This window comes from Venturia canescens, chromosome 6, assembly GCF_019457755.1.
Source record: "Venturia canescens isolate UGA chromosome 6, ASM1945775v1, whole genome shotgun sequence".
Taxonomy (NCBI): Eukaryota; Metazoa; Arthropoda; class Insecta; order Hymenoptera; family Ichneumonidae; genus Venturia; species Venturia canescens.
In genome coordinates, this window is record NC_057426.1 from 15,779,739 (window position 1) to 15,851,827 (window position 72,089).

The 72,089-nt window shown below is 35.5% G+C and overlaps 5 protein-coding genes across 13 annotated transcripts; 2 read left to right on the plus strand and 3 right to left on the minus strand.

Moving 5' to 3' along the window:
• Positions 1-4,102: 4,102 nt before the first annotated feature.
• Positions 4,103-14,040, minus strand: Sec24AB (Protein transport protein Sec24AB). 4 transcript variants are annotated; one of them, XM_043421386.1, is made up of 5 exons: positions 13,902-14,040; positions 12,727-12,879; positions 8,196-11,884; positions 8,005-8,108; positions 4,103-7,700 (listed from the first exon to the last, which is right to left on the minus strand). In XM_043421386.1, exons 2-5 carry the CDS (start codon positions 12,869-12,871, stop codon positions 7,589-7,591), a joined length of 4,050 nt encoding a protein of 1,349 aa, XP_043277321.1. In that variant the 5' UTR covers positions 12,872-12,879; positions 13,902-14,040; the 3' UTR covers positions 4,103-7,588. The 4 variants fall into 4 exon arrangements, with proteins under 4 accessions (XP_043277321.1, XP_043277322.1, XP_043277320.1 ...); XM_043421387.1 differs by having other exon boundaries at positions 12,727-12,875; positions 13,902-14,032; XM_043421385.1 differs by lacking the exon at positions 13,902-14,040 and adding an exon at positions 13,328-13,784.
• Positions 14,041-22,622: 8,582 nt separating this feature from the next.
• gdl (gonadal protein gdl) lies at positions 22,623-24,598 on the plus strand. The gene has a single exon (XM_043420862.1). It carries the CDS (start codon positions 23,309-23,311, stop codon positions 23,831-23,833), a length of 525 nt encoding a protein of 174 aa, XP_043276797.1. The 5' UTR covers positions 22,623-23,308; the 3' UTR covers positions 23,834-24,598.
• Lon (Lon protease) lies at positions 24,168-30,722 on the minus strand. 2 transcript variants are annotated; one of them, XM_043420860.1, is made up of 10 exons: positions 30,242-30,722; positions 29,175-29,402; positions 28,907-29,079; positions 28,412-28,686; positions 27,865-28,056; positions 27,472-27,776; positions 26,889-27,028; positions 26,500-26,782; positions 25,235-26,138; positions 24,168-24,996 (listed from the first exon to the last, which is right to left on the minus strand). In XM_043420860.1, the coding sequence occupies exons 1-10, from the start codon at positions 30,502-30,504 to the stop codon at positions 24,763-24,765; spliced, it is 2,997 nt and encodes a 998-aa protein (XP_043276795.1). In that variant the 5' UTR covers positions 30,505-30,722; the 3' UTR covers positions 24,168-24,762. The 2 variants fall into 2 exon arrangements, with proteins under 2 accessions (XP_043276795.1, XP_043276794.1); XM_043420859.1 differs by having other exon boundaries at positions 28,412-28,737.
• Positions 30,723-31,634: 912 nt separating this feature from the next.
• LOC122411820 (bolA-like protein 3) lies at positions 31,635-42,096 on the minus strand. Of its 5 annotated transcripts, none has more exons than XR_006261233.1 (7): positions 41,825-42,096; positions 41,473-41,599; positions 41,207-41,295; positions 33,100-33,218; positions 32,724-32,964; positions 32,457-32,582; positions 31,635-32,336 (listed from the first exon to the last, which is right to left on the minus strand). XR_006261233.1 is itself a non-coding variant. In XM_043420864.1 (5 exons), exons 1-4 carry the CDS (start codon positions 41,864-41,866, stop codon positions 40,905-40,907), a joined length of 267 nt encoding a protein of 88 aa, XP_043276799.1. In that variant the 5' UTR covers positions 41,867-42,089; the 3' UTR covers positions 40,542-40,773; positions 40,862-40,904. The 5 variants fall into 5 exon arrangements, 2 of the variants coding, with proteins under 2 accessions (XP_043276799.1, XP_043276798.1); XR_006261232.1 differs by having other exon boundaries at positions 32,701-32,964; XR_006261234.1 differs by having other exon boundaries at positions 32,701-33,016; positions 41,825-42,094.
• Positions 42,097-42,258: 162 nt separating this feature from the next.
• Positions 42,259-47,237, plus strand: Smg5 (Smg5 nonsense mediated mRNA decay factor). The gene is made up of 6 exons (XM_043420858.1): positions 42,259-42,852; positions 42,959-43,181; positions 43,590-44,950; positions 45,291-46,282; positions 46,398-46,733; positions 46,926-47,237. Exons 1-6 carry the CDS (start codon positions 42,776-42,778, stop codon positions 46,991-46,993), a joined length of 3,057 nt encoding a protein of 1,018 aa, XP_043276793.1. The 5' UTR covers positions 42,259-42,775; the 3' UTR covers positions 46,994-47,237.
• Positions 47,238-72,089: the final 24,852 nt, after the last annotated feature.

The window sequence follows — 72,089 nt, forward strand, 5'->3', positions numbered from 1 at the left end:
TCTGCGCTGAATATGAAGCATATTTTTCCCATGTTTTTTGCGAAGCCCCTAGCTCATGTAGCTGTTGAGCTTTGTCCTTGTCGTGGTCACAGTTTATATTGCTTCTGTTTATATTGCTTCACGGTCTACAATGTAACAAGTACAAGTGCACTAGTACGAACAAAAATGTCATATTAACAGAAAAGTCATTTGAGGGACCGTTTAATTAATGATTTTTTTTTTCAACACAAAGGTAAAGTTTCATGTATTCAAGGAAGAAGTGCATTTTATGTTTGCATAACGATTTATGATTTTTTTCATGACGTTTGTCCCCAAAACAGGAAAAAAAATACAAAAGTCGTTTGAGGGACCGTTATATATTTTTCAAAAGATCTGAAAATTTGAGTAAGTCATTTTTTTTACATGTACTAACACCCCTCTTCGGCCCACGAAAAAAAAAATATCGATTTTTTTTGAAGCACCCTAGTGTGTATATAGTTTTTGTTCTCTAGGTATATTTTTTCCCATCATTTCCGTGATCTAGGTCGATGACTCCATAATTTTCGATGTCTAGATATGTGTCTACATAGTTTTCAATGCCTAGGTATATTCCTCCATGGTTTCGGATGTCCAGGTATATTCCGCCATGGTTTTTGATGCTAAGTCAACAATTCCATAGTTTTTGATGTCTGGATATGTTCCTCCATGGTTTTCATGGTCTAGGTCGACGGCTCCATTGTTTTCGATGGCTACGTCGACAGCTCCACGGTTTTCGATGGCTAGGAATATTTCTCCATGGCTTTCGTCGTCTTGGTATGTTTTTTCATGCTTTTCGAGGTCTAGATCAAGGGCTCCGCAGTTTTCAATGTCCAGGTATGTTTTCCTATTGTTTTCGTGGACTAGATCGACGACTTCATAGTTTTCACTATCCCGGTCGATAGCTCCATAGTTTCCGATGTTGAGGTGAATTTGTCTATGGTTTCCGATATGAAGGTCAACGGCTCCATCGTTTCCGATGGTGCGGTGAGTTTTTCTAAGGATGTCTAGGTTGACGACCGTATGGTTTTCGATGTCTAGATTGACGACTGCATGGTTTTGGATATCTAGGTCGACGGCTCTATAGTTTTCGAAGTCTAGGTTGGCGTCTATAGGGTTTTCGACGTGCAGGTGGATGCCTTCATATTTTTCAATATATATTCGACAATTTTATATTTCCCGATATTTACGTAGACGGTGCAATGGTTTGCAATATATTTCCTCATAGTTATTGATATCTAGATCGGCGATTCAACAGGCTACATTGACAAAACAGGTTCTGACGTCATAGAAAATCATGAAACAATATCACTGGACACAAATAACCGTAAAGCTGTCGTCTTAGACATTGAATACTATGGAAACGTCTCTTTGGACATTGCAAACCATTGACAGTATCCATGTCAACATGGAATCCATTGAAAGAGAAGAAGAAGAAGAAGCAGAAGATAGTTTCATAAATCAATTTTCCAAATAAACAAATGGAGCTTTCCAAAAAAAGAAATAGAAAATGAAAATATCATCCCATTGCATAGGAATTTCCCACTCTTTCATTGGAAAATTCGATTTACTGAATGGATAATCAAAATCGTCGCGATTATTGCTTGTAAAAGGTTTCAACTCCCATGAACATAACCGCACAGTTTTCGTCCGTCTACATAGAAAAATTGGCTGTGTCGATGGCTTTTGGCACATAGAGAAAAGCACTCAACTTGAAACAAATCGTTTTAAAAATTTTCGTTGAAGACGAGGAATGTATTTCTTTTCTTAAGTAAATATTGTCACCCCTCTAAAAAATGAGTGAAATCAGGAAAAAAATAATTGACAAAGTAAAAAGGAACGCCAAGTATTAAAAGGTCGCGACCGTAGTTTCCAATGATTTTCTATATTTGCATTATCAATGAAAACCTTTAAAATATTTAAAAAAATGAGATCGTTCTCTAACGTTGCCAAATACAGTCAATGAAATACGGTTCCTATATGGTTGTCACGCCTCTCAAAAATAAATGAAATCAGTAAATATTAAAACTTCAAAAAGTAAAAAAGGAACGTCAAGTATTAAAAGGTCGCTACCGTAGTTTCCAATGATTTTCTATATTTGCATTATCAATAAAAAATTTTAAAATATAAAAAAAAATGAAATCGTTTTCTGAAGTTGCCAAATACAGTGAATGAAATATGGTTCCTATATAATTGTCACATCTCTCAAAAAGTAGTGAAATCAGTAAATAATAAAACTTCAAAAAGTAAAAAAGGCACGCCAAGCATTAAAAGGTCGCGACCATAGTTTTAAAAATGATTTTCTATTTTTTCAATGAAAAAATATGAAAAAATTTTTAACTATGAAAAAATATGAGATCTATTGTAACATATACAGTGAATGAATTACGTTTCCTGTAAGAATTCAGAATTTTGGAAATAAAAAAAAAATGAGATCATTTTCTAACGTAGCCAAGTAAAGTGAATGAATTAAGGTTCCTGTGGAATTCATTTGTGTACACTTTTAGCCCTAATCACTCACTTCAACAGGAAAATTTTCCAGCAAGCGTCACAGAGCAACAAAGGTTTCTAGAATGATTCTGCAATTATTAAGAAATTATCATCTGCTTTTATGCTAGCTCAGGTTATAAACTTAAAACATTTTACACAATATGATACAAGAACCTTTTATAAAGAAAAGCGCAAATACGTGTACAAGTGCATGCGTTGTATCTATGCGATGTACTGCACAAATTCATTGTCAATATTACACACAAACTTGGCGTGCATGGTTTTCAATCGAAAGCTCGGCGAAGGAATGCCTCATCCGACCATATATTTGGAGAAAACTTGAATATCCACTAATGTAATTGTTTTTTAATTTGCCATCCCTTTTCCATCCAACTATTTTATTGAGTAGTTCGACGTGAGATCCCGCGCTGTGTACATAAAGAAAAATATCCATTGTCGAGTAGTTCGACTGATAAATTCATTACTCCAAATGCTTCCTATTCAACGCGCTTACTTTTCTCAAATCAATTTTTACACAGCTTACTCCTTTGTTCATCCATTTCAGTACTTGTGTAATTCACCCAATCATCTGCCCATTTGGTAAAAAAATGAGTGTACGGACAAACGAGTGAAAGTGACGCGGGGATAAATTAGAATGCATATGCGCATGAAAGAATGGCCGTATCTATCCGTACAAGATTAAGGCATATAAAGGGATTAATTTGTTTCATTTCTTTATCGGTTCGTTTGATTGTTCAATTTTATCCATAAATTTCATCTATCTATATTGTTTACCAAATCATTATATCGGGGATCGGTTTTTTCACAATCGTTCATACAATACTAATTAATTATTGTTTTCATAGTAAATTTGAACAATTGTCTCTTCCCGAGCTTCCGATTGAAAACCATGCACGCCAAGTTTGTGTGTAATATTGACAATGAATTTGTGCAGTACATCGCATAGATACAACGCATGCACTTGTACACGTATTTGCGCTTTTCTTTATAAAAGGTTCTTGTATCATATTGTGTAAAATGTTTTAAGTTTATAACCTGAGCTAGCATAAAAGCAGATGATAATTTCTTAATAATGGCAGAATCATTCTAGAAACCTTTGTTGCTCTGTGACGCTTGCTGGGAAATTTTCCTGTTGAAGTGAGTGATTAGGGCTAAAAGTGTACACAAATGAATTCCACAGGAACCTTAATTCATTCACTTTACTTGGCTACGTTAGAAAATGATCTCATTTTTTTTTTATTTCCAAAATTCTGAATTCTTACAGGAAACGTAATTCATTCACTGTATATGTTACAATAGATCTCATATTTTTTCATAGTTAAAAATTTTTTCATATTTTTTCATTGAAAAAATAGAAAATCATTTTTAAAACTATGGTCGCGACCTTTTAATGCTTTATATAATATCCGAACTCCGTTCGAAGAATTTTTATTCGATAAGTTGCCATTCGAAAAATTCACATTTGATGAATTCCCTAGTGGAAGATGCAACCAACCATTGTTTCTTGTTGAAGAATTACCCGGTGACGAAATGCCCGACACGGAACTAAAATTCAGCCAAAAAGAATAACCAAAAGTACTCTCATCACTCGTTCGTCCCATTTATGTATTGTGTATATAATGTACAGAGATACATATTACCTGACAGACTAAAGATATAACCAAAACCTAATATTAAATCGATAAATAATAAAATAACATATGAAAAAAAAAACGAGAACGAACGTCAGAGAAAAATAGGTCAGTCGTGGTATACAACATGTGACGGATGTCATGAATCAACGTAACAAACAAACTTACAACACGTACGGTCTAAGAATCACTTCGTTTTTCTTTTCATACTTGTATTTACGTTTCTACTTTGAATTTGTTGAAACTCTAATATTACATAATTGTTGAATTTGCAAATCGTTCAATTTTATTTTGTTCTCTTTCTGCATCTTTCGTCTTGATATTATAATTATTTTATTTATTTTCGTTTTTTTTTTATGCGCACAACATTCATATTCCTACAACTCGTAATTTGTTTTCCTTTCAACCGGCAACTTCCGTAACGCTTTTTTAAATTATTCTACAATTCACAAATTGTTTTTTGTTGACGATATCCAAATAAAGTACAGTATTTTGTGTGTACATATATATATATTCAAGTTTCAAGCGTATAAAGATTACGTAATTCTGAAGAGAAAATTCCTTAACCATTTTTTCCTTTGACGTTCGGTGAAAAAATTATTCACGCGATAAAAATAGGCCAATCCGGGCCGGGTAATGGCCGCACTTGCTTTTACTAACCGTGACCGTCGATCAGCTATCGCTAATTCGCGTGATATGTCACGAACCGTTCATTGCAGGAACCTTTTTTCTTCAGAATTCCAAGATCTTTTTACCCATCGCAGCGTCGCAGCGGAACTGTATCACTTTAGAAAATAAAATCGAGCAAATTATGGAAATATATAAATCTTGCTTCTGGCCGTTGTCAATGGATGGTTTTTTCTCTCTACAAATTGACACCATAATGCCAATATCGAAAGAAGGATCAAGGCATGTATTGATCTATTTCTAAGGCAGCCTCCGTTGCATCGCAGGAAGATCTTTTTTCATCGCGTAACCTTCACATTATAACAAAATTACAATTATTACGATACCGGTACTGATTTTTCGTAGTCTCTTTACAGTTTACATTAAGATTCTCGGGTTCTCCTTATTCGAACATAGTGCGGACGCATTTTTGTCAAATTTAGGGCGATATGGGAGCAGAAAAGTTTGAAACATTTTATAACAAAATGACAATTATATCGAATTCATTTTTTCTTTCATGTTCCACGACATCGTGCATAAATGTTTCTTTTCTTGCAGAGATAATTAAAAAATTCAATATCGCGTTTAATCATGTATAATATATATTGATGCTTACGATACAAATTTCTTACGCGACGAGCCGCGCGTTTTTGTACAACAGCAAATATTTTTTAACAAAACCGACTCAATCTAACTGTGACCGATTAGTGTGTTATCGGTCTTATTGGAAAATTACTCCAGTTATTTCAATTTCTACGCCGTTCAACGGCTATACAATTATACTTGGACTACATCAACCAAACGAACGAAAAATTCTTTTTGCTTTGGGTTTGTTTGGGTTCGAGTTTACATCCAATTGATTGAACAAAATTGAGTTTCCTACAAAAATGAGTTATTTTTGCTTGCACGATTATCCTGGATCGTTGAATAATCGTTGATTTTTGTAGCCTTGAATGCCACACCAGTGACATTTTCCATAAAGGATTACCTGCATACTCGTACCGGGACCATATGTTAGAAATATATATATATGGGATATGAGTCACTAGTTTTTCCTCGGTGTGAGTGAGTATGAAATCGTGATGTCCCGGAAATAATGACGATGGTTAATATGCCTTGAACTGTCAGCTAATCGTGCATAGCTCGTGCAGACTCGAACCATCCATATACCAAGCGAAATAGCTCTAAAATCACCAGATTTTGATGGAAATATTGCCCCGATACTACCGGTACTGTCACATGCGAAACAATTTCCAGATCCTTAATTCGTGGTTTTCTATTCAAGGTTTCCATTTTAGTTTCAACAATTTTATTTAATAACTATTTAGCGTTTATAAAACGTTTATAAGTCAAAAAGCAACGTAAATGATCCTGATGGGCAAATTGTAGCGAATCTAAATATGAAAAAAATGAGCGCTGGAACGACTCAATTAATTCGTTTTTAAGGAAAAGGAACCAAAAAAACCGAAAGAATTAAGGTTTGTTCAAAAATACGTAACTCTGTCTTGTTCTTTATTTGTAGTGCAGGTTTTTTGCGAGATAGTAGATATTAATAGATACTTCTGATGTGCGAAATCCAGGGGCTGTAGCACAATTAGTTTTTAAGTAATTGCAATCGGAACATTTTAATGCCATATTTTGCAACGAGCCTTGAGTTTAGCGCTAACATGACCAAAATTCCCGTTAAGAGCACATAAGCGGTTGAGTGGTGGGGGTAGAATGACATACGCGGAAGAAGTATATACATAGTAATACAAGCATGCTGAGCGTCTTCACTGTGTCTGTCTTCTTCTTTCCAAATCTGTTTTATAAGTAAAAATCGACCCATCTTTAGTATTCAGCCTCGTAGTAACATATGCCATTCAAAATTTTTCCTAGTAATTCCGCAAAAACTAATCATGTTACATTCGCTGGGTTTCGCACACATCAAGTATCTATCGATGACTACGTTTGCACGGCACTCTTATTTTAGTTTTGTATGTACAGACGGGTATATTTATATATATCAATAGATATGAATTTTGTATATCTATATTGATATAACTAATCCGGAATAAGAGCGCTGTGTAAACGTAGTCAATATCTACCATGTCGCAAAGGACCTGCGCTTTAACTTAAGATGAACGTACTTTACGGGGTTTTGGATTTTTGAAAAAACGCTCATTTTTTGGTTTTGCTCTCTTAAAAATGCGTTAAAGCATTTATTTTTCTCATATTTTGATACTTTATAACACGTCCACCGGGCTTATTTACGTTGTTCTATTAACTTTCGTTTGCCAAGCAAAAAATATACGATTCCTTGGACTAAATAATTAATAATAAAAAAAATTTTTTAAATGGAACCCTCGAGTAGAAAACTATATATTTAAGATTTGAAGATTGTTCCGCGTGTGATAGCAGCTGCAGTATTCGGGTAATATTTTTGGGAAAAAACATCTTTATTTGCTTGGCCTATGGAGAAGTTTTTGAGAGCATTTGACATAATTGCTATACATAAACGATCTCTCGTTTTTCTGTTGCTTTATCATAAGTTGTGTTTATGAAAGATTTTATATCACTGTACGCGAACATCACCGATTTTTTCTATACTTGTATCTTTCACTTTTGTTTTCGAATTCGCTTATGTTAAACTGCACCCACCCTTTCGTAGTGAGATGTTTTACTATCACTCGAATTCTTTTCCTCTGACTCATGGACATCCCATTTAGTTGAATTGTTATTGTTTTTTTTTTTTTTTTTATTATTCACGTTTAATTTCTATATTATTATTTCACCTGAGTCTTCAAATGTTGCAAGAATTCGAAGTAACTCAATGCATTCTCGGAACGATCCTCTATCAGGCGCTCAGTGAAGAGACTCCTGAAATGACTGTCGTCTCTGTAAAAAAAGACCTCTGATTAGGATCCCATGGAATCTTATTTTTCAAAATATCGTATTTTCAATTTTTGTTCATCACTTCAATCACGACAAGAAAATAGTTTTGAAAAATAAACGAACTAAGTAGCCAGTAATCATTGTATTGATAAAAAAAAACGAAAATATTTCAAATATTACTAAAATCGTTCAAACATTATAAGCACCAACAAACATTGTACGTAAAACCGCATTGTCTGCAGCCAGTTGATTTTGGTCGAAAACAGATGGCATATCAATTGTTTAAAATTAGCAGTGCATGACTCACCGTATTATTTGTAACGAAGCGTAATAAGGTTTCTCTTCTTGTAGACTAAATACGAAATTGCGAAGTCTTTCATTCTCGACGGTTTCCAACTCGGGCAAGTCGTACTGCAAGAAAAAAAAAAGATCACACAATAAACGAAAAACTAAATTCCCAACGGGCGAAAGAAGTAGATTGAGATGCGAGCTACTTACCATTTCTTCAGGGATCGAACTGTAAGCTGATACGCCGAGTACATTGAAGCAAAACCCGGGATCGACCGATTTTCCGACGTAGAGAAAAATTTTGTCTCCAGCATCCATGAGAAAAACGCCCCGAAAGTCGAGTTTTTCAGCAGATAGATGTAACCGTGGTGGCTGGGGACAAACTCTACCTTCGATATCTTTAGCATTAAGATTGTCGAGGGCGTGAACAGGGTACAAATCGGGGTAGATAGTCTGCATGAGTTGTCCGAGTGGTAAAGTTTTCATTTGACACATGGAAAAAATACGATCGTCGAGTCGAGTGCTCATCCCGGTACGATAAGCGACGGATTTGATGAGCGCGATTATGTAGAGTGGCAGAAGTTTGAGATTAATAGGTGCCATAAGGCCACCGCTTGAGGACGACTGAGAGAGTTTGTAAGCGGATAAAACATCAATGGCAACATTGATGAGAGCGTCACGAGCATCGGACAAAGACGACTGCTGCGATCTGTCGACTGCCATTTTCGAAAGGAGCCCTATGATGGCTTGCTGATCAGCGGAATAAAGTATGTCCGACATGCTGGAAGTTACGGGCAGACACATAGTGTGGACTCTGATGCGACGTTCACCCTTGCTCGAAGTATACAGCAAAGCTGCTTGAAAACAAACGCTTTGGACGTCAGACAAGTTCTCTTCAATGGAAACCTGCATGCCGAAGCCAGCGTCGGGATTGACGTTGGGTAAGCTCAGCAAATCGGTTGATCTCACGAAGAAATTACCATGAAAAGTGTGAATGGACAAGCCTCGGGTGCAACGTATCCTCATGACAGCCTCGAAGCCAATTTTACGAGTTAGGTAACGACGCAATATTTTCTCGAGAGTTTCGCTGTGCTGTGGTCTGTTTCTTCTAAAAAGAGGAATGTGGTAAATGCAACCACCGGAGAATTTGCACATTCCTGAGAGAGTAGCGAGGTCGCTGTACTGGCTATTGAGCAGAAAAAGATCGACGGCGATTTGTTGTCCGCTGCAGTCGAGGGCAAGCCGCTTGTAGAAATCCGTAGCGGGATTCAAGTGGGGCACGTCTTTGCTCGCGCGTGTATTTGGGTCTTCCCTAGCTTGCAAAGCGCCCGGGCCTAAGTTGGGTAAACAGGTTTGGAAAACAGTGACCCGTCCACCGGTTGGCGACATAAGTTTGTAAGCAGCTTGGAGTCCAGCTCCGAGGGCGCTATTAGTGTCATGCGTCTCGTTGAATTTTACTGGGAGCTGTTCCAGCAAATCTCGGATAAGTTCTTCGCGTTCTTTGAGATTGACGATGAGATTGTCCGGACAGGGTAGAAAAACGTCGTCCACGTCAAGCATTATGAGCTCATGAGGCTGTGAAACGTTCTCGGGCATGCTGAAAAAGTGTATCGCGGAGTCGATTGCCATAAATCCAACCTGGGTCCTCCCGTCGCCGGGCAATTTTGTCAACTCGTCACCGATCGTCTCACAAACGACGCTCAAATATCCGGAATCTACGGCGAGCTTGGAGACGTCGATAATGAAGAGATAGACCGCGGGTTGTGGCGGACGGAGCATGTATTCACCCGGTGCGATAAACTCGATTGTGCTTGTTTTAACTTCTGGTCGCCGGGAAGGATCGCCGTAAGACTTTGTAACCGGATCGAATTGAAACTCGTCTGGTAATTCGTTAACGCGATAACACAAATTGCACTTCCACCTTTTGGAATCAACAAAATATATGAAGGGATTGATGTACGTTCGGCAAGCTCTACAGCGCACAATAGTGCTGCACTGTATCACCGGCAAGTGATTCAAGTCTTTGAACGGATGAATGAGGACACCGAGCGGTAGCCTGCACTTTTGCAACAACGAATTGGATTCCGGTATCTTAGTCAATGTACATCGGAATATTTCGGGACTGCAGTTGATGCTGTCCAAGAACTCCTGCTGCAATTTTATTCTAGGGGGTTCCACTCGTTCAGCGGGTAGTATGTTTCTACATTGCAAAAGATTGATGGATTGTTGACCCCACAAATCGTTGAATCCTGATTGCGTAACATTGAGATTGGCCATTTGGGTATTTAGTTGGTTCGTTGGATCGGGATAAGCCGTCGTCGGATATCTCTTATTCATGTTGTCGAGAGGTACGTTTCGCATTTGGCCATAATACGGTGATCTGAAATCGTAGGGTGTTTCAGATTGTTGCCCGGAAAGCGGCGGTGGCCGTGTGCCGTAGTTGGTTGGTGGGGCGTTTGGGGCGTTTATCGGTTGATGTTCCGGTACGGTAAGTGGATCTCCGGGGTTTGAAGCAGCGCTTACCGGGGGTGGACCAACACGCGAACTTCCGGTTTCGGCTGAATATCCTGGTTGCTGATATTTCCATTGACTAGCTACGTTTTGTTGACTACCGTATAAAGTTTGATTAGCTTGATTGCTTCTAAGAATCGACTGCTGTTGTTCGGCTCGTTCGAGTGGCGAATCCTGCGGTAGAGGAGGCCCTGGAGGAAGCTTTTGATTCGGACCTTGATTCGTCTGTAAGTTTCCAAATACGTTTTGCATGCTCGTATTCATTCCGGGCACTGATGGCGTAGCTTGAGGACAAATTGTCGAAGAATCTTGGACACCGAGATTGACGAGAGGCGACCTGGTCCCTAATTGTTGTAAATATGACGTTGTTGGAGGAAGTACCGCTGCTGATACAGGGGACCGAATGAATCCGGGATTTTGAGCGGGTGGTGCTTGAGTTCGGGGTGAAGGACCCGGTTGCAATGAAGAAGCGAACGATTGAGGCATACTCTGAGAATTTTGTAAATCTCCGGTTGCATTTTTCCATGTTTGGCCGGGAATCAACGTATTAGTAGAATTGAGCGTGATTGAAGAAGAGTCTGTGTTCAATCTGTTGTAAGTTACTCCTGGCTGAGACTGTATGATGTTTGAAACCGAATACACTTGCGATATTGTCTGAGAATGCTTGGGTTCTGTCCATTCCTGGCGAGTTGTAGGGTTCCACTTTGGTTTTGTGGGATCTGACGTTTGATTCGTAGAATTTGATATGGAATGCACTTGCTCTTTGTTCCAATTAGCTTGGGTATCAAACGATTGACCTTGCGTTTGACTGACTTGAGAAGATGCCTGTCCTGAAGGTTGTTGGCCCAGTTGCGACATTGGGATTGGCCTGTCTTGACCATCAGTGCCAGTGGTGGAGCTTGAGTTCAGCTGTGATTTTTCATGGGGATCAGAAATATTGTGGGTTGTCGGTCCGATGGGTCTTTGAATCAGATTCAAACTGCTAGTTTCCAAATCAAGCGGTGCTGATTGAATCGAGCTTTGCAATGTCAATATTTTCGTCTGACGCGGAAACACTGCGGTGTTTGACGTTTGCACGTTGTTTAATTGATTTTTTGGGTTTTGGACAGTAAATAAGGGTGTTGATTGGGATGGCTGGGTAGAATGCTGCTGCTGAGTCATTGGTGATAAAAGGGGCGATGTTTGCTGCTGCGACACGGGTGGTATTTGTAATGGCAGAGGCTGCTGGGCCATTGCAGATTGTTGAGACGATGTCCTCTGACCATTTATCGGTGGCATTGGTGGTCGTGTCAATTGTGGCCTGTATTGATTGTGAATGTATTGAGTAGGCGAGGGATCTCGGGATGTTTCTCTAGAAGGATCTCGAGATGATTGTGATGATGGAGTACCTATAACGACAGAGCAAAATTGATTTGGTACATTTGGCAATCTCAAATAGTTAACATAGCAGGGATCAATATTGAAAACTGTCTTTTCATACTATAACCAATGGAAGACTGAAGATATGAGTGAAGAAGAATATGTCTTAATTCCTGTACCAAGATTTTGTCATATACAGGGTTAAGATCTTAGTTTTATAGAAATGATGACTTCTAGAAAATTGATGGCCGAATCATATGAATTTTTTTTGCTAGAGTAAATGTTTGAAATAAGGTCTTCACCTTTGATCTCAACCAATTTGAAATATGTTGTTCTGGACATTGTCCCAAGTAACTTGATATACGATTATATCTATAGCCTCATAATAGTCTTGGAAATCACATCTTACACTGTTTTATCAACGTACAGTCAATTCTTACTCTCTATAATGACTGCCCTCTAAAGTACCCATATCAAGAAATTTTCTAAAAATTCGAATAAAAAGTTAAAATTTTAGAACGAATTTTTAGGGAATAATCCTAGGAATAGGAGTTTGCAAGGTTTAAATTCTATAAAAGTCCAACTATACATTTTTTAGGATGTTCATTTTTCTATAGAAATCAAACCCTGCAAAGCTCTATTTCTAGGATTATTTCCTTAAAATTTGTCTTCCCAGCCTGAAGCAAAGCACCAGGAAGAATTTTTACTTTTTGTTTTTTTTTTTTCACGTTGATGAAACAGTGTAAGATGCAATATTTTCAAAACTATTACAGTTGAAATCAAAGATGAAAACCTTAATCCATGATAAAAGTAGAAAAGGATTTGTATCCGATTTGTCAATTTGCTAGTTTACCAATTACTTATCACTTACCAGCTGAATTGAAACTCGTGGGTGGCAATCCATTCTGAGGATGATACATGGCATGTGGTTGACCATTCACCGTCGGTGAAATTGCACCCTTTAATGCGTTACTTTGGTCGTACGTTTGGTACCGATAATTACCAGGCTGAGACATTCCTCTGGCTGTCCCAACAATGAAAAAGAATCTCTATAACTGAATTCTTTTTATAACTAATATTTCAATTATCACTTAGATTCCTCTCTATTTTATATAATTCCCTCTGAATTTAGCTTACACTTTGATTTGAAAAGCAAGAGAAATTTTCCTGATTTCTCCTGACAGTAATTTGACATAAAATTGATAACCGACATTAATTTGTTCTATTAACATGATTAAATTTGTTACAATTTTCTTATAATAGATGCAATGTAACAACTGACTCATTGTATCCAGAACTTCCTTCCAAACATGCAGCAATTAACACTTGAACCAGTATTTAGCTAACCTCTCCTGTGGTTCAAACTTTTTGTTATTCCTAGCTTTTGTGTCTGATCAAAATTCGTCGAAGTTTAAAAATGAAGAAAAAATGTCGATTACAAGTTGTAATTTGTTGGAATACTAGTCACTGACCTTATAAAACGTACATTGGATCCGACCCTTTTATTATTTCGAGTTCATTCTCATATGGGAAATTGGGTCATTCAAGGGTGGAAGATGGGGAAGGTTAGGAATTTTTTCCGTGAAAACTCAATTTTCCATCGGAGTTTGGGAAGAAAAATTCTCGTCACTGAATCTCGAGCAAACGTTGGAATTTACGCAAAAAAGAAAATGACCGAACAAGAATTTTGTAGAGAGGGCAACGAAACTATAAATACGTGACAAGGTCCGCTTGAAGTACACAGAAAGCAAATTGCAGACGATTTCTTACATGCTTATAATTCGCAGAATTTCACGTTAAAAAAAAGAATTGGGTAAACGAGAAAATCGTAATTTCGTGGAGTACAGCAGTCAGAAAAAGCATGAAACAGAAGTCACTTTAAACACGCGTTCGAAAGGTTAAAACGTCATCGGGAAAAACGACAGTTCGTGACACATAGCCTGCCTGCGAACGTTGCACCGAACTCGTGATGAAATAAATTCATTTTTTTTCTTTCACTTGCACACTTTTTTGGCGTATCACAAGTTTTTTTTCTCCTGTACTCACCCTGTTTTTCGTTTGTGAATTGTTTACGCAAAGCGTATTAATCGTGCGTTACGTCTTAATTGTCACGAAATTGAGCATCGCACTCACAAATTGGTTAAACTTCCAGAATTGTATCGTCGTGCGAGCGTAATTTGTAAACGGCACGCAACATTACGTGGCAGGCCCCTAGTTGATCGCAGCGCCACTCTTCGATCACAGTTAAAATATCTCGTGTCATCTCACGCATCTCACACTGCACACACACTACTGAGGTCTTGATCTTGATAATGAATTTTTTAAATCAAAGTCATCAAAGTATTGTAATTTATTTTTTCCATGATGTCATCAAGCATTGATAATACATTACGGAAGCCAGTTTTCGGGGCGCTTCGAAATTTAAAAAGTCATGTTCGAACGTTCCCAAAAGTTCTTCTGTTGGATATCAAGACACTTCGGTATAGAGTCTCTGCCACTTCTAAAAACAGTACATATATAACCGGAGAACGTAATTTCAAACATTCACCATACTATATTGAAAGAAAAAAAATTATGTTTGTACTTTTACTCTTCATTCATATATAATTGTATTATACGATACTATAAACGTATCATCATAAATAAATATAACAACGTAAGAATTTTAATTAATACATATTTATGAATATTGATTCAATATATTACTATACTATATGCTATAAATACTGAAGATATTTTTTTTTTTATTTACTACCGATTCCTATTTCGTTGGAACTTACATCACTTATATATAAATTGTTTTTATCGTTTTATTATAATTATTGTTAAAATTTGCGAATGATACAGTAATCATGCACTTTGCAGGAATATATTAATATATTTTTAATCATTTATGTCGTTTGGGATATTTTTAAACATTCCGAATTGCATTTTAAAAAATGTTAATTTATTAATAAGTAGCCACATACTTTGATCGGTTCATATTTTTCAATTTCGCTTGTAACGTATATTAACCTCTAGAGGACCGGAAAGCCGATATATCGGCTCGCCCTTGAAAAGTGCCTAAATTAGTATCTGGTATCACGTATCAACTGTATACAAAGTTCATATCACAGGGCGAGCCGATATATCGGCTTTCCGGTCCTCTATAGAGGTTAATGTATATATACAACGTACATGCTCATTAGGGTGGTCCTTATTTTGGGTTGAAATTTTTTTTTCAAATTTGAGAAGCTTAAATAACTGGCATTTTTAGTCCATATTTACCCTCAGAAAGTCATGGAGTAAATTAAATTGGTTGAAAAGGAATAAGGATTCTTGTGTGACGAAGTAGCTTATATCCTTTGAAAGCAACGTTTTGTAACCACTTTTTTCAATGATTACTCGCTCTGAAGGAATTTTAGATTTTGCTCGAGATTGCAACATTTTAGCCTTCACGCTCACCGGCACAGCATTGTCGAAAAGCGCATTGTTCGAATAATAATAACAATTTTCTAAAAGAGCAAGTAATTTTCTACGAAAAAGTTCCTAGAAGTTTGTTTGTGGAACGAAAAATTTGATTTCGACAGTTTTATGAAATTTTTTTTTCTATCGATCCAACTTCGAATGGTGATCCGAGAGAATGGTTGCTCCGAGCTGAATGTTCATGAGGACTTTTTTTTTGTGGGGGAATCGATTTTCTATAAAAATATATCATTATCGTTTTTGTGCGATTTTTTCCTGAAGAGTTATGATGCAATGATCGGAGGTCTCAATAATTTCCTGGGTTATTCTTATGGAAAATCTTCAAACGCGAAGCGCCATTCGAAAAAATTTGTTGGTGAGCTCTCCTTCTGGGATTCTTTTTTTTTCACCTTGAATCACCTTTTTCGGCTGGATGCAAAGTAAAAAAAAATATCGTTTTTTTTCCGCACACCCTAATATATATATATATATTTTTTATTGTTAAGGACAATATTTTGAATCAAGCTGAAGTGCCGTGACTGCTTCCAAGGCAAGTAAAACAAGGTAATCAAATATATAGCAAACACAAATTTAGTCGAAATTAAAATGAAGATAGAGCTGCCGGCACCCCTTCCCGTCAACTTACAGGCCGCAGCTTTTTCACATCTTTTTTTTCATTCATTTAGAGTCAAAATGGGGGTTGAATTAGGAAAAAAAAATTCAACCCAAAATAAGGACCGCCCTAATGATCATATAGTATATAAATAATCATCGAAATTCAAATTTCAATGATTCGGTCGAGCGATCAAGTCCAACGCAAGTACATTCTTACTATATAAAGCAGCAATACGATAAATGATTTATTATTTGGATTAGATTTCAATAATAGTAAAAACGCGATATTTGCGACATGTTTATTATGGATTCTTATCTATCTCATTTCCCAGCAATAAATAACCATGAGTGGTTGTTAGCGGTCTTCTTGGAACATTCCATAATTGATGAATAGTAAAATTTTAATGGTATAGCGATTACCCGATTTTGACCATTTGAAAAAATGACGATCAAGGTCGATTTGAAGTTAGGATTCGGAAAGGTAGCACCGGGGCACCGGTGGCACCTTTCCATTATCCCTATCACTATATAAATTTCTATTCAATAATTCATATTTCATATACTGAATAATTCTAAATTGCTGATACAAATTGTCTCACGGATAGAAAAAAATGTAAGGAATCCATAACGATGATAAAAATAAAGGGTTACCGAATGCTTAAAAAAGAGATATTAACGATAGTGGGAAAAATGGTAGAAGCAGAAACATTTCCTAACCGCAACTTCTCAGAGGTTAGGCTTGTTTCGCTGTCCACTTTTCGATGAATCCAGTGTTATTTTCGTCGAGTAATTGAAAAAAACAAGATCACTTCTTGTTGGTTCCGCCATTTTGTAATCGCACCAAGTCGAACATGACGTGAACGCAACCAGCGTCACCGCGTTCACTTCAAATCGAACACGTTTTACGCCCGTTTTTTCCAACGTTAATCTGAGTTTAAACTCGGTTTATCCTATCTCGAAACTATATGAAAAAAATTGAACTGAGTTTGAACTGCGTCAGAGAAAACGGCCATTATGCCCGTTTTCTCCAACGTTAATCTGAGCTTAAACTCGGTTCATCTTACCTCGAAACTATATGGAAAAAATTGAACGGAGTTTGAACCGCGTCGGAGAAAACGGCCATTAGTGTTATTATAGCCGTTCTCAGTTCAGTTTCGAGATAGGATTAACCGAGTTTAAACTCAGATTAATGTTGGAGAAAACGGGCATTTATGGCCGTTCAAACGCAGTTCAATTTTTTTCATATAGTTTCGAGATAGGATGAACCGAGTTTAAACTCAGATTAACGTTGGAGAAAACGGGCATTAGCGTTATATTAACGCTATTAACGCTGTCTGCGGGGACTCGGCTGTCGAACCTGGAAGAAGGTTGATGTGTTTCCGTGATCTCACGAAAACTAATGAAAGGTTCTGTGTATTTTTTACATTTTATTCGAACAAGTGGCAAAAGTTACAGTGTATAATAATATCAGTTAATTAAATTAAATAAAAAACAAACGAAATAATTGAATTCTCATTGACTCCTCAAAACATCAAGAATAATAAAATGGAACTATTAATAACAACCGACCAGTCTCAATGATTGAGCAATGAGCATTTCAACGATTAAACCAAAAATTAATAAAAACCAAAATGAATTACACATCAAAATTATAAAATCTAAATAAAATTACACCAATTTTTAAAGAAAAGACACATTAAATTCTCCTGATTTCTACATCTCTTGAGGCTAATTCAGCTTAGAGAGGTATAATAATAATAAAGAGAAGAGAAAAAAATATCAACATAAAGAAGACAATGACATAGCGTATACTTAGAGAGATGAACAAAAAGAATGTAATTCACAGTCTCGGTGTGCCTTGTGACTTCCCTGAATTGCTTATTCTATTGTTTCTTTTCCTTTGCTCAATAACGCAGCATATTCAAATGATATAAATAAATTCATCTTCAAAAACAATATATAGAGGAGCTCACACCAACCTCAAAACAAATCGACCCTTGGCCGAAGCGGTTTATTATGAACCTCCGGCCGATACACGGCATCTTACGAGAGAAGCTGTTAAATATACCCACCTTTTTTCACGAATACCAACCCCCCCCCTGCCACCAAATGCTGGCTTCACCGAGGACTTTCTTCTTGTTGCGCATGCGTAGTCCCTAGCTCGTGGCGTGAGCCGCGTCTTTGTTTCATAGCGTTGAATATTTCCGCCTTGATAAGACGCAAATTTTTCTAACGGACAATTCATATTGATTTCATAAAGAATTAGAGTACAGAGTGTCAAGGAGTCAGTGTACCTCAAGCAAACTACCAGGGTGATAGAAAGATGTCGGTCGAACCCCTTGGAGACGAGCTCGAAGAGATTCAGGAGCAAGAAGAGGGGTTAGGTTCTCAGGATTCGGGAGACGAAGAGGCAGACCAACCCTCCGCCAAGAGGCATCGTCCGGCATTCAGTTCACAGATTGAGGTACTAGAGCATAAGGTAGACTGTCTTGCTGCCCTTCTGGCACAGCATATTCAGGCACCGGCTGGGGCACAAGAGAATCCCCAGCGGGCCTTCACATCGAGTGAGTGTTTTTTGGCAGCGCCACAGCGAGTCGAAGTGGTCTGGGCTAAATTATCCACGGACGTGGACGAAAACCAAGCAGATTCAGGCGCCAGCGCCAGAACTGCTTGAGAAGTTGATTGAGCTTCAGCGTTTGGGCTCGGACGAGTGGCGTGAGGTACGGTATTCGAGTACGCTGAAGAAATTCCTAGCGTTTCCAGGGTTCCGGGAGCTTAAGGTCAACGAAGAACTGTGCCACCTCGAGGACGCCAAGTCAAGAGACGCAGCCACCTCGTCGGAACGGGCGTTAGCGGGTCTCTGCAAGGCAGTTTTGGGGCTGAACGGACTGCTGCGAGCCAACCTCCAGGGCATTATGGATTGGGCGTTCGCCAACCCTGCAGACTTCAAGCCGGAGACCCTGCTGGAAAGATTAACAGCGACTTTCGGCCCGGAGTCACAAGTGGCAAATGATTTCGATTCGATATTACAGGTGATCTGCGGAAAGAGAGCAGAGCATATTGAGCAGCGAAGAGAGCAGCTTCTTAGGAAGGTGCCCAACAAGAACGTGCAGGCGGCCCTCCAAAGGGTCCCACCCAGTGCAGAATACCTCTTCGGCAAGGAAAAACTCCTCCCCCTCGTACAGTCCCTCGGCGACACACAGACGTGGCTGAACAGTCCGACGTATCTGACAGCGAGAAAGGAGGTGAGGAAGAAAGAACCGCCGGAGCCATTTCGCGTCAGAACAAATTACTCGGCGCCAAGGGCGAAAGAGAATCGTCGACAGGACCGAAGTTACTATCGGAACCCGAAAGGAGGAGAAAAGAAGGGACCTCGAGGCAAGGGCGAGGAAGCCTTTCGGAAACGTTCCCAATGACTATCGTCGGGAACGCAGCTTCTCGGGGGGGGGGGGGGGGGGGGGGGGCAGCTCGCCCTTTTCCAGAGAAGATGGAGGGAATTGAAGGCCCCTCCAGTAGTTTTAAGGCTAATAACAGCATCAAAGATTCCCCTAATTTCAAAACCGATCCTTATAGGCAATTGGAGGCAATCCAGGTTTACGACGGCAACCTCCCCGGAGTTGTCCGCACAGATAGACCATCTCAAAGCTCAGGGCATCTTGGAGCGGCCGACAGAGGACAATCCGAGTTTCATCTCGAGAATTTTCTTAGTTCCGAAAAGCAACGGAGAGCAGAGGCCGATTTTCGATCTGCGCGGCCTCAATGCGCATGTGAGGGTAAGAAGCTTCCAACTAATATCGCATTTCAGAGTCCCAGGATTCTTACAGGCGGGAGACTGGATGACGCGGTTGGATCTGACGCAGGCGTACTTTCACGTACCGATTACAGCTTCTCATCGTCGCTTCCTGCGCGTCGTATACAACGGCGAGCTATTACAGATGACGAGCTTGCCCTTTGGCCTCTCATCTGCCCCTCAGACCTTCGCGACGATCACGAACTGGGTCGCAGAGCTCCTTCGGTCGCGGGGGATGAGGGTAATTGTTTATCTAGACGATTTCCTCTTGGCCTCGCAACAGCGAGCCAGGTTGAGGCAACAGACCACAGAAGCAGTAGAGCTACTACAATCTCTCGGCTGGCACATAAACCACGAGAAGACCATCCGGGAGCCAATCCAGGAGCTGGAATTCCTGGGCGTTACGTGGAACACACGAAAAAATCAGATAGGCCTGCCAGAAAAAAAGATCCAGGGAATGCGCTGTCTGATCCACGCACTCTTCACGAACAGAAGCGGAACGCTCGAACAATTTCAGCGTATCCTAGGACACTGCAATTTCGCCAACTTCGTGATTCACCGGGGGTGATTGCACTGTCGTCACCTTCAACGATTTTTGGTCACGTTCAAACAGGGTAGACCTCGCGAACGACAACGAATTCCCGAGAACCTGCTGGGAGAGCTGAAATGGTGGCAGGGGGCGCTGACCTCGAGGTCCCCCCTTCACGAGAATCAGATAACGCACTTTCTCGTCACGGACGCTGCGGACTCGGGTTGGGGAGCCCAATTAGACGGGGTCTGCATCTCGGGGACCTGGAAAACGCATCAGCAGGCTTGGCACTCCAACTTAAAGGAGATGTACGCGGCCTACGCCGCAATCAGCGACCAAGCGCACAGACTCAAGAAGGCGCACATTTTGCTCCAAACGGACAACCGCACGCTGGTAGCTTATATCCGGAAGGAAGGAGGCACGAAGTCGCTGGGCCTACTCGACCTGACTTTCCAGCTGTTGGAACTAGTGGACGACCTGCAGGTGACATTATCGGCGGCTTATCTGCCCGGAAGGTACAACGGCATTGCCGACCGACTCTCCCGAGGAAAGACACTCCCGGAATGGCACTTATTGCCACAAGCGACGACAGAAATCTTCGAGAGATGGGGCAAACCAGAGATCGATCTATTCGCTTCCGAAAGAACCGCAATAAGCAGGCGTTACGTCTCGCGAGACTCGACCGATCGATCCGCCTACTTTATCGACGCGTTCAGTCGATCGTGGGAGTTCGGGCTAGCCTGGGTTTTCCCGCCGCCCAGCCTCATCCCCAGAATTCTTGCGCACCTGAACAGCAGCAAGGGCCAATTTCTCCTCGTGGCACCCAAGTGGGAGAGGACATTCTGGCTGTCGGACTTGCAGCAGAGGAGCAAGGAACCGCCGATTCGGATTCGAAACTTACAGCAGACGTTAGTAGACGCTTCGACGGGCCAACCGCCACCGGACGTGGATCGACTATATCTCCAAGTGTGGAAGGTTGGGGGTGGTCGGACGTAGTCACGGACTGGTCCCAGGAGGAGAAATCCTTGCTAACAACGAGCTGGCGCCGGTCTACTCTAGAAACGTACAAAGCCCCTCTTCGGAGGTGGATAGCTTGGTGCGGTCAACACCGGATTAGCCCAACACGTCCGAGAGCGCAGGATCTTGCAAGGTTTCTAGCTCACCTACACTTGAGAGAACACCTAGCATACAGTACGATCTTAGTACACAAGTCAGCAGTCGCAACCTTCTGCACGCCTGCGGGAAACCTGGCTTCCAATTTTTTCGTCTAGCAGATCTTAAAAGCAATTGCGGTGGCAAGACCCCGAGAAATAAGAACAGAGATATGGGACGCTTCGATCCTGATGCGGTGGCTAAGCACGAGGGCTGAAAGGCTGACCTTATTCGAGCTCTCGAGAAGGACTGCAGCGCTGCTGCTACTGATCTCCGGCAGGCGAGTTCACGATTTAACCCTGCTCAAGATTTCACCGCACTTCCTCCAAAATCTAGGAGAGGAGTTGGTTTTCTGGCCGGCCTTTGGGTCGAAGACGGATAGACGAAGCTTCAGACAATCAGGCTGGAGACTTTCGAAGCACGAGAATATCTGGCTTTGCCCGATCACAATGATCCGAGCGCTACTCAAAATGTCCGAGGATCGTCGAAGTGGTTCCGAGGTCGACGAGTTATTTATCTCACTGACAGGCCCAGTGAAAGCAGTCTCTCGCACGGCTATCGCCGGATGGGTAAGGTCGGCGTTAAAAGAAGCAGGAATCGAGCAATCCCCGGGGAGTATCCGCTCCGCCGTCGCCTCAAGAGGTTGGCTGGACAACGCCCCGATCCAGGAGATCCTCAACAGAGGAAATTGGAGGTCGGTGGAGACCTTCCGGAAGCATTACTACAAAGAAGTTCGATGCCAGGAGGGGTCGACCTTGCCGTCAACGTTCCGGGCGGTGTAAGAAGTTAGAACTTAACGACAAGGAAGTGTTCGGTTAGCATACATTTTATTATGAAACCTTATCATTCCTTTTTATCTTTAATAATTTCCATGTATCCTCGTTCACATAGCGTTGAAATAAAAAAAAAAAAAAAAAAAGGAAGGGAGAACGAGAAAAGCGTAGTCACCAGCAGAAAACAAACACGTCTCTCGTAAGATGCCGTGTATATCGGCCGGAGGTTCATAATGCAAGTGTTTTGAATTCCAACAAAACACGTATTATGGACCGGAGCCGATACACGGCATCCAGTAAGCAACTTGTTGGATGAGGGACGCTATGAAACAAAGACGCGGCTCACGCCACGAGCTAGGGACTACGCATGCGCAACAAGAAGAAAGTCCTCGGTGAAGCCAGCATTTGGTGGCAGGGGGTTGGTATTCGTGAAAAAAGGTGGGTATATTTAACAGCTTCTCTCGTAAGATGCCGTGTATCGGCTCCGGTCCATAATACGTGTTTTGTTGGAATTCAAAACACTTGCATTATTACCAGTGGCCAGGCTAGACTCACGAACGACACGGAAGTAAGCCTAGCCAAAAAGTTGAAGAAGAAGAAGAACGCTGTCAGCGTCCAAGTAGAAATGTACCCTACTTATATTTTGAAAAGCTGACTAGACTTCCGAGAGAGAAGTCTGCCTGTGGTAAGCTGTCTTTGTTTCGTACAGTCCACCAAAAAAATTAGCTGGCAGCAACCGACAACTAACCTCGAATATAGAGGTGGTTTTTAAGTGTTGCACGGGCCGCCTGATCAACTGAGTCAGTATTAAACAGAGGTTGTTATGGTCAGATCGCTTCAAAGCGCGTATAGACCAGAGGACCGGAGCTCAGCTCAAATCATAAAGAAAATAAAGAAGAGTTCAGGGTCTCTTTCTCTGTCCTGAAACTCGAACTTAAGAGTTCTGAACAATCAAATGACGCAGTTAAAAGTAATCTTTTTTGTTGTATTACCCACTACCATAAAGTATCTACCGTGGACTGTTGCACAGCCTTAACGGTGAACAACTGATTCAATTGATTGTGATTGTGATTAATAATACTCAGGACTATAAAATTTTTAAAAGTGATTTATCAAATGATTCTGTGCTAAGTTTCGAAAGTATTTGATAATGGAAATTTCGAATCCAACACCGGAAGATCTTCAAAGAAAACTGTATTTTCTGGTTGAACAACTGCAACACATGGCTGGAGAATTACCACCAAAGTATCAAATGAGATTGCCATACGAATTGCTTTCAGGCCTTGCGAATTCGCTTTTAAATGACACAATTTTTCAAATCGTCAAAGGATTGATGGAAATTCAGCATGTGACAGAAAAGCATCTTTTCCAACAAAGATTGCAGTTGATAAATCAGCAAAAAATCGAAGTCCAAGAAGCTCTCTCTGCATTCGGTACTGACGAGGAAAAAGCCATGACAACATTAATCCTCCAAGATAAACACAAGAGTCAACTAAAACAGACAGACATGAAACTAGTTCTTCAACTTGATCAAAAAGTCTCGGATCAACAAAGCATCCTTGAAAAAGCTGGAGTTCCTGGGTTTTATGTTACCAACAACCCTATGGAAATTCAAGTACAAATGCGACTCTGTGATTTTATTATTCGGTTAAGCAAAATGGAAATACCTAGTTGACCTTTGGAATAATCTGAAGTAAAATGCAACTTTTGGAAATGAATTGTGAATGATCTTTTTTGGATTTTGATTTATAAATTCATCCATCAAAGTGTGATTTCTATGATCTTGAATGAATGATTTAAGCTCAAGGGAAGCTTAAGTAAATGATATTTGACTTTTCTCTCATAAAAAGTATCGTGATTTCTAAATTCTTTTTTCAATACAGTTTTTCAATTTTGCAGTTCAAAACAATTTTTTAATCAGGGAAAGGAAATTCTGGAGTTGGATTCATAGAGTTTGTGGGCAAACAATGTTAAAATAAACAGAAGGAAGCAGTAAGAATACTTAATAATTGCATAATTAAAAGTATCAACTTTACTTTTCCAAAGATATCAAAGAGCATATTTTTTTAACTCATCCCTATTGTAAAATTTGGTGACAATTTAATTCCATTTCTTTCAATTTTCTTATTTTTGTAATATTAACATTTTTTTTGGTTCCTTTTTATTTTTGAAAATTCGTGAGAACCTCATCACCCTTCAACAGTGTAAACTTTAATACAGACGAAAATCGATATCGTTTCTATTATAACGATATCAAATGAATTACGAATAGAAATGAAAATACGCAAACAATTTGTTACATCTACATATTTACACTCTTTATAAGCTTCCCACTGTGCATCTTGCGATTAGAACATGTATGCTGAATCGATAAAACGTTTAATGGCTGCTATTTCTTGTTGATGTATTATAAATATAAACCATTGTGCACAGAGATAAATCGTCAATTGTTCATGTCAATAATCAGCAGGGAATGTCTACATCAAATTTTCCGTCTATTCAGACATTCTATGGACCTGTGCAGCCCAAAAAATTCCACAATAAACACAAAGTTTCCTTTTTCTTCTTCTCTCCTTTGCTTTCTCAATCTTCTCTTCATAATAATTATGCTACAATATCTTTGCTGATGGAAGCAGATGGTATACCAATATTGAGGATTCTTGATGGTACTGAAGCTTGCTGAATTTCTGAACCAACCAGAAAACATATCCTATATATGTCGTCAAACGTTGTTACAAAATGTGCTTCTAACCCATCAGTTATGTATTTTGGTAAATCGTTAAAGTCCTTCTTGTTCTCTTCTGGTAAAATGATGCACTTAACACCCACACGCTTTGCCTAGAACGAAAAATGTTGTAATAAAAATAAATTGGACCAATATCAAGTTCGACAACAAAAATGACTTGATATTGTGAAAAATAGTATGCACTCCACAGGAGTGAAATTAGACTATCTCAAACCGCGTGCTTGTTCTGCCCACGATTTAAAATAGCTTACTTTCCCTCCCTAGGTGTGTAAATATACTATTATTTAGATCAGGAAGTAGAGCAATTCATCGAGAGTAAGATCAACTCACAGCAATGGTTTTCTCTTTAATTCCACCAACCGGGAGGATTTTCCCAGTCAAGCTAAGCTCTCCAGTCATAGCGACATCTTGCCTAATCGATTGTTTCTTCGCGAGGGAAACAAGAGCCACGGCTATCGTTGAACCAGCACTTGGTCCATCTTTAGGTGTAGCGCCTTCTGGTACGTGAAGATGAAGATGAGAATCATACAAAAACGTGTTACTGGGATCGAGTCGGTTGACGAAATTTCTAGCAACTGTGAGCGCGATTCGTGTCGATTCTTTCATGACGTCGCCCAAATGTCCAGTTATTTCGAGAGAGCCTTCGAACTTTTTCTCGCTCGTTGGTTTTGATATAGTTGTTTCGATGAACAGAGTCGATCCTCCCATCGCCGTCCATGCGAGTCCCATCACAACACCTGGCGGTGTTATTTCGTACATTCGATCGTGAGCGAAAACTGGTTTTCCGACGAAATCGTGCAAATTGTCCGATGTAATATCCAACTTTTCTGCTTCTTTTTTCACCACTTTAAATGCTACTTTTCTCGCCACTTTTTCAATGTGCTTCTGGAGATTTCTGACTCCAGATTCTCGACAATATGATTTTATGAGCGATGTCAGAGCACTGTCTTCTATTATTATATGATTTTGATCGAGCCCACTATCTTTCATTGCTTGTGGAATTAAATACTGCTTTGCTATTGCCAGTTTTTCTTCCGCAACATAACCCGACATTTCAATCATTTCCATACGATCTCGTAACGGCTCTGGTATCGTGTCTATCACGTTTGCTGTACAAATAAACAATACTTTTGACAAATCTACAGCCACATCCAAGTAATGGTCTAGAAAGTTCGCATTTTGCTCAGGATCAAGCATTTCCAGTAAAGCTGAAGCTGGATCTCCCTGATGGCCCCTGTAATTTATTCCAATCCATTTTTCAAATTCAGCAATAAGTTTCTAAACACCTGTTAAGAATGCTTGGCTTTGTGAACTTGGAATGTTAAAATTCCTCTTATAAACATTAGTTGTTTATCATTAAGCGATTTTTTAGGCTTTCGCCACGAACGCTAGAAAATCTACTATTTTGAGAATCACTCTTAACAACTTTCAATAGTATTTTCAAATAAGTGTGAGCTTGCAAACTTTAGGATTTTTGGTTAAAAGTAAAAGTGTGAGTAAACAACTTTGTTCGATTGATTGAATTTCCTCAAAATGACTCTATCGGCAAAACATAATTTCTGAATATACTATCAAATGGACAGAATTTTACGTACTTTCCAATTTTATCGACTTCGTCGATAAGAACGAGAGGATTTTCCGTTTTCGTTTTTTTCATACATTGGATTACTTTTCCAGGCATTGCGCCAACGTATGTTCTTCGATGTCCTTTTATTTCGGCAACGTCAGTCATACCTCCAACGCTAAATCGGAAATACTCACGATTTAAAGCTCGTGCTATCGATCGTGCTATCGAAGTTTTTCCAACACCTGGCGGGCCGTGAAAACACAGAATTTTTCCCTGTGTTGTTCCTTTCAATTGGCTCACAGCAATGAATTCTGGTAAAGTGATAAAATTGCAAAAGTTATTTGAAAACAAACTATCGCTTACTTTTTTTAACCGAACGAATGAATTTTTTCTAAACGATTGCTTGTAAGCAGGTACCCAATATTCTTTTTTTTATGTCCTCCATTCCGTAGTGATCCTTGTCCAGAACCTCTACTGCTTCTTGAAGATTTAAATTTTCGGTACTCGTTATTCCCCAAGGCATCGAGGTCAACCAATCCAGGTAATTTCTCGTCACACTAGAATCGTAAAAATGTACGTTTTTACTTAAACTACATAATTATCCATTGAAATGTTTCAAACCCTATTTTTTAACACTAAAATGATTTAATTTGAAAAATATTTTGAGAACGATCGTTGAGCTGGATTTATAATCTAATAAATATCAAAACATAAAAATATCAAAACTTGGTCAGATTAGACATGTTTCTCATTTCATTTTTATGTCCAGTAATATATAGAGAACAAGAATAGAAAAATTCCGTGGTAAATATAAAATTGACATAAGTCGTTTAACAAATTTCCACACTTGACAAATAAAGAGAATATGATTAATGAATTTAATTTCCACATGTTCCAACAATCCAGAGTCATACAATGATTTTTATCATTCGTTCCAAAGTTATCTATACTTTTTAGTTGATTCCAAACGAAGCTAGAAAGCTTGTGTTATTTCACATACTTGAACTCGCTGCTGTGACTTTCCAAAAAACTTAATTTATTGAGTTCTTCGTCTAGCACATCCATCACCGGTTTCGGCACGACTTTATCTCTGATTCTCTCTCTGTATTTTTCTTCAATAGCATCTTTGTCGTCTTTTTCCAAACCCAATTCTTTTTTAATGACTTTCAACTGTTCATGAAGAATATATTTGCGATGCTGCTGTTTTACTTTTTCTTCTACCTCGCGGCCAATTTTTTGTTGCAATTTACTTAGTTCGTACTCTTTTTTCAACAGTGCGAGAGACAGACGCAACCGTTTGAGGATCTGCAACAATATTTGTATCGATTCAATCTCGCATTACAAACAATTTTTCTAATTGAAGAACTATGTAAATTTCAAATTCTAAACTGACGTCCATTTCCTCGAGCACTTCTTGCAATTCTTGTGCATCTGCACCAGTCAACGCAGCTCCTAAATCACTTAGATAAACTGGATTGTCCACAACTCGCTGACCCTGGTGCAACATCTGTTGCAGAGACTCACGATAGAGCGGATTCATACTAATGATGTCACGAATCGTTTTGATCAGTTCTTGCGTCAAAGCCTAGAGAAAATACAAATTTAAGTTAATTAGTATTGATAAAATAAACAATCGGAAAAATATTCAATTAGACTGTTTTTGAAGAGCAATAGAGATTCGAAAATGGCTCCGAATGTAAAATGATCAGCAATATATTGTATTGAAATTACTGATATCTGAATTGACAATAGAACAACTTGTAACTGATTTTTTCACAAATTATTAATGTTTATTTCATTACAAAAACTGAACAATTTGAAAATATTATGAAAAAAATATAACATAAAGATTAACCTCTAGAGGACCGGAAAGCGAAAAAATGCGAATATATGAAATATGATAAGCAAAATTTGTCACGATAACGTAAAAAAATTGTTACCTTAATTTCTTCAGTTTGTCTAAATTTTTCATGAGTAATATTGACGACTTCTGCCATTAACAAACCCTGCGTTGCTGTTTCCTCTACAGTTGGCATTGTAGCAGTGTTCACACTATCAGCTGTTTTGTCAATGTTTTGTTCTTCTGCAGTCACAGCCATTTCTTCAATATTATCATGGGTATCTTTCGTTTCAATCACTTCCAGAATTTGCCCATCATGCTTTTTGTTACGTAATGCAGCTCGTCGATGCTTCTTAGTGACGTTCATTGGCTCGTCTACAGGAACGTTAATTGTCGTATTTAGTAGTGGAAACGTCAGTTTCATCTCTGTACAAAGTACTTTATATTTATGACTATTCCCACGTTTCACATACACTCGTCGAGAGTAAAAAAGAAATAAATTTGACAGTATATTTAGATTCAATATTTATTTTTGAAAATATTCATCAACAATTTTAAATCCTGTAAGTGGTTTAGAAATATATACTTCGCTTACCATGCGGCGGCTTTGGAGAAAGATCCTCCAATATTTGTCCTACTATCTTAATCCTTCTGTGTGCCATAATCACAAGTCTAAGTCGTTCACCCAGGTCTTGTACTTCGTGAATTTGTGCAAATGTACCAATTGAATAAACATCGTCTATGTTTTGCACAACTTCAGCTTCATTCCTGAAATAAATTTGAAAAAGTAATACACATTAGGAATAATGAAAGTAATGTCGAAGATCAGAATATTTTTAAAGTAGATTGATTATCTGATTTACTCTTCATTTTTCTTCAGGAAAATTCCTATGTAAGGCTGATTAAGTTTCACCTTTCTCCTTATCAAATTAATTAATGTTGGATTGGTGATTTCTATAAGTTTAATGAAACGTGGGAATACAGGATTTCTATTGATTGCAACAACTGGAACGTGAGGCCAGACCTCGGGCACTACGACTGTGGCAGGTAGAGACGCTGGATATTCTTCCGCCGAATCCATTTCTTGTTCGCTATATTCAAAAAAATGTAGTGTTACCAAGATATTTACACTCTCCCATGTATAACATTCTATTACATAAATATCATAATGCTGTTTCATTGTATTAATCAATAATTCTTTATATTTTCAATCAAATTTTAATGTTGACTTGTTACTCCACTGGTTCATTATTAATCAAATAAACAATTTTATTTGTCTGATAACGAATAACTAATTTTGATACCTTTTTTCATATACAATTGAGTTAGTATAAAAAGGATACAATATCATTGAATGATAAAAATTTGATAGACAAAACTGAATTATACTTACTTTTCACTCTTAAAAAGTTTTCAATTCTCTACAGAACATAATTCTGTGAGAATATAATTAAAATTATTAGGAGTGAAGGTCAAATGTGATACTTGTATGATTTTAAAGTATTTCTAGATGCAACAGAGTATTTAATTTGTCGATAAAATCATTCCAAGTATACATGAAAGCTGAAATATATCTTAAAATAATAACTATGAGAAGATGTTTGAAGATGACCTTCAAACTGGTTCATTATTGAATACATTTTTCAAGTTCGATACATACAATGAATTTTATTTGAATAATAAATATTTAGCAAAAGCCATGAAGTATGTGTGTTTTATCCCATTTTCTCCAATATTAATTTCAGTTCATTCTGAACTGTTACTGAAGGTTTGTGAGATTTTTTGAAACTGATTTAGAATCGAGTTCAAAATTATTTGTAGCATGATAAATCCCGAGACTCTACCGAGTCTCTTGATATTTTTTATAGACAATACACAGAAACATGAATTATTTATGAAAATATATAACAAATAAATAACAAGATCTTACCTTGGAGGGTCCTTGTCAGAAGGTGGCTTTTTCGTAGAATATTCTCTAACATTAATTGGAGCGCTGGTTTGTCTATAAATTTGAATGCTAGAAATTCCCTCAATCTTTGTGCTTGAATAAAATGAGTTTCGTTTTTTCGAAACCGGCGAGATTCGCGATTCATCGAAACCACGAGAAGAGCCGCACAAATATCTACCGATCGTAAATCTATGTCGTAAAGTCGGCAAAACTCTTGATCCTACAACTCCTATCAAAAGCTTCATTGTGAAATAATCCTTGATTCGATTTTTTTAAGAATGAAATTTTTAAGAAAGGAAAAAATATATTTGGAGACGGCTTCCTGCCAAAGTATCGTATGATAAAAATATATGGTTATGTGTACAGGCAGAACGGAGTGAGTCCAGATACGCGTGTACTGCGATATAACCTAACCAAAACTGATTACACTGACTACTGACTACTACTGCTACTACGCGTGCATGCAAGAAGGAAGAAGAGCTTCTAAACTTTGGCAAAGACTTTGGCTCCCCTAGTTCGGCTTGTGGCGGATTTGTGCCACCACATCGCAAGGACCAACGAGGCCAACCGAGCATCAGCGCCAACGGCGAAAGCAAACATTAATTCCGCGCTCGGAATAAGAAAACCGTTTTAACGGGTGTAAGCGGCCTCTAGTTCCCCCGGTTCCCCCTACACATGTGGCGGAACAATTGGGAGATACAACGTGTGCGCGTCCACCCGCTTCAGTACCAAAAAATCGAATCCCTCGTAAAGAATGTTTTCTGTGATAAAAATAATAAATATTGCCTCAGTATTGCTCATCCGGTTGTTAATGATTATTACAAACTCCATAACCCACAGGCTTTTAAAATTTTTATAGCACCGTATGACCTAAAACCGCATTTTAGCCACGCAAAAGCGTGGCTAAAATGCGGTTTTATGTCATACGGGCTATAAAATAGTATACGATACTCGTGAATTAAGCTGCTCTATTATAGCACGGCGTGCTATAATAGGCAGCTTAAGTCACACGTATCGTAATGTACTATTTCCAACGCTAATCATTGACAGTTATTTGACGATATTTTTAAATCAAATGAACACTAAAAAAACAAAATTGGAAATTCCGTCAAAGTGAAATACAATTTTTTTTTTAATTTTCATAGTGGCAGGATTTAATTATAAGGTCAAATCGACACGGCCCTCTTATTGGCGGCCAATATTCTTTCTTCGAGAACAGCTTTGTGTTGACAAATTTTCGTCAGCAGAGGCACGTCGTCGTCTTTTGTCCAACCACCGAGTGGATACAAAAGCAAAATTGGGTTTTTGAAGCCAAGATCGCTCAGCAAACGTTCTCGAGTATCCTTAATAATGAAAATAGTGACGGAACAAAAAATAATGTAATCAATATTCACACATTTATTGATGGTAATAATTTTTGTGCTATACGAGTTACAGTACTCAGCATTCCGAGAAAAATGTTGAATAAAATATCAAAACATTTTTTGATTCTTTTAAGTACAATTCTTGTTTAAAAATTCTTTTTTTCTTTCTTTATGGATTGTCGAAAAACATTTTGTGAAAAACGAAAATGATCGATAGAATTGAAGGTTAAAATTTTTCAGATTCTCGTTCAATTATGGAGTTATGGAACACAATTGAAATGCTTGTAGCAACGTTATAAAATAATTTACTTGCGTAAGCAAAGCGTTTTCATTATGAATAGGATTTCTAAGCTGGAAGGCAAAGACCGCGTCGGCTTTCTAGCCAATCGTCGACTAGCCAATCGCTCGATTCGCAGATAATTTTGACGTATGGATGCCGCTGATCGATTGTGTCGAATTGGCGAGCGCATCTTTCCTCTTTCCAATGATCGTAAAATTCTGGTTTTCTCAAAATAGCTAAAGATTTACCAGCGTATATACCCTTGGTTATAGCAGAAAATTTTCCAAACAATTTTTATTCGCAGTGCTTATCGTCAAAACTATTGGCACAGATTGGTTCACTTCTGTTCCTTTATCGCTCAAATATCTCAAATGTTGAGTTCACAGGAATTGGTCTTCTCACATGAAAACAGTCAAGATCAATCAAGCCCAACCTGAAAATAAATTCCAAACCTCAAAAATCATTGAATTTTTGCTATTTTCGTTGCAAATAAACGTTTAGAATTTTGACTCAACAAAAATAATGAATTGAAGGAGAAATAAAAAGAACAAACCTTCTTTCAAAATTTGTAGCCATTGTAAATTGATTTTCGTAGTGCTCTATCAGATCGCTCAAACTATCAAATTTCTCACCGCCACCAACGCCGTATTTAAGATGCTGAACTTACTGATCTTCCCACCTGCGATGAGATGGTCAATTGAGGAAATCGTCGTTTATGAAATATTCAAAACAGCGATGGAGTGCTTTCAAACTTGAGATCATATCATAACATGAGTAACAAGATCATCAGTCCTGACCAATAAAACGTTTCCTGGTTTACTCTGCGATTCGTAGTCGAGAAACGATTCGTTTTTTCCTCGCTCGAACATCAAACTTTCGGCTTCTTAGGCGGATGAATGTCCATGGCACCACCATTCGGTTGTTGGATCCGCACAATCAAGAGGATACTTTAATTCAATAACTTGACCGTTTTTTTATTCTCTCAATTGTCCACCATTTTCCATGTAAAACTGGGCGAGCTCCGAGAGTGTGGCAAACTTTTCACCTCCATAATAAAGATCCTAAAAATCATCAGCGTTCTGAATCTTAATATGAGTCACTTCACTGTTTCACCTGTAAATAACGCGAATCTTATTATTTCACTTTTTCATTCACTCCAACAAACATATTATCCGTGCTTAAAATATTTTTCTTACCTAATGAACAGTGTAAAGTCACCGGGATTCAAAGAGCTTGGATGTCCCAGAAAGGAACTGTCGTAACCACGTGTTCCATCAAAAGTCGCCACGTTGGGATGAAACAAATGTCTGTCTGACTAAACTCCGCCGATTGGTCACAAATAGTTTTTCGCAGTTATTAAATAATCTATTGACTACTAAACGTTACAACACAATTATTTGTGACCACCTAACGATTCTACATCGATTTAGCGTCATGTTTAAACGATTGAATGGAAAATGAAAATTGTTCGGCCAAATTTGCTTTAATTTTATTTATTTAATTAAGAATGAGGAGTGACCAGTAAATATTTAAATTACGCCACTAATCACTACCTAACGATTATCTTTAGTTTGAAATTAATTAGAATTTAGAATGCGATTGGTTAATTAAAAACTTATTTGCCCGGCTAATTCCCACCGACTGGTCGACTTTGTCCCTGCCAACTGGTATCTAGTTTTTTCAAATTATCAAATAATTCAACGATTACTCAATGATAAAACTTGATTATTCGTGACCACTGAACGATTTTCTATCAATTTAGTCATTGATTATAATCGATTTGAACAAAAAATGAAAAAATTTCGGTTAACTTGCACCCAAATTTTGTTTAATTTTGTTTATTCGATTATGAAGTAATTAATTACCACTAAACATTTCAAGCATACTGCTAATTACCACTTTACAATTCTCTTTCGATTGAGACTTATTAAAATATAATCGGTTGGGTGATAACTACTTCAATAGGCTAGACGTAGCCGGTGATTGGGAAATAAATTTTTCGAGTTTTTCAATAATCTAATGACTACTAAACGATTCAACTCGATTATTCGTGACCACTCAACGATTCTCTATTGATTTAAGCATTGATTTAATTGATTTGAACAAAAAATAAAAAAATTTCGGCTAATAACTTGCATCCAAATTTCGTTTATTCGATTATGAAATAATTAATTACTACTAAAATTTTTAATTACAGTACTGATGATTACTAAACGACCACTTAAAGATATAATTAATAAAAAATTAGAAAAGCGCAAGTCATACGGCCAAGTTTATGGAGGTCTTGTGCAGATTTTGAATCTGCACTCAAAATTCGGTAATTCAAGATGGCGGATCCAACATGGTGGATCGATAATACAAAAAATCCTTTGATAAAAGCGAAAGTTGGTACTCGGGGGTTTTCGGGGCCGCTGATTACAAATCTGCACTTAAAATTTGGAAATTCAAGATGGTGTATCCAATATGGCGGACGATAAATGAAAAAAAATCATTCGATGAAAGCGCAATCTGGTACTCAGGGGTTTTCGGGGTCGCTGATTAGAAATCTGCACTAAAAATTTAGAAATTGAATACATATTCATTTTTTACATCCAGCATTAGTTCGCGATTTTTAATTTCCACTTATGTTTATCAGAAATAGTTTCCGCTTTTTGAATAATTGCTGTAATGAAATATAAAAAGTCAAGGCGAAGCGATCCACATGAGAAGAATCGAAAATTCAATATTTTGTTTATTCGTCTAAAATGATTTAAAAATAACGATAGTTGTACTTGCCTCGTCAGGCATTGCCCACTTGAACGATCGGAAAAATTGAACGCATTGACATTTCCAAAAAGAAAACAATAAAAACAGTCGAGTCTTCACTTACATTTGATCTAGCAGAAATATCCATATCAATTTTGAACCATTTACTAATAAAAGGGTTTATTTTTGAAATTCCGGATCCGCCATTTTGAATTTTCAAATTTCAAGTGCAGATATGTAATCAGCGACCTCAAAAACCTCTGAGTACCAACTGTCACTTTCATTAAACGATTTTTAGTGTTTTCGGTTCACCACATTGGATCTACCATTTTGAATTTCGAAATTTTGAGGTTGGAATCGTAATCAGCGATCCCAAAAACCCCTGAGTATCAACTGTTGCTTTCATTAAAAGATTTTTGGTTTTTTCGGTCCACCATATTGGATCCGCCATTTTAAATTTCGAAATTTTGAGATCAGAATCGTAATCAGTGACCCCAAAAACCCCCGGCTACCAAATTTCAAGTTGATAGTAAGCAAAATATCGTCTACCAGAAATGGTCATTTCATTCTCAAATGCTCTACCAGTGAAGGGGTTAAACTCAGATTAACGTTGGAGAAAACGGGCATTAATGACTCAATTTTCACGGAAATCAAGAGACTCGGTAGAGTCTCGGGACAAGTACATTGATAGCCCTGTCGTCTGCTGGCCTGAGGCTCTCGCCGAGACTATACTTTCTCTGAATTAAAACGATTCGCGGTGGTGGGGGTAAAATTCGCTTGTGATTTTCTTAAATTACGAAACTCATGAGTTATGTACGGCTTTGAAAATTGAACTTATAGCTAATTAAGGAGTTCTCTGTCGAATGAGCCCAAAATCAACATGATCAGTGTCGTAATTTCTGAGAAAAAACTTTGCACGGGCTTAAGATTATGCAAAAGTTACTAACACATTCAGGATTTGACGCATCTGTATACGGGTACTCCAACCGCTACAAACATAGGCCCCTTGGCCCCCACGATCACCAATCCCTGGTGAGAGAAATTTTGCTGCAACCAATGAAGGGTGAGAGAATTTTTGGGCTAATGACATTCAATAAAAAGAGCAAGCAAGTTTGGCGGAAAGCTGAGGAGCTCTCGAGAACTCGAAATCACTCGAAAGCCACCAGCCGAAGTTTCACGTCGTGTTGACGTTTGGGGTTATGATGTTAGGAAGTGCGTGCGGGAAAATAAAAATAATTTTCGCGTCATCTAACAAAGTGTATACTAATATTTATTTTGTTAAAACTTGTGGTATACTGAACCGGTATAAAAGCGGCAGCGTAAATGTAGACTGTGATCTGTGTGTGAAAATGAAAAATATAAAAAAATGCGCAGTGCTTATGTCAACGAAACTTTTCAATATTTCATTATTTCGTTCGATTGGAAATAAGTGTCAACTGAGATAATCTTTAAATTAAACCAGAGTGCGCGGAATATTGTCAAGTGTAAATATATCGTCGGTTGCGTGATTATATATCATGTGTAGTAATGTAGATTATATATTGAAGCGAAACACTGACTCGAGAACTTTATTTTATTTTTATTTGACGCCATGGTACGCACGAGTGTTTACACCGGCGGCCATGTTGAAAAACTGTCACTTCGCGAAGCGGCGCTCGGGAAGCGAGGCGCTCAGCGCTGCCAACTCAATTTCGATTCCACAAAATTCCCTAGATTCGTGAAATTCTTTATTTTATTCAATTTCAATTAAACAAACTCTTTCTTATTGAAAATAATGATGCGGATCGTTAAAGAAACGTATTGTGGGCAATTTGGTGAAAATTTCAGATTAAAATTATTTAATTTTTTAAGAAAACTTTTCTTTGAAAGATCGAGCGTGCACAATGCGCATGCGCGATGACCTACTTTCACAGGCACGTGCAATAGACGCAATCACGAACAAATAAATTAATCGAAACGAAATAAAAGATTCTTGTGGATAAAATCAATTAAGAATAAAACAAAATAATTAAGAAAGACGCGAAATGTGCGTAGAAGCAATAAAAATTGGTTTTATTAAATTATATTAAATTTTTGCACATGCGCAGTGTGACTACGGCTCGACTCGGCCAATTGGGACCCACGCGGGGGAGTTAGCGCACCAATCAGAGAATTTAGAGTGGGAGTCCCTGATTCGAGATTAAGTCGCGCAGCGAATCAGAGAAAGGGACAAAGTCCAAAAGTATTATGATCATTATTTCCTTTGTTTCAACGGGTATAAAAACCCGAGCGCAGAAGCTCCAGCAGCTAGTCTCGTCTCGAATCTCGCCACGCTAGGAGCCAGTCACGTCTCGAATCCCTGAGAGCTGGACTCGCATGCCATAACCAAAAGCCAGTCTTGCCTCCGGATCTCGCCGCGTGAACTCGCCAAATTTAAAGAATAAAGAAACATAAAATTCTCGCTTATTTTCAAAATCGCTCATAAAAACAAAGAGCCAAATAACATCGCTGATATCCCACTCAGAATTCAAATAGAATAACACATTTCCTCTCTCACGCTAAGAGGGCCGGGTTCATTCGATTTCGTTTGAACTCAAGATTCTTAGGTGAGAGTTTCCGATCTATCCAGGAGGGCCGGGACAGTTCGATTCCGTTCTGTCTCAAGATTCCTGGTAGATTTCCAATCCTTTTTCTATCCAAGAGGGCCGTGGCCGTTCGATTTCGTTCGGTCACAAGATTCTTGGGTAGGACTCCTACCTTTCCACGTCAGAGGGGCCGGGACAGTTCGGCTTCATTCTGTCTCAAGATCTCTGGGTGGATTCTTTTCCAACGAATCATTGTTTTCTGAGTGGCAGTTCAATTAATTAAATTCATTAAAAATGATTAAAACCGACCAAGTTTCTTTATTCTTATAACGAGACAATTGCGAGTCATTTATTATTTTGAGCCAATTAAATTATTTCAAAAAGCGAAATATCTCACTAAAAAAAATCATAATTTGAATTATATCGAGTCAAAAGAGTGAGATCAACCACAAAAATCCACTCGAACAATCAATTTGTATTGTATAGAGTCAAAAAGTGAGTTTCTAAGAATTATAGCTCAATTATCAAATTATCGAATTATCAAACAAAATTAATTAAAAATTTATCAAGACCAGCGTTGGCGAGAATTATTGAAAAATTATTATTGCAAGCGAAACTATCATTATTCAAATAAAAGCGAGCTTAAATTCATTGCGAAATTCATCATAATTAATTCTGCGAAAATTATTTTCTTTTTGTGTGGAGAAAAATACCGGGAATAAAATTTTACATGCGATTAAAATAAAGCGGAAAAACTCGATTTCAAATAAAAAGCCTTTATTTTTGTAATTTGGTTTAAAACAATTAAAAATTGAATAAAACATTTGTCATTTCAATCTAATTTCATTTTACTTTTGTTTTTCCTTCATGCCCGCTCTTCTTTATTATCGAATTGCTCGAATCTTGGCGTGACGGTGTGCACAAGCACAAACGAACCGTTACAATATGCGAGATCCCTTTGATAGCTGTGTCGTAACGAACCGGTCGGGGTTTGACGTTACGAAGTGCGGGACAAATGTAACAAACGTTCGCACAGTTAGTGAATAATAATATAAATAAGGCAAATCAGTTTATCAAAAATAGGTCTGGAAGTTGTAAAGACAAATGATCGTCAATCTATAATGTGTCAAGATTTCTTTTTGCGATCTGAAATATTATGGTTGATAATTAATAAAACAAGAACACACGAAACTATTAGTATATAATGTGAGAAACTCCAATCGAATAAATGTTTTCTAATTGATTGCTTGTGTCATCATTATTTTTGAATATTCCCATATCATGCTTCCTATTGAGTTTGGCTCTGCTCTTTCCGATCCTTGTTTTGACTCCATTGGTTTCTAGCGGATCGATACATATTATTAATTCGTTGCCTGAGATGTGTCCTCTGATTTTCTACTACTTCTTCATGCTGATTGTGGTAACGTGATTCAAGAGGTTTCCAACTATGATCATCAATTGCACATTTTGTACATCAGATTCTCAAAACAGTTTCTGGTCTTGTTATAAGTGTAGTTATTCTTTTTCCACCTGGTCTGTCGAGTAATAAATTTTGAAACTTGTTCCAAAAAATCTTTGGATGCTTTTTTTGCTGATAATATGAAAAGTTGAATCTTCGGAATGCGGTAGACAAACACAAAATTTGACGTTATAGGTTGACGAACATTTTTCCTTACAACTTCCAGACCTATTTTTGATAAACTGATTTGCCTTATTTATATTATTCACTAACTATGCGAACGTTTGTTACATTTGTCCCGCACTTCGTAACGTCAAACCCCGGCCGGTTCGTTATCACACAGCTATCAAAGAGAACTCTCATATATAGACCGATCCAATCGACGTCGAATATTGTGAATAATATCAGAAGCTCCTGAAAGCCTGAAGAGAATCAAATTTTCTTATAAGTCTCCGCCACCATAGAGTAAGAAATGGCTAGCTTGCATGTGATTTTTTTGGATTTAAAAGCTTCTAAGAACAATTCCATAATGTTGAAATTTGGAGTTACTCATAAATTACTTGTCCTTCGATTGATATCATAAATTTTAATGCTGCACGTAACTCAAATGGTGACTGTTTTCAATTGATTAGAAAATACTTGGCCTCGAATTGATATAATAAATTTTAATGTTGCACGTAATTTAGATGGAAGTTTTTTAAATTAATTTAGCTGTTCGTAAAATAAGACGAATGAGGCATCGGTTTCCAAAATTATTTCAAGCGTGATGTTTCGGTTTTTTATGTTTTACTTGTTATTTGATGCTTCGGACACTTTAAAAAATAGATACAGATTAGTTTTTTTTTAAATATAATGCTTTTTCTAGATTTGTTAAATTTTTTTCGAACTGTTCTGTATTTTTTTTATAAAGTAATTTTTTTACAATTAAAAAAAAAAATTTCAGATTTTTTTTATGGATGTAATTAACGGCAAACTAGGGATCATCAATGTACTTGTCCCAACCTTTTTTTTCCTAGGGGAAGTTTATGGTTTAGGTTTATCTTTTTATAAAAGTTAACCCTTCCTTACTAACAAAAGTGGAGGTTGTGATGTATACGGATAAACATTTTATGTGGTGGAAATATTTTCTGGTAGAGATGTTACGTGGTAGACATTTATAAAATGAATTATATTCATTTTGATAGAGTTGTTGCGGGGTAGTGTTTTATCGTGGTAGAAATGTTACGGGACTTGTTTTTTGGATAGACATGAATTTTGGTGGAGATGTAATCGGTAGTATTGAATTTTGGTAGAGATGTTTCTGGTATAGGGATGGAAGTCTGCCTTTTGTTACAACACAAATAATTGTATGCCTTTGAAAGGTGTTGATTAAATCAGGAGTTTAGTTCCAGGTGCTTTAGCGTGCTAAAACAACCGTGCAGAAGAGCACTAAAATCAATATCTGGAGGATATCTGCTACTCTGAGCACCGGATAAGTTTATCCGTCGGATAATAGATTTCTAGAGGTGAAGAGAACGATATGTGGGAGACATCTTGGGGACAAAGTTATGCAAAAGATATCTGTCGGTGAAGAAATGGGCCATAAGAGGTCCTTCTTGACAGGTAATGCCCGTTTTTTCCAATGTTAATCTGAGTTTAAACTCGGTTCATCCTATCTCGAAACTATATGAAAAAAATTGAACTGAGTTTGAACCATAATGGCCGTTTTCTCCGACGCAACTGAAACTCAGTTCAATTTTTTAAATATAGTTTCGAGATAGGATGAACCGAGTTTAAACTCGGATTATAACGTCGGAGAAAACGGCCATTAACATGGTGGTTAAATCAGCGCGGGAATGAAAGGCTTATTTGAAAAATCACGTGCTACACATTTTCTCAAATGATATATTTACACAAATAAAAACTCAAACGTTTTCATAATCTATATGTACATAAAAGTGTAGATTAGTCAGATTGTATTCGTCTGAAGATGATGGTGTGGCTAATTTTAGTTGACCAGGTTATTTATGTTCGTTCAATCATATTTTATAAAGTTACTAAGGCCTGGGGATTCCTGTCTCTATGCGAATCCCATGCATGTCTTTGATTTCTTCCTTCAAAGTCTGTAAATAAAATTTAACAAAGAACTTGCTTTTACATATTTTTTTACAGTGTATAAAACTTGAAAAAAACAATTAGCAATCCACTAACCACAGGTATTCACAAATTTTTTAAACTTTTTGAAACCGGTCCTTCAACCTGTCTGCATTAAGGCAGAAAGTTGTATTTTTCAATAAATTTCAATTTTTATGAATTTTTCAGTATTCATGCACGGAGCATCAGTTTTTTAGTATCTCTTCCCTGGGATAGGTCATCAGGCTCATGCAACTTTGTACACTTGTCATTTTTTACCAAATTAATGTAGCGACTGATGCATATTTTCTTTATTATGCAATGAGAGTTGAAAAAAATACATTTCCAGTCGTAAATGGTGCTTAGAAGGTCAGAATGGCCGTATTATGGTGGCTAAGACTGAACCAAATCCAAATTACTCACTTCATTAATGATTCGGTGTTGTTTAACAGTATTAAGACCTTTGAATTCAGAAGCAACAACATTGATGTGGAACATTGCCCCGCAACCTCCTAAATTGATATGATAAAATTAAATTTATTTGAATGAACAAAGAAAATATATAAAGCTAGTCAGAAAATTTATATGGTTTTTCTATGAAAAAATAGAAAAGCATAGCTGATAAAAAAAAAATTCTGAACAATTTGATAATTTTCAGAAACTGAATACAGTGCTCAATGAAAAAGTACCTGAGACATCTGTGACTTCAATGGTTTGAGCGTTTGGAAATTTATTTCTTAGGATATCAATCATTTTCTGTTCAGCCTGTTTCCCAGCAAGAGCACCATTCGGTCCACTCCAGACTCTGGAGAGGAGCTGCAAAACTTTTAGGTTAACAATCTTGCTAATTTTTTTTTCAATTTCGATTGAAATTTTTTCAAAAAATCGTAGGGCAATTGATTTGTCAAGATGATTTTAATTTATGATTGTTTAAAAGCTAACCCGCGAATTTCGTGAAAAGCTTTACCGGTTATGAAAAATATCGTATAGTGTTGTCTCACGTACATTACATTTTATTAACGAACTGGTTTTTTAACTCACCGATATTTTACGTGAATTTGTATTGAACACACGACCGAACATAATAGTGTGATAGTTGTAGAAATTAGATGCTTTAATGTCAGTGTGATATGATGGGATGATAATAAAAAAAACCCGAGATTTTGAGGAAAAAAAAGACACGATCGAGAGGAAGGGGAAACAAGAAAGAAAGAAGAGGCCGAAGAGGAGTCACACGAGGGGTCGGTAATAAATATACATTGGTCATTAGACTGTAGACCTCCTTGCTGTAGACGCTGAGGTTTTGTACCTTTCGCAGGGCCGTGTTAAACTCATAACAGACGATTCTCTCTGTGGATGCGTTCAACCACTTGAACGTCGGGAGCGTTGGAGAACATAATTCTAAACGCACCCATCTAAACGCTTGTAGCGTTTACAACGCCAAGTCGAACGCAAAATAGCGCTAGCGCTATTAACGCTGTCAGCGTCCAAGTAGAATGTACCCGTAGAGTTCTGTTAGATATCATGATCCGTGCATGAATATTGTCAATTATGCATCCAGTCACATTCAGTCTAGAAAAGACTTTCCTCTTACGTCTTCTCGCACTCGGCATTGCATTGCTCTGTATCGGCGAAAGTAATTCTTATTCTATCACTGTGTAATTTGGTCCAGAGTTAAAATACATGGAATTTTTCGACAGCTGGGCTTGTGTCGTATTTTTACGATAATAAAAATCGAAATCAACGCTTTCGTGTATGTATAAAAGCAAGCAAGCACGCGTGCGTGTAAAAAAGGGCGAAAAATATATAAGAAAAGGGAAAAGGCGTGTTCCTACGCGAAAGTGTGAAGCGTGTGTGGGTGAGCGAATGTCGACGAGTTTTCACATCATAGGAAGGAGATACGCGTGTCAAGAGACCGCGGGGAAATGAGTAAAATGACGTGACGAATGTACAAGGTTAATCGAACAAAGAAAGCAATGAAATAAAACAAGAATGAGAAGATCATTCAATCCTAAAGTTCCGGATACCCGGACGAATGATTGTCTTGAAATCACTAGGAGGTTGTACAGGTGGGAAATTTTATCATTATCCTTGATTCACCCAGTTTCTCTAACGTATTGGTTTTGCTAAATTTTTAATTATTCTCACGGTTATGACGGTCATTCTCGATTTTAGGGTGATCACAGACATTTCCAAGAAGCTGGATGTACAAAAAAGCTGTGCCCTTAATGTAACGGATATTTTCACACCTTCGGGAGAAGTGCTAAGGGCAAAACTCAAGGATTACTGTGAAAGATTGATTTTTAAAGATCCCGTGAGTAATGCGTGCAAAACTGAGGAATTACTTTGGAGAAAAGGGTTCTATGATGCTGTATCTGCATGCAAAAAATTACGAAAGGTAATATGATTTTCAAGAATTACTACACTACTTACGTGCTAAACATTGGTAACTTTGAAAAATTTAATTTCTTACAAATAAAATGGTGTATATTGCAAGTGGCAAAAAAGACAAGTAGAAAATTTAAGAATATATGAGATATTCTGAATTTTCTAGGGATTTGCTAGAATATTTCAGAATCTCCTTAAACAAGATAACATATTTATTTAGAAATTGTAGACTGGTTGGAGCATTCATTTTCCAATTCGAGTAATTCTTTTTGATTGAAATCTAAATTTTTTTAAATTTGAAAAAATGAAAAATTAAAGTTGGCAGACATTTCTGAAGAGCTATTCACTAGTGTATGATAGTTATCCCAATGATTTCACGTATCAGTATTCTGCAATTAAATACAAACATATTTAATAGGGAAATACATGGAATGAGACAGAGAAGGCATTACTGTTGTCGCATTTGGCAGTTGGAGTGGGATTTTATCATCATCTGATTCTGAAATTACAAATAGAATGTGATTTGGATCTAGTGGGGGTTGTAGATTTTGCATATCCAAGACACAAAACAATGAGTCTCTCTAATCAAAAGATAAGAGTGTCTCAGAACAAACTGTTATCAGAGGAAGTAAGACAGTGCGCAATGAAGATAATCCATCGTAGTCTCATATGCTTGGGAGATTTGGCACGGTACAGGCTTGATGTTGACCCTAGTTGGGATCCATTAACAGCAACAAGATACTACAAAATAGCTGTTAGTATCGATCCAAATATTGGTATGCCACATAATCAATTGGGAACAGTAGCAGGAAACAGAAATTATGGTGTTGATGCTGTCTATCATTACATGCGTTGCATTCTTTGCACCGAATCCTTTGAAGGAGCCGAAGGAAATCTGAAAAGGGTAATCACGGCTCATTCTTACAGCGACAAGGAAAATGCATGTTCTTTCCAGAAATGTGCTGGGAGATTGTTTTCTCTGTTACAATTATGGGACAGTGCTTCACCTGATTCGGAACGCATAAATCACAATTGCCAGGCCTTACTTATTGAGTTTGAGAAATGTTTGAATACCGAACTGATTGAAAAAAACAATTTGAAAGGCATCAATGATGAGGACAGCATTGAGAATTATTTACAAAATTGCAAGAGCAAACACACTCTGGATTTGACTGACAATATGATATTTAAAATTGTTGCAATTTGCCTCATGTCTATTGCTAAATTGGAATCAAAAGAATCCGGTGAAGTTCAAGGCGCTACTGCTTTCACTTTGACGATACTCTTGCAGCTTATGCAAATTACTATCACTCGTTTACAACGAGCTATCGTCGCTCTGAATCTGCCAAATTCAATGATTTTAGACAATAAAGAAAACTCGGAATCGTATAAACAAAACGGTACTAGTGATATTGAAGAATCAACCAAACTTTCTGACGAAGATCGCGTTGATTTGAACGATAACGAGAGAAAAAAAATTGTCACCAATATTCAATCTAAAACCAACGGAATCATCGTCGATCGTAAGGAAAAGAAATCCCGCGATAAATCAAAAAAAAGCCTTTTAACAAAACTTCGTCGACCTCGGAAACGTCTCAATAGCTCAGACTCTGATGCCAGCGAAGTTGATGGTGCTAACATTGGATCCTCCAGCGATGAATTGAATTCCGATATTTCAAAAACTGAGGAAGAAGAAGACGACGTTTTTAGTGATTCCAATGTTATTTCTGATGATCCACTGTCTGAAGACTTTACGGACGATGAAACAATGAAATCAAGGTATGCAACATCAACTGTACATTAATAGCGTGTCGATCAAAACACTTTTTTTAACCTTTAATGCTGAAAATAAATCAATATTTAAATTTATGAATTGCTGTTCCTTGTAAATAAATTAAAACCATTTTTTTTTATTATTTTAACTATCAACTCTTTTCCTTCTTATCCAATTTGAGAAAGCGAAAATGTTTCATTTTAACTTCTAGAGAGCCAGTGATTCTATTTAATTCAAATTTGAACTGCAATCAAGTTGTGTTCAACTTTCAAATATCTGATGAATAATGTGTCAATTTTCATGAAAAAAATTGCTACTATTTAACCGAAGTCGTATTTCAATTAGCGGCTGCAATAACCTGACCTTGTCGATCAACGGTCACAACGTTAACACCAATGAAGAAATAGAGTCTAGAAACGAGGACAGCGAAGTTAATGCACTGGAAAATGGGGATAATACTGGAAGTGAAGATGCGGGTAATGTGATGGAGCAAGAGAAAAATATGAGTACCTTGATTGACACCGTCCCGATTAAAAGCAACGGAAGTTTCCATGAGGACGAAGAAAACTCTCTCTATCGTTTAGCACAATCAAAAAAACAATATCTCAGTCCGACAACGCTTATTGAAATATTTAGCAAAGAGGGTGCTCTCGAATCTATAAAAATCTGTTTCGACTGGCTGCAAGGAAATCGCGAAATATTTAGAATGTTTACCAAGAGTTCGGGAAGTTCGTTAAAACGTGTCACGACTCTTTTAAACCTTGTAAATCTCCAAGAGTTTGAATTACCTTTCGTCGAATGGGAACGTGATTGCGTATTAAGTTCGAGTATTGAGAAATTGAATGAATCGGTAGAAAAAGTTCCTTTGCCCGAGGACATCGATTTACGAGGATTGAAACTTTTCCGGGAGTCGCATGAAAAACTCGACTGGCATATTTTGCGACACACGAAAATGTACAAAAACGAAGAAACGCTCTTACGTGTCAAAAAAATCATCCAATTCGGTAATTATCTCTGTACGTTTACAGACTCCGGTGTCAAATACGATGAAAAGAAAAAACTTTATATCACTACCGATATAAAACATTCCATGAAAGAAGAAAGTCAAGATAAAGTTAGAGATCGAGATATTGAAACCGAGCATTCAAGGGGGAAATTGATGCGACACATGGGCCAATTATGGCTTAAAGCCGAAGTTCGAGCTTTAGAAAGCCGTTTACGATCAAAACTCATTTCGCCTTATTTGGTTCCGGATCAAGAAGCTCTTGCCAAACATACACCAGCTCTAAAACGCTTGGTTCATGCGAAGAAGTTCATCGTTATTATTCCCTCGGTTGGTCAGTATTGAATTGTGAAATTGTCCATAAAAACAATTTCTTGAAGATTCTATGTTTTTCAAAGTACTAAAATACAGAAGTTTTTCCATTTCAAATATTTTACTATGATTCACAGTGGTTTCTGCTTTGGACGAGATGAAAAAAACGAGCAGCAAAGCACGCGAAGCTACAAGATGGCTCGAAGGTCAACTTCGGAAAGGTTCAAGATTTCTACGGGCCCAAAGACCACACGAGAGATTACCCCTGCCATTGATCAAAGGTCCAAAAAATAAAGATAAGGAAGCATGGCTTTTCTTTCAAATCATTGAGTGCTGCCATTATTTAACACAACAAACAAAAGTTGGTCTCAACGGTGACAAAGAGCCACCAGTTGTAACGCTACTCACGGGGTTCAGCGTGGAGGAAAGGAAAGCAGCTATTTTCAGTCCTGATGGATTATCAAAAACTGCTGGTAAGTTTTTCGGATTGAATTGCGGTTTTATATTTTTTCAATTTTCGATGTGCTATAATTTTTGGAAATACAACGGAATAAACGCAGAACCATTCTTCACATTTCCTTTAAACCGTTTCTATAAAGTAATGGTTTGACTGAACTCTTCCGATGTTTTTGAATCCGATCTTGATTGCTAACTTCTGATTTCAGGTGTAAATCTCGAACACATTGAATCATTTCACACAAAGTGGAAGACTTCGAGCAAGAGTCACGGTTGAAATCCACGGATTACTGGAGATTACTCTTCGTCTTCTCACCGGTTCACGTGAACCGGTGTCAACACAATAAACGCTCATGTGAATAACAAACACGGGGAGCTTTCAGGGCACGTTGGCTCTTCGTTCGAGTTTAAAACGGTTGAAAACCCATGAAGGAAAATCAACCTCAAAGACTCTCATGATAAAAAATTAATATGTTACCATCACGCTGACCATCTTGCGGAATAAACATTTATCTTCGATATTTATGTTTTATCTATGAGGGGGGAAAATTTGGGGTAGGAGGAACGATTAAAAAAATTGCAGCAGGGACTGAACCGGGGTTCGAACCGGGTGGGGATCAAATGTTGGAATGACTAAAATTTCGAACAGCTAAAATCTCGAGTTTATAAACTTCGAATGATAATATGGAGACAGATAGATTCGACTAGAACTTTGAATGCCGAAAATAAATAAAGCAGAAGCTGCAAGGTTCGAAGCACGTTTACATCGAAAATAGAATGTAATAATCGCCCATAGGACGATGACTAAAATATCGATTTTTCGAAAATTCGACTATCACTCTTTTGATTCATAAATTACTACAGTCAGCGATACTGTAAAAATTTACAATTTTGAAAATATAATAACGAAAGACCAAATATTACTGAGGTTGAAATACTGAAACACCAAAAAGTCGAACAGTAAAAATAGCGAAACGTTAGAAAGTCGATCGATCAAAATAAAGAAATGCAGTGGAGCTCCAAATACACGCGTCTCACTCACTCACTTACTCAGTGATCTCCAATTTGAAACATCGCCATTTTGACTTTCGCCTTTTCAAGCCATCGCTATTCTGCATATCTAAGTTTTATAGGCTCGAAAAATCCACTTTCGATTTTTTGCTACGCTATATTCTGGTCTCTCTGTAAAACAATTACTCTACATTTTGAATTCGAAAATATGAACTTTTGACATTCGGATGGTCTGTTAAAATTGCATTCCAAATGAAAACTATTGAAATATATATTTTCGGGTAAATACGAATTCAAAGAAGGAATTTTTTATTAAACACGCAATCTACTGAATAGTCAATCGGGAATAAGAATTTCGAATTATGTATTTTTCTCCAAACTGATATCACTACTTTAAAAATTTTGAAATATCGACAGTTCTACAATTCAGTTATTCGACATATTGAACCCCACCCGTTCGAACCTGGGACCTCCATTACCTGTTGGGTGCTCTCCCAACTGAGTTATCCAGGCCGCCTACCACACTCAATTCGAATCGTCCTCGTAACGTTATATTAAATCTATTTGCAACTTTTGACTAGATTAGCAATTTCACAGACAAAATAAATTACCCCTAGGAAAAAAAAGGTTGGCGCAAGTACATTGATGGTCCCTCGTTTATTGATAATTCCATCCATAAAAAAAACTTTAAAAAATTTTTTTTAATAATTGCAAAAAAATTATTTTATAAAAAAAAATGCAGACCAATTCGAAAAAAATTTCACAATTCTTGAAAAAAACATTAGATTTAAAAAAAAACTAATCTGTATCAATTTTTAAAGCGTCAAAAGAATCAAATAACAAGTAAAAATAAAAAACCGAAAAATCGCGCTTGAAATCATTTTGGAAACCGATGCCTGCCTTATTCTTCTTATTTGATTCGAATAGCTAAATCAATTGAAAAAAATTCCATCAGATTTACGTGCAGCATTAAAATTTATTATATCAATTCGAGGCCAAGTATTTTAATAGTAACTCCAAATTTTGACATTATTAAATTGTTCTAAGAAGCTTTTAATCCAAAAAAAATCACATGAAAGCTAGTCATTTGTTACTCTATGGTGGCTGACTTATAAGAAAATCGATTCTTCTCAGACTTTCGGGATCCTCTGGTATTATTCACAAAATTCGACGTCGATTGGATCGATACAAATTATGTTTAAATATGTGTTAAAAGTACTTGTCCGGCTCATCACTATTCATTCAATAAAAAATCAATCATAAAAAAACGAAATTGTACGGCGGAATCTGGTTAAAAATTTGTTGAAATGCGATTCAATATTAATTTAATGTTCTTAATAATAGTATAGGTTAGTTCTTATTTCGAATGGAATTCGTTCGCTGGAAGAATAAGTGGGAAGTAAAAATTGTCGTCATCGAATATAAACTGGAGAGTTATTTTGGAAGTTTGAAAATTTTTAAAAATTGTCAAAAAAAAATTTTATATAAAAAATAACAGAACATACAATTAAAAAAAAATTCACAAATCTTGAAAAAACATTATCTTTAAAAAAACTAATGTGCATCTATTTTTTAAAGTGTCAAAAGAATCAAATAATAAGTAAAAAATAATAAACCGAACAATCGCGCTTGAAATCATTTTGGAAACCGATGCCTCATTCTTCTTATATGAATCGAACAGCTAAATCAATTTAAAAAAATTCCATCTAATTTACGTTCAGCATTAAAATTTATTATATCAATTCGAGGCCAAGTATTTTCTAATAAATTGAAAAAAGTTACCAACTGAGTTACGTGCAGCACTAAAATTTATGATATCAATAGAAGGACAAGTAATTTATGAGTAACTCCAAATTTCAACATTATGGAATTGTTCTAAGACGCTTTTAAATCCAAAAAAATCACATGCAAGCTAGTCATTTCTTACTCTATGGTGGCAGAGACTTATAAGAAAATCGATTCTTTTTGCACTTTCAGGAGCTTCTGATATTATTCACAATATTCGACGTCGATTGGATCGATACAAATTATGTTTAAATATGAGTTAAAAGTACTTGTCCGGCCCATCACTTTTTATTAAAATTGTTCATTCAAATAAAAATCAGGGCTTTTCTAGAACTGGTGGAGCACAAATATTCATGTAGAGGGAATTTAGAGAGTTATTTTTAAGTAATTTTCCCTTAATTGCACTAATTTAATAAGAATGGGAACGAATTGTCCCGTAATATACAAGGGATGTTATTGTGCATCTATAAATAAAAAACATTTTGCATATTAAATATGTTCAAGCTTCCAAAATAACTCCCCAGTTTGACGGCAATTTTTACTTCTAACTTCTTCCAGCGAACGAATTTCATTCGGCATTACTGACCTATACTATTATTAAGAACATTAAACTAATAATAAATCCCATTTCATTAAATTTTTAACTGGATGCTGCCGTACAATTTAGTTTTTTTATGATTGATTTTTATTTGAATGAATAGTGATGGGCCGGACAAGTACTTTTAACTCATATTTAAACATAATTTGTATTGATCCAATCGACGTCGAAAATTGTGAATAATATCAGAAGCTCCTGAAAGTCTGAAAAGAATCGATTTTCTTATAAGTCTCTGCCACCACAGAGTAAGAAATGACTAGCCTGCATGTGATTTTTTTGGATTTAAAAGTTTCTTAGAACAATTCCATAATGTTGAAATTGGAGTTACTCATAAATTACTTGTCCTTCGATTGATATCATAAATTTTAGTGCTGCACGTAACTCAAATGGTAACTTTTTTTAATTTATTAGAAAATATTTGGCTTCGAATTCATGTAATAAATTTTAATGCTGCAAGTAAATTAGATGGAATTTTTTTAAATTGATTTAGCTGTTCGAATCAAATAAGAAGATTGAGGCATCGGTGTCCAAAATGATTTCAAGCACGATTTTACGGTTTTTTATTCTTTACTTGTTATTTGATACTTTTGACACTTTAAAAAATAGATACAGATTAGTTTTTTTTTAAAGATAATGTTTTTTAAAGATTTGTGAAATGTTTTTCGAATTGTTCTGTATATTTTTTATAAAATAATTTTTTTGATATGTTAAAAAACTTTTTTTTAAAGTTTTTTCATGGATGGAATTATCAGCAAACGAGGAACCATCAATGTACTTGTCCCAATCTTTTTTTTCCTAGGGGAAGTTTATGGTTTGATATCACGTCTTTTGTCTCAAAAGTTCCTTATTTGCGTTCAGTTGACTATAGGATTTTAGTTTAAACTTCTATGAATTATTTATGATTTTCGGCTTATAACGTTGGTTTTCACGAAAAAAGACCTATTTTTCTTCAAAATAGTACTGAAAATATTTCGTCACAGGTCTGTCCTTGGACTTTGGCGATTTTTTCCTTGTACTCTCATATGTTTTGTCAATTAAGAACCAAAGAGCACGGTCGAAAGCGGATTGTAGGCCGTGATATGATTTTCGGCTTATAACGTCGGTTTCCACGAAAATAGAGCTATTTTTCGTAAAAATTGTACTGAAAACATTCCGTCACTGGTCTGTTCTTGGACTTTGGCGATTTTTTTCCTTGTACTCTAATATGTTTTGTCAATTAGGAACCCAAGAGCACGGTCGAAAGCGGGTTGGAGGTCGGGATATGATTTTCGGGTTGTAGCTTTGGTTTCCACGAAAATAGACCCATTTTTCGTAAAAATTGTATTGGAAATATTTCGATAGAGGTTTGTTCTTGGACTTTGATGATATTTCCCCTTGTCTTCTAATATGTTTTGTCCATTGGGAACTCAAGAGCATGGAGCAATGCGTGTTGCGGGCCGAGATATGATTTTCGGCTTACAACGTTAGAAAAAAGAAAGGAAAAGAGGAAAGATAGATCAAATTCAAGATACAACAAATCAAACAGAATTGGTCATTTTTAAATGTCGCTTTTGCATTCTGAATTTAGACATTTTCGTGTCATCCGAAACCTGCCTCCGATTAAATATATTTCCAAAGTTTGCAAATGGCCGCTGAGATCCGATTATCTACAGTTTGATAGTTGCCGAAAAAAGGCACCCTGAAACATTTATTATGTCAGAACTCAAAGAAGCAAAAAAAAATAAGCGTACTTAATACAACAGAGCAATGGAATTCAAAGACGTTTAAGGTACCTGCATTGGTTGTGGAGGAAAACAATTTCATTTCAGGATAATTTAGAAATAAATTTAGAAATTCAGAAATTTAGCATAGAATTTAGAAAAAGGGAAATTAAGATAATTAGTAAAGCTGAAGACTTTTGTGATGAATTTTTGAAATTACATGTTACGGTTGGAGTAAAAAATTTAAATGATTGGCACACATGCTGTGACAGCAAAATATGAAAGTTTGAAGGTATTCGCTCCATACCGTAGTAATACAAACTTCAATACTATTTGATAAGAAACACTTTAAAACTTGCTGAACAAAGTTCCATTACATATTACCATAATCAAAGATAGGTGGTGATACTTACTTAGCACATATATATTTATCCACAGAAATTTCAAAATTCGCAGGTATCTGCTGCAATTTAATGTATCTGCGCAGTGAGTTTGGAAGACAGCAACTTCAAATCCATCCATAAATGAGCAACTGAAGACTTTTGTAATGAATTTTTCTTTCATATTTATGTTACAGTGAGAGTCAAAAAGTAAAATGAATGGCACAGTATATAAATTTTATAGTTTGCAAATTTTTGCTATATTTCAATGATCCAAATCTATAGTAATACAATGAAAAGTCGTTAAAAGTCATGATGTTACAGTAAAATAACATAGTGCACATAACATTCAGAAATTCTGTAGATTTCCATGATGTTGGCAGGCATTATACTTAATCGCATCCAAAACTGAGCTACTGTAGACTTATCGTAATGAATCTTTTCATTAATAATTTCACATTTGCAGTATGCAGAATAGGAACACTTAACATACACGTCATTTTATACGTATTGTTGTCAAAATTTGTGTTTGCTTACCGCATTCCGAAGATTCAACTTTTTATATTATGAGCAAAAAAGTTCCCAAAGACTTTTTGGAACAAGTTTCAAAATTTATTACTCGACAGCTGTCAAGTGGAAAAAGAATAACTACACTTATATCAAGACCAGAAACTGTTTTGAGAATCTGATGTACAAAATGTGCGATTGATGATCATAGTTGGAAACTTTTTGAATCACGTTACCACAATCAGCATGAAGAAGTAGTAGAAAATCATAGGACACATATGAGGCAACCAATTAATATGTATCGATCTGCTGCAAACCAATGAAGTGAAAACAAGGATCAGAAAGAGCAGAGCCAAACTCAATAGGAAGCAAAATATGGGAATATTCAAAAATAATGATGACACAAGAAATAAATTAGAAAACATTTATTCAATTGGAATTTCTCACATTATACTAACAGTTCCGTGTGTTCTTGTTTTATAATTATAATATTTCAAATCGCAAAAAGAAAATTTGACGTTATAGGTTCACGAACATTTTTCCTTACAATTTCCAGACTTATTATTGATAAACTGATTTGCCTTATTCATATTATTCACTAATTATGCGAACGTTTGTTACATTTGTCCCGTACTTCGTAACGTCAAACCCCGGCCGGTTCGTTACGACACAGCTATCAAAGGGAACTCGCATATATAACCTACATTATTACACATGATATAACATACAATATTACAGCATTTTGCTTGCTTCAACATGCATCGTATCGGTCACTTTTTTCTTGAATGTGTCATAATAAGTTTCAAAAATGTGGTTCAGGTAATTTTGAAGTGTTTTTCCCTATAGCACCAAAGTCTGTATAACTGGTACGTAGCAAGTACCTATGAACTTTGATATTTCTGTGAAGTAGCAGGTATGCCAATCTTTTTGGTTCCGACTGGAATATATTAACGAAGATATTCATTACTAAAGTCTTCACCTACTTATTTCTGAATAGGTCTGAAATTACTGTCTTCAGAAACTAATGCATAGATACATGAAACAATTTTGATTTCTGTTCTCTTTCAATTGCGCTGTCTTTTTTCTTTTTAACTATGGCATAATTAATTTCATGAATCTGTGGTACTTTTGTCTGTCTGTATCATAACGTAGATGAAGAAATTGCAGCAGATACTGGCAAACTTTGAAAATTCTGTGTTTACACTTGTGCGCCAAGTATTAGCATTTCCTATTTTTGATTATGGAATATGGGTATATATAAATTATGAAAATTATTAAAAAATTATAGAATATGGTAATACATAAATAATAAATAATTCAAAATGGTACAAAAAGTCAGCGGTGGCCCATTTATGATTGGCATAAGAATTTATGTTTTCAAAATAGATATATATTAAAAAATAAGCAAATCTGTTGGTCCTGACACACTCAATACTTTTCATTTCTCTGATTGGAACTCAGTCGCTACATGCAGAGTTTAAAAATTTTATACATCGACATGTGTACATCAACTTGATATCTCTGGGTATGATACTGTGAATAGAAAAGAATGCTTCAAAAAGTCAATGGAAGTTTCCTGGTGGACTTGGTGAGCATTATATATATTTTTTCTCTCTCTCTTTCTGTCAAATTTTACGGAATATCAATCAAAAAATTCGTTTCATTGAAAAATTTTCATATCTTTTTTATAAACAACGATTTGAGTAAAAAAATTGAAAATAAAATTCATAAATGAGGGGGGAAATTCCTCAATAATACAAAATATTCATAAACGTTACGGAAAATAGTTTTAATCCCACAAAATTGTGGACACATTCGGAATCGATGAAACATGAGGGGATCATCGTGTTTCATCATCATCATCATCACCATCATCATGAGGGAAACATGAGGAAACATCAAACATTCAAAGAATATCAAACTGTTATAAGTTGCAGAAAACTTAACGAAAATCATTGGATAAATTATTTTCGCTTATCATAATAGAAACAGTGGAAAACTTTCGAAAACCTTATTTGAAAATTTAGAACTACCATAGAAAAAAGATTGGATATCAAGCCGCAAAAATCCTCCCTCGAAGAAAAATAATTTGGACAAGCCCTAGCGGATTGTACTTTTTTTGACCAATCGTTACATCCGTTAGGGAGTACATTGATGATCGCCCGTTTTCGCATTATACCACGAAAAATGTATACAAAAATTATCAAATTTCGCAATGAAAATTATTTTAAACCGTGAAAAATATTCAAATACATTAAAACCCGGCAGTATTAGTGAATGATTTATCCACTAATATACTGATTATCGCGGTATTTTCAACGTTAATAAGAGTTTTCATTTGAATTTCAAGCATTGGACACACGAAACAAATATCTAAGGTTTAAATTGTTGACTATAATAATTTGTCAAAATACGGCTTTCGATTTATTATTTGAAAACAATAAGAAAGAGATTATTTGCAAAAATTCAATTTATTCTAGCATACATGACATTCCCCTAGGGAAAAAAAGGTTGGGACAAGTACATTGATGGTCCCTCGTTTGCTGATAATTCCACCCATAAAAAAACTTTAAACAAAATTTTATTTTAATTCTAAAAAAAATTATTTCATAAAAAAAAATACAGAACAATTCGAAAAAAATTTTACAGATCTTGAAAAAACGTTATATTAAAAAAAACTAATTTGCATCTATTTTTTAAAGTGTCAAAAGAATCAAATAACAAGTAAAAAATAATAAACCGAAAAATCGCCCTTGAAATCATTTTGGAAACCGATGCCTCATTCTTCTTATTTGATTCGAACAGCTAAATCAATTGAAAAAAATTCCATCTAATTTACGCGCAACATTAAAATTTATTATATCAATTCGAGGCCAAGTATTTTCTAATGAATTGAAAAAAATTACCATTTGAATTACGTGCAGCACTAAAATTTTTGATATCAATCGGTGGACAAGTATTTTATTAGTAACTCCAAATGTTGACATTGTTGAATTGTTCTAAGAAGCTTTCAATTCCAAAAGAATCACATGCAAGCTAGTCATTTCTGACTCTATGGTAGCAGAGACTTATAAGAAAATCGATTCTTCTCAGACTTTCAGGATCCTCTGGTATTATTCACAAAATTCGACGTCGATTGGATCGATACAAATTATGTTTAAATATGTGTTAAAAGTACTTGTCCGGCCCATCACTTTTCGTTTAAATTGTTTATCCAAATAAAAGTCAGGGCTTGTCTAGAACTGATGGATCACAAGTATTCATGCAGAGGGAGTTGAGAGAATTATCTTCAAGTAATTTTTACTTAATTGCACTAATTTAATAAAAAAACGGAAACAAATTATTCCGCAATATAGAAGGGATATTATTGTGTATCGATAAATGAAAAAATTGTACATAATGTATATGTTCAAGCTTCCAAAATAACTCTGCAGTTTACATTCGATGACGGCAATTTTTACTTCCCACTTAATCTTCCAGCGAACGAGTTCCATTCGGAATAAGAACTAACCTATACTATTATTAAGAACATTAAATTAATAATGAATCGCATTTCAAGAAACTTTTAACGAGATTCTGCCGTGCCATTTCGTTTTTTTATGATTGATTCTTTATTGAATAAATAATGATGAGCCGGACAAGTACTTTTAACACATATTTAAACATAATTTGTATCGATCCAATCGACGTCGAATTTTGTGAATAATACCAGAGGATCCTGAAAGTCTGAGAAGAATCGATTTTCTTATAAGTCTCTGCCACTATAGAGTCAGAAATGACTAGCTTGCATGTGATTCTTTTGGAATTGAAAGCTTCTTAGAACAATTCAATAATGTCAACATTTGGAGTTACTAATAAAATACTTGTCCACCGATTGATATCAAAAATTTTAGTGCTGCACGTAATTCAAATGGTAATTTTTTTCAATTCATTAGAAAATACTTGGCCTCGAATTGATATAATAAATTTTAATGTTGCACGTAAATTAGATGGAATTTTTTTCAATTGATTTAGCTGTTCGAATCAAATAAGAAGAATGAGGCATTGGTTTCCAAAATGATTTCAAGGGCGATTTTTCGGTTTATTATTTTTTACTTGTTATTTGATTCTTTTGACACTTTAAAAAATAGATGCAGATTAGTTTTTTTTTAATATAACGTTTTTTCAAGATCTGTAAAATTTTTTTCGAATTGTTCTGTATTTTTTTTTATGAAATAATTTTTTTTAGATTTAAAATAAAATTTTGTTTAAAGTTTTTTTTATGGTGTGAATATTTAAAAGCAATGTGAATAATTAAAAGATTGGTTCTATAAAATTTTCAATTTTCTGAACGTAGAGTATATAGTTTTTATTTCTCTTTTAACCCAGCGTGATTGTGCATGGTTAGCTCAGCTTAATGTAATCCGAAAAACAAGATTACCGAACTTTTGAGAAAAAAGATCTGATACAGAATATCAAAAATTCCCCTAGGGAAAAAAGGTTGGGACAAGTACATTGATGGTCCCTTGTTTCCTGATCATATCACGAAAAATGTGGAAAAACAATTCCATAAAAAAATTATTAAACCAACTGTAAACAATTTCAACAAAACGTATAAAAAAAAATTCACAAATCCTGAAAAAACATTACATCAAAAAAATACAAATCTGTAATTATTTTTAAAAGTGTCAAAAAAATCAAATAAAATATAAGCAATAAAAAAACAACAGATAAAAAAAAGTTTTTTTCAAATCAATTGAAAGAAATTTCCATCTACGTTACATCCAGCATTTAAACTTATGATATCAATTCGAGGCCAGGTATTTAAGGATAATTCAGCATATTCATTCCTACGATATAATACCTTAAAATTGCCAATTCTGTTGGATTTGTTTTGAATTTTATTTATTTTTCGTCAAAAATCGCTTAAGTCTAGGGATAGATCTGTGCCGATAATTTTTTACATCAAATTTTACGAAAAATAAGTCTTTTTTCGTCGAAACCACAGTGATAAATCGAAAATCATATCTCGGCCTCCATCGCGCATTCTTCCGTGCTCTCGGATCCCCAACGAGCATAACATATTAGAGTACAAGGGAAAAAATCGCTCAAGTCCAAGTACAGACTTGTGACGAAATATTTTCAGTACAATTTTGACGAAAAATAGGGTATTTTCTCGGAATCCGACGTTGAGGAAGTTGAGGCTGTACAGTCATTCTTTTTACCCAAAAGTTATGATCTGTACCTTTCAAAAGTTAGACCAGTTTACAGTTCGGCAATATTACTTTAAAGAAAAGTTGGGGGAAAAAAGACAAAAAACTGGTGAAAGCTCAGTCGAAAACACGAACGGTGACGATCCTAGCCTCCAAAAACTGCACGGGAAACAGATTATTATTAATATAATCTCAGAAAATCTCCTAATAAATCTGAAAAAATTGACATTATTCAGCAAGTCTTGCTTATGTTGCCCAAAAAATTTTATATTTTTAGTATCATTTTTAACGGAGATATTACTGAATGTTTCTTAACTTCCATAAGATTACATTTTATTTGGCCCAAATTGTTATTGATTTTTCTCAGCAACGACGCTTCTAACATGTCTGAAAATTTAACTGATTTTTTTTTACACTTCCCTTTATAAGATTCAATCGGTTTGAAAGCAACGACATCATTTTCATTCTAATGCCTCAACTTCCTTAAGAGCCGAAAATCATATTCCTACCACCAACATGAATTTTCCCATGTACTTGGGTTCCTAATGGACATAAAGTGACGTAAAAAGAACGCGCCTGGAACCCCTGCGGTGGTGCGGGAAATAGTTCACAGTATCATATCATTATCGTGAGTGTTTAAAATCTTTGAAAATGCTCAAACAAAATAATAATCTTAAAAAACATACTAACAAAATAACACATGAAAATTGGAACTTAAATTCTATAGCCGTCAAAACTAAATCGAGGAAGTCGAGAAAAAAAAACGTGATATCAAACCTCAAAATTCCCCTAGGGAAAAAAAGGTTGGGACAAGTACATTGATGGTCCTTGTTTCTGGATGACATAGAAAAAATATTAAAATCCAGGAAAACAATTCTATGGAAACAAAAAACGAAAAATTGAAAAGTTCAAAAAATTCAACAAAAATTAAAAACAATCGAAAAAAATTCTATAAAGCAAAACTAAAAAATTTTCAAACAAAATCATAAATATTAAACAAATTGAAAAATGTACTATCCAAGTTACATGCAATATAAAAATGTATGATATCAATTGAAGGCCAAGTTTTTATTGATCATTTGGAATATTTACCCAACAAATCGGAAACTTTGATTGAAAAAATGACGTTTTATGCATAGGAGTCACTAATCATTCATAATAATTATTTTCGAGGAAAAACAAGCTCATGAAGCAAAAGTTATAAAGAAAGTTACGTGCAGTACTAAAATTGATTATATCCATTTCGAGGCCAAGTATTTATCAGTAATTCGAAATATAATCTCCAGCAACAAATAAGTGTTGAGAATCCTCATCGGGCTCAGAACGTTTCATTGAAATTACTAAAAAATTAATAGAAATAAAAAATTGCAGAATCTTCCTTTTGAATAATAAGAACGATGGCAACCTTTTTTTTTAACCAGAACATATGAAAATCGGTAAAAACTCACATGAAAGTCATTCGTTACTTTAAGAAGGTACAGACTTTGAAAAATCGATTCCCCTCCAACTTTCAGGATCGCCTGGTGTTATTCACAACATTCAACTTCGATTGAATCGGTACAAATTATGTTTAAATATTCATATATAAATAATATGGGCTGGACAAGTACGTCTTAAACGTACTTGTCCAGCCCATCACTTTTTATTCGAATTGCTCATTCCAAAAAAAAAATCAAAAACGAAGTTAATCCATATGTTAATATTAAGTTACAGTAATTGCCGAAAAAATAATTTTCCTTCGAATTACAGGAATCGCTCTTGTTGAAATGAAACTAAAATCAAAGACGAAATTGATCAATCTATTTATATTATATGGACTTATCATTCACAACAGAATCATTTTTCTCCAGGAATTCCAGGAATCGCGCGTGTCATACTTGACTCGTGATATTTATCAAAATGTGTGCGTGACTATCGAAAAAAAAAAAACATTACAATTCCATTAAAATTGTTTATTCAAATAAAAATCAGGGCTTTTCTAGAACTGATGGAGCACAAATATTCATGCAGAGGGAATTTAGAGAGTTATCTTCAAGTAATTTTCCCTCAAGTGCACCAATTTAATAAGAATGGAAACGAATTGTTCTGTACTATACAAGGGATGTTTTTGTGCATCGATAAATAAAAAACATTTTGCACATTAAATATGTTCAAGTTTCCAAAAATAAGTCCCCAGTTTGTATTGGAATGACGGCAATTTTTACTTCTCACTTCTTCCAGCGAACGAATTTCATTCGGTATAACTAACCTATACTATTATTAAGAACATTAAACTAATAATAAATCGCATTTCAATACATTTTTAACCGGATTCTGCCGTACAATTTCGTTTTTTTATGATTCATTTTTATTTCAATAAATAGTGTTGGGCCGGACAAGTACTTTTAACTCATATTTAAACATAATTTGTAACGATCCAATCGACGTCGAATATTGTGAATAATATCAGAAGCTCCTGAAAGTCTGAAAAGAATCGATTTTCGTATAAGTCTCTCCCACCATAGAGTAAGAAATGATTAGCATTCATGTGATTTTTTTGGATTTAAAAGCTTCTTTAAACAATTCCATAATTTGGAAATTTGGAGTTACTTATAAATCACTTGTCCTCCGATTGATATCATAAATTTCAGTGCCGCACGTAACTCAGGTGGTAACTTTTTTAATTTATTAAAAAATACTTGGCCTCGAATTGATATCATTAATTTTATTGCTGGAAGTAACTTGGATGGATATTTTTTGAATTGATTTTATTATTAGAATAAGATAAGAAAAATGGGGCACCGTTTCTCAAAATGTTTTCAAGCGTGATATTTCGGTTGTCTATTTCTCATGTTTTATTTGAATTTTTTGTACTTTACAAAATAATTACACATTTATATTTTTTTTAATGTAATGTTTTTCAAATTTTATTTCAAAATTTGTGAAATTTTTTCCAATTGTTCTGTTGAAATTATCAACAGTTGGCTTCATTATTTTTTTTATGAAATTTTTATCACATTTTTCGTGATATGATCAGGAAACACGGAAACATCATCAATGTACTTGTCCAAACCTTTTTTTCCCTATGGGAATTTTGGCGGTAATACACCATCAAAGGCCTCATGTCCCTAGGTCTAACTTCGCGGCGGTGTCGCGGACTGACTTCACATGCCAGCACCTCCACCTCGTCGCTATATAGATAACCGAGATATTATGAAAAAGGGTTATGTTGTTTTGACAATGCGAAGTTCGGGATATGTGTATCGTGTGCTGGATAAATTCGTGATGATCGGTTAATTGTGCCCTCCTTTCCTATCGTGAATTGTTTTTAAACATAGATTTATTTGAATGAATAATTGGTTGAATGTAAATGAATTCCAATAACTTTTTAAAAACTTTTATCAAATAAAAATATCTGATCCCATGTATTTTTGTCATATTCTCTTACATTTAGTTTGCGGCCGTGCCCTCCAGTCCCTTTTTTCCACCTATTTAGCTTACAGTGTATCCATACCAATTTCTGTTCATTCTCTGGACTATATATGTCTGTTGTGTATTTTTTCTATTTCCTCTCTTTGAGTTCATCAACATAGTTTGAAGATTTATGACAATAACTCTTGTTCGATCTACTCGCTTGTTTATACACCCCAGTTTGAAAAAAATCTTTGTGCCAAGTAAATGCATAGATATTTACTTGAGTTGTTACATGATGAATTTTGAAGTTTATTTCAATAAGCCATTGGGTGATTTGTTCCTCGTGATATCAAAATTTGTATCTTGGAAATGCAATGGACACCTCAAGTTTGCCTACATGATTAAGCGACATATTGGGTATTTCCACGTCATGTTTGCGATTGGCATTATGGGTTGAAAAATTTATGTTTGCAAGTCTACACTTGATCATTTTTGGATGCGTTTAAATATTTAATCTGCGTATAACCATAGAGACATGCCAAATTAGTCGATTTTGCTTGCTGCATCAATATGCACCATGTCTTTCACTTTTTTTTTAAATGTGTTATAATAACTTTCAAAAATGTGGCTCAGGAAATTCTGAAATGTTTTTTTCCATAGTTTGTATTACTGGTATGCAGCGAGTACCTGTAAACTTTGATGTTTCTGTAATGCGACCGGTGTTCGAATTATTTCATTTTTTGATTTCAACTGTAGTATATAAACAAAGAAATTCATTACTAAAGTCTTCAGCCGCTTACTACTTCAGCAAACAGGGCTGAAATTGTTGTCGCCGAAAGCCAATGCACATATACATTAAACAATTTCAAGTTCTGTTCGCTTTTCAGTACGCTGTCTTTTTACTTTTAGTTTTAGCATGACTACTTTAATGAATTTATGGTAAGAAAATATAGATGAGTAAACCACAGCGGATACTTGCAAGCTATGAAAATTCTGTGTATTGACATGTGCACCAAGTATAATCACTTCCTATTATTTGATTATGGAATGTGGATAGAAAAAATAGATAATAAAAATAATTCAAAATGCTATAAAGAGTCATCGATGGCTCATTTATGAATAGCATAAGAATTCATGGTTTCAGAATGCAATGCATATATTAAAAAATAAACAATTCTGTTGGTCTTAAAGCGGTCTATACTTTTTCTTTTTCTGATTGAACCTCGGTGACTACATGCAGAATTTGAAAATTTTGTGCATCGACATGTGTATATCCACTTTGCATCTCTGCGTATACTGATATAAATGAAAAAGAATACTTCAAAAAGTCATTATAATGCCATTTTTAAATAAAATAAAAATTTTTAGCTTCTGAATGAAATTTATTTTTCTAAAAATTGCCAATTCTGGTCGACTTGGTGAGCATTATATGTTTTTTTTCTCTCTCTTTTTCTCTTTCTATAAAAATTTGAGAAAAATCAACGAATACATTTGTTTCATTAAAATCCTTCATATCTTTTTTATTCAAAATAATTTCATCAAAAAAATAGAAAGCAATATTTATAAATAAGGCGAAAAAACCTCGCGAAAATGGACAAAATTCGTAAACATTACGAAGATCACTACGAACATTTGAATAATATAGAACTTGACTAAAATCATTGGAGAAATTATTTTTAAACATCACAACAAAAACATTGAAAAACTTTAAAACACCTTATTGAAAAACTTTTTATATCGTTTTAGAACTAGCACAGAAAAACGATTTGATATAAAATCGAAAAAATTCTCTCTCGGGGAAAAAAATATGGAAGAGAACATTGATGATCGCCCGTTTTCGCATTTACCACAAAAAATGTAAACAACAATTCTTAAATCTCACAATGAGAATGATTTCAAACCGTGAAAAAATATTCGAATCCACTACAATACTACAGCATTAGTGAATAATATTATCCACTAATATACCTATTATGAGGTATTTTCAACGTTAATGAGAATTTTGAATCGAATTTCAAACATTGGACACATAAAACAAACGTCCATGGTTTAAATTGTTGACTACAATTATTTATACGGCGTTCGGATTTATTGGTTTAAAAACATGAGAAAAACATTATATACGTAAATTTTATTTATTTCAGCATGTATGGCAGAGTATTCCTCGATAGATCAACCAATGTTTCAATTTCGCATTTCACACTCAATTGATTTTTGTTCTTGAGCTCATTAATTGCAAGTTTCATGAGATTTAAAAAAGAATCTTTTACTATTACGACTATACTGAAAATATTGAAATTCTTGCCTACTAATAGTGAATTAATTTTCTTGATTTTGCAAAACAAATGAGTAAGGTGGTACAAGAATATCTAGATGTGACGAGCACTTTTGTCTCGTACGTGAATATTTTGTAAAAGATTGCTTTAATCGAATTTTCAATTTTCTGATCGCAGAATATACCTAGGGAAAAAAAAGTTGGGACAAGTACATTGATGCTTACTTGTATCCTGACCATATCACGAAAAATGTAAAAAAAAATTCCAAAAAAAAAATTATGAAACCAAGTGTAAATAATTTTAACAGAACAATTCGAAAAAATGTCACAAATCCTGAAAAAACGTCACATTGAAAAAAAATACGAATCTGTAATTATTTTGTAAAGTGAAAAAAATTTAAATAAAATATGAGAAATAAAAAACCAAAATATCGCGCTTGAAAAACATTTTGAAAAACGATACTTCATTCTTCTTATCTTATTTTAATAACTAAATCAAATTTAAAAAAAAAAATCCCATCTAAGTTTCTTACAGCATTAAAATTAATGATATTAATTCGAGGCCAAGTATTTTCTGATAAATTGAAAAATGTTACCACTTGAGTTACGTGCATCGCTACAATTCAAAACCATAAAAATTCCCTCTCCGGAAAAAATTCGGACAAGTAAATTGGTGATCACTTGTTTTCGTATTAAACCTCAAAAAATGTAAACTAAAATTCTCAAACCTCGCAGTCAAAACGATTTCAAACCGTGAGAAAATATCAAATATATTACAATCCCATAGCATTAGTGGATAATATTATCCACCAATATACCCATTATGCGGTATTTTCCACGTTTATAAGAGTATTGACGAGAACTTCAAACATTCAACAAACAAAACAAATATCCATGGTTTAAATTGTTGACTATAATTATTTGTCTCCATGCGGCTTCTCATTTGATATTTAATAAGAAATGAAAAAAATTTTATTTACGAAAATTTCATTTATTCCAGCATGTATGACAGAGCATTCTTTGATAAATCAACCAAACTCTGCATTCCACACTCTGTTAATTTTGGTCCTTGAGCTCATCAATAGTAAACTACACAAAATAAAAAAGACTTTTTTACTATTACGACTTTTATTGAAAATGTTGATATTCTTGCTTACTAATAGCTAATATTTTTTCATAATTTTGCAAAAAAAATAGGTAAGAATATACAAGAATATATCGATGTGACGAGCACTTTTATCTCGTATACGTAAACATTTTTTCAAAGATTGCTTGAATCGAATTTCCAATTTTTCGATTGCAGAGTATAGAGTTTTCATTTTTATTTTTTGAACTTAGCGTGATTGTAGTTAGCTCAACTTAATTAAACCCGAAAAACAAGATTGATTGCTGAACTTTTGAGAAAAAAGACGTGATAAAAAATCCCAAATGTTCCCCTAGGGAAAAAGGTTGGGACAAATACATTGATGGTCCCTTGTTTCCTGATTATATCACGAAAAGTGTAAAAAAAATTCCATTCGAAAAATTAGAAAACCAAGTGTAAATAATTTCAACAGAACAATTCGAAAAAAGTTCCACATCGATGTCTCATTCTTTTTATCTTGTTCTAAAAGCTAAATCAATTGACAAAAAATTTCATCTAAGTTACGTGCACCATTAAAATTTATGATATCAATTCGAGGCCAAGTATTTAATGATAAATCAGAATATTCATTCTGATGGGGGAGGCATCAGGAACTTAAGAAAGTTCTAATGAATCAAAAAAGTTACCATTTGAGTTACGTGCAGTAAGCCCATTATTTTTCATTTAAATTTTTCATTCAAATAAAAATTTAAGGGTCCTTCTAGGACTGATGGACCATAAGTATGCATACAGAGGGGATTGAGAAAGTTATTTCCAAATAATTTTACTTAATTGCGTTGAATTAATGACAATTGCAAATGAATTCTCCTATAATATACAGGGGATGTTACTGTACATCGTTAAATAAACGAAAAACATTTTGCACAAAAAATATGTTTAAGCTTCTAGAATGACCCCAGTTTATATTACAATGAAGACAATTTTTACTTCTCCTTTCTTCCAGCGAAATAATTCTATTTGGTATAAGAACTAACACATACTTTTATTGGAAACATTAAACGGATAATAAATCGAATTTCAGTAAATTTGCAACCGGATTCTGTCGTCCTTATTTGATTATAGATTTTTATTTGAATGAAAAATAAAAATGAAAAGTGATGGACCGGACAAGTACTTTTAACACGAATTTAAATCTCTGCCACCATAGAGTAACAAATTACAATACCGTTAATGTGATTTTTTTTTTGGATTCAAACGTCCCATAGAACAATTTCATAATATTAAAACTCGGAATTACTAATAAAACGCTTGTCCTTCGATTGATATCATAAATTTTAGTGCTGCACGTAACTCAAATGGTAACTTTTTTGATTCATTAGAACTCTCTCAAGTTCCTGATGCTTCCCCCATCAGAATGAATATTCCGAATTATCATTAAATACTTGGCCTCGAATTGATATCATAAATTTTAATGGTGCACGTAACTTAGATGAAATTTTTTGTCAATTGATTTAGCTTTTAGAACAAGATAAAAAGAATGAGGCATCTATGTGGAACTTTTTTCGAATTGTTCTGTTGAAATTATTTACACATGGTTTTATAATTTTTCGAATGAAATTTTTTTTACACTTTTCGTGATATAATCAGGAAACAAGGGACTATCAATGTACTTGTCCCAACCTTTTTTCCCTAGGGTTTATATATGTTGTACTACATCGAAAACTAAGAGACACGTATGTTTTTTTATCGGCCCATAAACGGTTTAAAGGGGTGAAAACAACCCCCGAAGATGGGCACCTCACGGGGTGGTTTCTGAGTTTTGCATATAAGCGGGGTATTCCATATCAAGTAGGCCACCCCAATTTTTCACAATCTCAAAATGGCTTCATAAATTTTTGGTGTATCGTTTGAAGGGTCAGAGATATCTACAAATAATTTCAAATTTTTAACTGCTCAATTTTACTTACAGTTTTTAATTTTCCGTTTTTTTTCAATTCTCTGTGTATTGAAAACTGGTTACAGAAATTGGTAGTGGTTACACAAAAAAACTGTCAAAAGATAAAGTTTCGGTTTTTGCACATACTTTCCAATAAAACAACTTTCTTAGCGGTCTACGTTAATTTTTGCGCAATTTTCAACAAAATTTTAAAAATGTATTTTTTTTCATTGAGAAGGACCCTTTTTAGAAAGCTAGAAATTTGAAAAGTATTTGTTTTCGTTGTCTACAAACCACGAAAAAATTGGCGCTATGGCAAATCAATATGTTCACATTGTTTTGTGTGTTTATGCGGAAAAAAGCTTCTGATCTGATTTTTTTTAAACCCTTGTAACTTTGGGAATAATGTATTGAAATATATATTGTTACGTCCTGGAGATTCGTTTCGATTTTTGCCTAACAGAATCTATAGAAATATAATAAATAATTAACGTAGTAAATTACGTTAATAGAATAATTATTCGAAGAGACGAACCGCTCGCGGTCCGTCTCACCTAGCGATAAGAAAACACAAATCAGCAGCGACGAACGCCGTGAGACGGTTTGCCATGAGAAAATGCTGAAGCATCAATCCAAAATCATGGGAACCTCGGCCTAAGCATTTTCGACTGACTCGGACAAGATAGCCGGAGTCAGAGAGAAAAATGCAAAAGGGCAGTTAGTCTTCATTCGCGAATGAAACCAATCGGTTCTTCTCCGGCTTTGGTCGCTCTGACAAATATTAAAACCCATCCAAAATTGTATCGCATCATCAACTCATTATTTTGAATATAATTTTATTGTTTTAAATACTTAACGCGCGGAGTTCCGTTTTTATTGCACCCGCGCGAATATATCCGCGAACAACGGTTCCACCTGTTATCCTCCACTCATCTCTCTCTTATCGCCGTCGGCTACATACCGGGTGACCCGAGAACAAGGGATCGGACCGTCTTGCAGACGTCGAGCACAATCCACGTAAACCCTAAGCACCAGCGTAAAGGTAAGTGGGTTTTACTCAAAATATAACCAAAAAGGATCCGCTTGTCAAGCGACATCGCTTCAATCCCCAGTCTCTCCCAGCTGACCGAAACTGGAGCATCGTTTACGGCCACGATAATAACAATTTATACCGGGACGTAATAATATATATATTTTTTTTGAAATCTTGGATTTTTATTGCACTTTTCGAAAACAGCATTAAAAAATCGCTGATATCCACCTTCTTTACTGTTCATCAGCGTGGTGCAAAAAAATGTCAATTCGAATAGGAGGGACTTATTCAATTGAAGAAATAAATTTCGAACGTTGTCGAAAACAACTGAAAAACTATCGCTCCTGTAAAGACTCTCTCATAAACTATGACGTAACTCGTCATACATAAATGTCAGAGTCGTTATCGCCACTTCAGATAATGCTATCATTTCAATACAGCAGAGTTCGAGTGATATTTGTTTTTATGTTTTCTTGCAAAATTCAGAAAACCAAAATATCTCGTCTTGGAATAAAAAATTTGCGTGTGTGGTTTATCAAATGAATGCATTTCCAAAATGATTCTGGCAAAGAAACTTCCCATAGCCCCGTGCGAGCACGAATTTTGGGGAGAATTCTGATTCCTTTAAATGAACACTTAATTCTGAAATTAAAAGTGTGCACACCAAGTTTTTGTCCTAAAGCTTGAAATTATTTTTCTAAATTTTTCAAAAAACTTAAAGTCAAACATTACTCGTGTAGTTGACTTCATTAAAATGAGATCATTATATTTTTGAACGAACTATTTTTTGCTGAAATGCAGCCTTCTAAAAATTGCGATTTAGCCACCACTGCACTTATTGCAAAAGAAAAAAAAACAAAGAATTCATATTGAAGTAAAGGAGATATAAAATCTGTAAACGATTCATATTCCTCTACGTTTATCGATTATATCCATCCAGTTTAGGTACTAAGAAAAAGAAAAAAACTGACATAGGTGGTGCTAGAAACATTTCAGAGCAAAAGAGATCTTGGCATAAAAGCAGAACTGTCAATTTCGAGACAAGTTACCATAAAACTTGATGTAAATAAAACGATATTTCCTGTGAAACTTATTGACTTTTCGGTGGCCGGTGCTATGGGTGGTACGTGTAACGGCCATTCACCAGTGTCTGGAATATAAAATATTTATCCAACCCCTAGTCTTGTGGTTCGAGAGAACGAAAAAACACTCTTCGATATTCTGTTGAAGTTTTTTCATCACTTCATGTATTATTTTTTCTTTTTTTTTTATATCTACAAAGGAATATAAAATCATGGTAGGGATAATGTTTTTTACCATTCCATATAGTGTACAGCCCCTCAGTAATAACTTCAATTTGATGACCATTTCCTGCTTTTCAATCAAGAATATTATTCACCATTTTCCTCATCTTAAGCGCTCACGAAAGAATACATATGTTTTCCTTCCACCTTTCAGTTCATACTTTTTTGGTTATGCATTACGCGACCCGTTTCGGGTCGTAATGCAATCAAATAGACTACCGGCCAAAAGTATGGGGACGCGAGTTGAAATTTCTTGACACACTAAAAGTTAAATTGCTCAATCAATAAAAGAGATATTAGAATTTGGCAAATAATATTTTAAAGGGATACATGTAGCTTCAATCTGCGTCATTATAAAACCTTTTTCAATTTTTTCCGGTCCAATGCATACTTTTGAACTTGGTCGTTTTTCAACTTATTTCTGGCCCTTGATAATCGTGCGCACGGTTCGTAAAAAATTTGTCCAGTGTTATTCACCGTGGAAAATATAAAAGAGAAAGTACAAGCATTCATTTTTATTTTCTAAAAGTTGGGTCCGATTTTTTTTCTCTGCATTATCTAATTTTTTGCGAAAAAGTAGCGTTTTCAGAAAGTACGGCGTACCAACAAAATCATGAGGTTTTAGCGAAATTGTCAAGAGGGTAAAATAATGTATTCGATCGTTCCGGGCTCGCTAGAATATTTTTTAGAATTTTTGCTGGGATTTCTTGAAAATTAATTTCTTCGGAATGCTGATTTTTTAAATCGCTCTAACTTTGTAATTATAGGATGCGTGGTAAAATGGTATGAGGAATAATTTTCTTGTTTTTCATTATAATAATTTTTTGAATTTTTTCAGAAATTTTTTCCGAAATTTTTTCCAAACCCTCATTGTTAGAGTTGTACGCATTGTCGAAAAAATTGGATGTCGTATCTTCGAAACTTGACCGGAAGATGAGATTGACTGGTCTCACATATCTCCCAGATCTATGGCAAAAGTTGTTGGTAGCTTGTCTGTAGTCTAGCAGTCTGGAGTAAAATCAAATCGACAAGCTCCATGCTGCGAATCGTGAAGGCCGTACTCAAAGCAAGAGGCGGTTTTTTCAATGAAAAACTCGTATAAATGAGGTAAGGAATATAATTTCTAATATCAAAATTTTTTTGGTAAGGGAAAAGTATACGTAAAAAAAATGATACGTACAATTCTAACAATGAGGGTTTGCGAAAATTTCTAAAAAAATTCTAAAAATCATTATAATGAAAAACAAGAAAATTATTCCTCATAACATTTTACTACGCATCCTATTTGTTTAATTAATATTTTTTATTAATTATTATATAATTAATATAATAAATAATAAATAAAATTAAAAAATTAGCCTTCCGACGAAAATTGATTTTCAAGAAACCCCAGCAAAAATTCTAAAAAAAAAATCTAGCGAGTTCAGAATGATTGAATACATTATTTTATCCTCTTGACAATTTCACTAAAACCTCATGGTTTTGTTGTTATGCCGTACTTTCTGAAAATGCTACTTTTTCACAAAAAATCAGATAATGCAGGGGAAAAAATCGCATCCAACTTTTAGAAAATAAAAAATTAATGCTTGTACTCCCTCTTTTACGTTTTTCATAGTGAATAACACTGGAGAATTTTTTTACGAACCGTGCGCGCGATTAACAAAAGGGCCTGAAAAAGGTTGAAAAACGACCAACTTCAAAAGTATGCATTGGACTGAAAAAAATTGAAAAAGGTTTTATAAGAACGCAAATTGAAGCTACATGTATCCCTTTTAAAATACTGTTTGCCAAATTCTGATATTTCTTTTTTTGATTGAGCAATCGAACTTGTCCCTATTTGAACTAGTGTCAAGGAATTTCAACTCGCGTCCCCATAATTTTGGCCGGTAGTGTATGCTATTAACTACCCGAAAGCATCCATTCGATGCAAATAATTCAACAGTTATTTAATTTTGATAAATAAACTTGTGACAATTTCTTAAATTCATCGTTCAATAATGAAAAAAACTTTCACGCCCTTTTATGCAGAATGAAAAAAAAACTTTCGTCAATTCACAATCAGCCAGTTATCATGTTCGGTGTATAGAAGTGTTCATGAGACAATCGAAATTCTGTTAGAACGATTTTTTTCTAATATACGGGAGGTCGATTGCTTAACTTATGTTATTATTTCTTTTTTCTAGTATGCGGATGTACCTGAACAATTTTTGAAGTAAGAAAAAGAAGAAAAAATCGTAACTTGATCCTTGCTTCCTTGGAGGATAGTCAAAATGTCAAGAAAGAGAGCATTAAACCGAGAGTATGGAGTTTTACAGGGGTGATGAAAATAGAGCAAGACACAACGACGGAGAGAGAAAGTTCGCGACACAGTATCGAGATAAAAGACAGAGATGGGCTCGGTGACGTCGACTAGCGTGAGAGAGTCTCGAAGAAGGAGGGAGCGGGAATATGAGAGGGGATGGAACGAAGGATTGTGAGGGTTGGCTCGGAGCGCTCTTAGTGATGCCGCGCCCCTTGTGAAGCGTGCTACTGCGAGCGCATGAGAGCTGTGACCGAACGCGGCAAAAAGTTTTAACTTTAAACTAACATCAATGTCTATGAGCCAAAAACTGTGGAAAAACAATTAAAAATTCAGTATAGAAAAGTGAAAAAATCAAGAAAAAACAATATTGCCGAAAATATTTTATATTGATAATAATTATAAAATAATAATAATAATAATAATAATAATAATAATAATAATAATCGAAATTAACATAACATGGTAATAATTGAACTTATCATAACATGATAATAATAAGATCAACCATAAAAGCATTAGTGAGGATAAACAATATATAAAGTAAGAGCAAAAAAGCAGTAATTCAAATAGGTCGGTTAGGAAAAATATATTTATCCTTACAAAAAGTCCGGAGAATTAATGATACAAGGGTACAGGAAGTGCAATCGAAAAAAGTTTAAGTAAAGTGAAAAAAACCCGTATTAAAAAAATTACTATTGACAGCAATGTGTGTAATTATTAATAAAAGATTGATGACGTAAAATATGCCGTAGTGAAAGTCCGAGTGTTTTACGATTTTTTTTTAGATTAAAATCTTCGGTAAAATAAACAGAAAGAAAAAACGGGATAAAGTAGGTTCGGGAAGTTTGGAGCAAAGGAATAACTCGAAATAAG

Coding starts and splice junctions, on each gene's coding strand:
- Sec24AB (XM_043421386.1), bottom strand. CDS start 12,871: ATGTCTCAGCCTGGTAATTATCGGTACCAAACGTACGACCAAAGTAAC. Junction 11,885..12,726: donor CACGAGTTTCAATTCAGCTG/GTAAGTGATAAG, acceptor CTGTCGTTATAG/GTACTCCATCATCACAATCA. Junction 8,109..8,195: donor GTTCGATCCCTGAAGAAATG/GTAAGTAGCTCG, acceptor TTTTTCTTGCAG/TACGACTTGCCCGAGTTGGA.
- gdl (XM_043420862.1), top strand. CDS start 23,309: ATGGAAATTTCGAATCCAACACCGGAAGATCTTCAAAGAAAACTGTAT.
- Lon (XM_043420859.1), bottom strand. CDS start 30,504: ATGAAGCTTTTGATAGGAGTTGTAGGATCAAGAGTTTTGCCGACTTTA. Junction 27,029..27,471: donor AGTCACAGCAGCGAGTTCAA/GTATGTGAAATA, acceptor TTACGATTCTAG/TGTGACGAGAAATTACCTGG. Junction 26,139..26,499: donor GAAGTCGATAAAATTGGAAA/GTACGTAAAATT, acceptor AATAAATTACAG/GGGCCATCAGGGAGATCCAG.
- LOC122411820 (XM_043420863.1), bottom strand. CDS start 41,866: ATGTTCGGTCGTGTGTTCAATACAAATTCACGTAAAATATCG. Junction 41,296..41,472: donor TGAAGTCACAGATGTCTCAG/GTACTTTTTCAT, acceptor ATATCAATTTAG/GAGGTTGCGGGGCAATGTTC. Junction 40,774..41,206: donor AACACCGAATCATTAATGAA/GTGAGTAATTTG, acceptor TTTTATTTACAG/ACTTTGAAGGAAGAAATCAA.
- Smg5 (XM_043420858.1), top strand. CDS start 42,776: ATGAGAAGATCATTCAATCCTAAAGTTCCGGATACCCGGACGAATGAT. Junction 44,951..45,290: donor GATGAAACAATGAAATCAAG/GTATGCAACATC, acceptor TATTTCAATTAG/CGGCTGCAATAACCTGACCT. Junction 46,283..46,397: donor CGTTATTATTCCCTCGGTTG/GTCAGTATTGAA, acceptor TATGATTCACAG/TGGTTTCTGCTTTGGACGAG.